The sequence below is a fragment of the Dryobates pubescens genome, chromosome W (genome assembly GCF_014839835.1).
Source record: "Dryobates pubescens isolate bDryPub1 chromosome W, bDryPub1.pri, whole genome shotgun sequence".
Lineage (NCBI taxonomy): Eukaryota > Metazoa > Chordata > Aves > Piciformes > Picidae > Dryobates > Dryobates pubescens.
In genome coordinates this window covers 871,979-944,067 of record NC_071656.1, presented here as the reverse complement: position 1 = coordinate 944,067, position 72,089 = coordinate 871,979, and the positions used below count along the sequence as shown (strand labels likewise).

Genomic DNA, 72,089 nt, shown 5'->3' with positions numbered 1-72,089 from the left:
TTGGCTTAAACATTTGTTTGTAATATTCATTGGAATAATTGTAATACTGATATGCATAATACTTTGTAATTGCTGTTTTAAAATAATAAGACCTTTGAGTAAAATTGCCCATGTTTATAAGACACAAATAGATGGTTATGATCTGAAGATGATCAAAACAGATGAACCTAACCATGATCCAATTAAGGAAGTCTTGAGAAATTTAGAAATTTTAACAAAAATCAATGGTGACAAAAAAGAAATGGGGGAATTGTGATGAATATACTGGTGATTTATGTTAAAATTATAAGACTTAGAGTGCACTGAGATTAAGGGTCAGGATCTTGTGAGGCCTGTTTTGAGGGTAAAGGGAAAGAAACATATCTTGCAGACTTGCAAGGATACTGTCTGGCTTAATTGGAGACAGAAGGGCTGAGCAGAAGCTGTCTTAAAGATAAACATTCAGAACTAGGAATTTGTTTTCTTCAGATAAGAAGCCTGGATAACTGAGCATGCGTGAAAGCGGATACTTTGACCCTTACCACACCGAAAGTAGGCAGAAGGGATTTGACCACCTATGCCTGCCTTCTATTTAGCATAAGTTTGCTTATGTAGATGATGTAACTATATAAGATGAAAAAGCTATTGTAAGGTGGTCCTGTGGAGGTGGACTGCTGTCCCCTCTCAGGCCCAGCGCGCTGCTTTGCTTGCTTTTATTGCTTTTATTGCCTTTTATTACCTTTTAGTGCCAATAAAACTGTTACCAAAAACTTTTACCAGGAGTCATCTATAACAGTATGTTTTTTTGGTATATTTTTAAATCTATTTTAAATAAACCTGTTTAATTTTGTTTTGATTTCATTATGTATAGTATTTTTGTTTTCTAAGTTTAATTTGAATGTCTTTTCCACTATTTTTACATAGTTTTAATTGTTTTGTTCAATTTTCAGCTTCTTTTTATTTCAATTTATTTTTTGCAAATTATTTTTATGTGTTGTCTGTTTGATTCTAATTTTGTTAATTTTATTTTCTATTGTATTTTTAATGTATTTCTCTTATTATGTATTATTTTTTCTTGTTTTTTGTCATTTTTAGTTACCATTTTCTATACTGAATTTATTTTTTTTTATATGTTTAATACTTTTATTTTTAATCTAATTCCTTTGTTTAATCTTTAATTAATTTTGGTTTCTGTTTTTTGTTTATCATTATTTTTATAGCTAATTTTGTAATTTTGTAAAACTTAATTTTGGGGTTTTTTTGTTTTTTTTTTTTTTTAATTTTGTATAGCTAATTTTGTAATTTTAAATGTGGGTTTTTTAAAATTTTGTTTATTATTTTTTATACCATTTTAATGTATTTTTATTTTTTCCATTGTATTTCATTTTTCATCTATACTGTTTAATTATTTGTTGTTAATTTGTGTTGTTAATTGTAACCTAATTTTGACATATATTTATTTTTTATTCTATTTTTTTTGTTTCTTACTAACTCTAATCTAACTTTATATACTTTTTCTAATTATTTTTTGTTATTTTTGTATTTTATTCTAAATTTTGTTGTTGTTGTTGTTCTCTAAATTTTTATTTTTATTTGTAACTTACTACTCGTCATTTATTATTATTTTTAACTCACTACTTGTCATTAGTTTTTAAAATTTATTTCTTGTTTACTTTCCTAATTATTATTGTTTGTATTTTGTTGTTGTAATTTTTAATCTGTATTTCAATTTGTTATTCTAATCAATTTTTTATTTTTAATTTTTTAATGTATTTTTTTATCTAGTATTTAATCTTTTGTTTGATGTTATATTCTTTAATTATATTTTTTTTATTTGCATGTTTAGTTCATTTAATCTATTTTCTATTTCAATTTGTATTGTTGCTTTTTTATTATATTTTGTAACCTTCTGCTTTTCTATTAATTCTTTTTTTTATTATTGTGCATTTTAACTTTCTTGATGTCTTCTTTTTATAGAGTTTTTATTTTAATCTAATGTCTTGATAATCCTTATTTTTTATTTATTGCTAACAATTCTTATGTTTTTGTCAACAGCTATTTTTGTCAGTAATCCTTATGATTTTTTAGTCTGTCATATTTTGGTTTTAATATTTTTTACTTTTATTGCTGCTCTTCTTGTTTATTATTCTGTTATTTAGTACTCTATTCTGGTATTTAGTACCCTACTTTTTGTATCCAGAGTTTTTGGACTTTTGTTATATTTCGGTATGTTTACATTTTTTCTTTGCACTTGTCACCTTTTTGTTTACCATTTTAAAATTTTTGTTCTTTGCACTTGTTACCTTTTTTGTTCACCTTTTTTTTGGGGGGGGTATTTTTTGTATTTTTTGTAGTCCATGTCTAAGAAGGAAATCTAAAGACGTTACATTAGCTAAATGAAAATGAAAATGAATACCTATTCACTACAGACCTTAACATTATTACAATATTACATGGAGCTCCTTTGAAATGCCTAGGCACACAACTAAGAAGGTTCGAACCAAAAGAAAATCTTACAAGGTGAACTCATTACTAAGTACTTACACCTTAGTACAATTACTATGTATTAACTACCTATAAGTACCAAATGCGTACCATTCATTATGCTGACCAGGAAAACTTAGCAAAACTCTAAATAACAAATCTCTTGAGGACATTGCAATCAGAAATGAAGAAATGAAGAAATTAGTACTGGAACTTTAAATCAAAGCAGAGCTGTTGTCGACAAGAGTCGTACCAGAAAATTCTCCTTTGTCCAGGGGTGGAGGTAGGGGTGGGGGTGGCTAGCAAGGTGTGCCCTAGTTGCTATTGTTTGTCTGTATTAGGGTCTTAACGACTTGCAGCCTATTTTGTCTGAGCAATCATTGTCCCACCCAAACTGAATTACCTGTTTTCCAGTTTTAATTTGCTGACCAGTAGCTGCTACAGAAAAGGAAGAAAAATAAATTTTTTACTCCTAGCTGACTTAAGGCATGTCAGCCCATTAGAGCAGCTGGAAGGGTTAACACAGACGGTGTTACAGTGACTGATTTGCAGTTGCTAAAGCTAATTGCTCTAGATCTTTGCTAACCCAGGTCGTGTGGATACCTTTTAATCCTATAACTTCAGCATTTGCCATGAGCAATGGCTAGTGACCATTCCATTTATGACGAGGCATAATGATGACATCGTCTCCAGTATCCACAATCATTGAAATTTGTATAATTTGTCCACAAGGGTATCTGACAGATACAATCTGTTCCGGTTTTCCCTTCTGGATTTTTAGGGCCAATGAGACATCAGGCATATCGGTGGAACCCGAGCCTTCTTTGCTCTAGGGATCCTTTTAGAAGTTTAGGCACTCGGGACTCAAATGATATTAGCTGAACAACTTCTGTCCCAACAAGAGTGCTACCAGGAGAGGTAATGGTATAGAACATAATTTTCATAGCCCAGTCATAATCAGAATGTATTGAACCAGGAATTGTAAGGATGCCCTGCCTAGAGGTAGACAACCTGCCAAATAAGAGAGCACAGGGTCTGTGACCCAAAGGACCGTATCAATTGAACTTGACAACGCTTTGTGGAATCAAAGGTGGTATGCTGCTGTTGGTAGTTCCGCTAGACGCTGTCAGAGGATGGCTGCGAGGGGGAGGCGCGGTCCAAGCATCCTGGTTTGGGGTCGACGCGGGGTATCTTCGTGCTGCGGGAGCAATCTCCCTACATATGACAATCTAGAGTAAAATGATTAGATCTGTGACAGTGGACACTTTCGAGACTGTCCAGCAGTCAGGCAATTTTGATTTAAAGTACCTAAGTTTCCCAGAAACACGATGAGTTCCACTCAGGTTGTTTCCCTTGTGCGGTGGTCGTGCTGGTGGTTTCAGGACTGCTTCTATGGCCGTGGTGAGATACATTGCTGTTTGTCGGTGCTTCCTTCGTTGCTGCATTCTTCGTTGTTGTGTCCAGCAATCATGAGACAGTGGCACCTGTTGATACAATGCTGAAAACCTGTTCAGTTTTCTCATTGGCATTGTCAAATGCCAAAATATCCAGCATTTTTCCCTTCGTATCATGAGTCAGATCTGAGTGACTTATGTAAGATATCAACAAAGGAGCCAAATGGCCCTGTTAGACCCTGCTGAGCAGTGAAAAGCACAAGGGTCAGAGTTATTGTCCTGGAGTCTGGACCACTCTTTGATGGCTAAGTCCTGACTTAATTACAAAGCCTTATAAGGAAGCTGCAGTTGCTGATATGGTCTAACAAAAAGGCTCACCCCATCGAGGTGGGTAGCAGGGACACCTTGTAAAAGATCTGCTAGCTGCTGGGGAGTGGCTTCCGAGGCATTTGCAAGTGAATTACCACTTAATTGAGAAGTTGCAAGGCATAGTGGTGTTTGTGACGCTCTTGCGTCGAGTCGATCGGTCTCAGAGCATGTAATAAACACCATTCGCTAACAGAAGTGACAAAAGGGATTAACAAATGTGTTGAAAACAACTGATTGATTACAGCAGTTGTGTATCCTGACTGTAACCCATAGGGAGCTATGGCTTGTCTAGCTTTCATTAGCATTTGTCAGTTCAGAGATTGTTAGATTCGTTGTTGACCACGGGAAACGCATACACAGACTGTGACTACATTTCCCATAATACCTTTTCACCAATGCAATGGGACAGTTCCTGTCCCTCCCGATCGATTTATCGGAACGCGATTGAAGCCACCGTCGTTGGAGTGCCATACTGTGTTGATAACTCCTGGAGTGTAGGGAGCGAGGGAGCGGGTATCGTCGCTGTAGCCACGGGGGTGGGAACCCGCACCGGAGCCGCCGGGGCCACCGGCATGGGGCGGAACGCCAGGAGAGTTGACGAAGCGGACGCGGCCACCGGGGCCACCGCCAAGGGGACGGCCGCGGGGATGGGGACTATCGCCGGAACCGCCGGGACGGGAACCCGCAGCGGAGCCGCCGGGGCTACAGGCATAGAGCGGAACGCCAGGAGAGTTGACCGGGTGGGAGATGCTGCCGGGGCGGGCGCCGCTGCTGCTGGAATAAGCGCCGTCGCTGTGGTGGGAGCCACAACCGGGGTGGCTGAGGCCCGTGGGTGGGGTATAGCCGCGAAAATGCCGTAGTCGGGTATCTGCAAACGCTCCATCTTTCCCAAGAGGAGTTGTAGAGCAGAATCAGTAGTATCGGGTCTCTCAGTATCGGGCTTCCCGCCTTCCAAATCCAGGCCATCGCTAGAGGTATCAGAAGATGATGTTGATGAAGAGGGTCGAAAACGCCGAGCCACAGGCTTCGCTGTCTTTTTGCGGCTTTTTCTCTGCTTGGGGCGGGTGGCAGCGGTGGCGTCTAATAAAGATGGTGTGGTCGCCAAGATGGCGGGCGTGGCGTCTCCTTTCTCTAATTCCTCCTGCGTAGTGACCTCCATTTTGATTTCGTGCGCCTTATCAGCTTGATCAGGATTCGCTTCTGCCGCTATTGACGTGGCAGGAGCAGATTTTTCCGCGCAAAAGAACGGTAATAGGAGAGCCGCAATTCGTGTATTGTGTAGAGTAGCGGGCGATTGAAATTGTGCGGATGCTGGCGGGCAGTATGCAGGGAGAGAGGAGGGGGGCGGAGGGCGGGGGATGCCTTCCGAATCTCCCGTGTTCGTCTCGGTTAGAAATAAATGCCGCAGCCGAGTCAAAGTAAACTGCTCTGCTGTTATCGATTGCAATGTACGTGACAGTCCGTCACACGGTGCTAGTGCGAAGAGCTTCTGTTTAAGTATTTAAGCACCTCATCCCACAGCTGGGCTGCAATCTCGTCCCGCGCTTCGGAAGTAAAAGCGCAATTGCCGCGGGGTTGATTCCGGGCGCAGGCTAATAGCCCGTTTAAGATCCCAGAATTGCCAGTAATGCCTCTTACAGAGAGAATAAGTTGGAGGGCGTTATTGCACAGCCTCTTCTGTTTCGCGGCGTGCTTCCCCTTGCCCTCCCCGGCCGCTCGCCGGATCCAAGGCGAGATTCACTTCCTTTGGGAGCGCGCGCTGCTATTTTTAGCACCGGGGCAGTGCTGTGTGCGGCCGGCTCTCCGTAATCACTCGGACGTACCTCTTTATGCTGAATCGTGCAGCATCGTCAGGGCCGAGGACTCCCAATCCACGTTGGGCGCCAGATTTAGCCAGATATGGCGACGACGGAGGTTCTTGGAATCAATACGGCTGACCAATATGATCGGGTATTGATCCTTTATTGTTCCAGTATTGCAGGCCTATGGCTCAGGCCTATGGTGAAAGCATGGAAGGAGAGGAGACAGGACAGGCAGGAAAAGAAAGAAGAAGTGCGTAGCAAGGAAACTGCTACAATTTATATAACCTTGGTATGCCTTGTTGGCATGGACTCACTGGTCTTCTATGAGTGACCACACATCAACATTATTGTAGATTATTGGTCCAACTATGGATGACACGTGAGGTTTGTTGATGCAGGTGCATGTCCTGTTGTCCCGAGATAACTCACTATGTTTCTAGCTACCAGCGTCTTGTTTTAGTAACAGTGCTGCAGGCACAGCACTGTTTTGGCATACTGGTAGCTGGCTCTGCACTTCTGCTGAGCATGGCCTACCACCATGTCAGGCTCTTAGGCCTGAACTGCCAGATTGCTCACACCACTCATAACTGGTGTTCCCACACCCATCCACAAGATGGGTTGGATGAGCCAGGGAATTACAGGCCTATCAGCCTGACCTCAGTGCCAGGAAAGATTATGGAACAGGTCATCTTGAGTGCAATCACACAGCACTTAGAGGATGGCCAAGGGATCAGGCCCAGCCAGCATGGGTTTAGGAAGGGCAGGTCCTGCCTGACCAATCTGATCTCCTTCTATGATCAGGTGACCCGCCTGGTGGATGTGGGGAGGCCTGTGGATGTAGTCTACCTGGACCTCAGCAAGGCCTTTGACACCGTTCCCCATAGCAAACTCCTGGCCAAGCTGTCAGCCCATGGCTTGGATGGGAACACACTGCGATGGGTTAGGAACTGGCTGGAGGGCCGAGCCCAGAGAGTGGTGGTGAATGGTGCCACATCCAGCTGGCAGCCAGTCACTAGTGGTGTGCCCCAGGGATCAGTGCTGGGCCCCATGCTCTTTAACATCTTTATTGATGATCTGGACGAGGGCATTGACTCCATCATCAGTAAATTTGCTGATGACACCAAGCTGGGGGCAGGAGTTGATCTGCTGGAGGGTAGAGAGGCTCTGCAGAGGGACCTCGACAGGCTGGACAGATGGGCAGAGTCCAAAGGCATGAGATTTAACACATCCAAGTGCCGGGTTCTGCACATTGGCCACAACAACCCCATGCAGAGCTACAGGCTGGGGTCAGAGTGGCTGGAGAGCAGTCAGGTGGAAAGGTACCTGGGGGTGCTGGTTGATGGTAGGGTGAACATGAGCCTGCAGTGTGCCCAGGCAGCCAGGAGGGCCAATGGCATCCTGGCCTGCATCAGGAACAGTGTGGCCAGGAGGAGCAGGGAGGTCATTCTGCCCCTGTACACTGCACTGGTTAGGTCGCACCTCGAGTACTGTGTCCAGTTCTGGGCCCCTCAGTTTAGGAAGGATGTTGACTTGCTGGAATGAGTCCAGAGAAGAGCAAGAAAGTTGGTGAGGGGCTTGGAACACAAGCCCTATGAGGAGAGGCTAAGGGAGCTGGGGTTGCTTAGCCTGGAGAAGAGGAGACTCAGGGGTGACCTCCTTACTCTCTACAACTACCTGAAGGGAGGTTGTAGACAGATGGATGTTGGTCTCTTCTCCCAGGCAGCCAGTACCAGAACAAGAGGACACAATCTCAGGCTGTGCCAAGGGAGGTTCAGGTTGGATGTTAGGAAAAAGTTCTATACAGATCGAGTGATTGCCCATTGGGATGGTGTGGTGGTTTGAAAGGAAAGGCTCTGCTTTCCCTCCCCCACTGAGAAAGAGACCACGGCTAAACCCAGTCGGAGAAATGAGATTATATTTTACAAGGTAACAGATTACATGTAACACAACAAATACAGGGATTTTAGAATATATACAGGAATATACAGCAAATTAACTCAACCAGAAACCAGACCCCCCACAGAGGGGGCTTCCCCCTGTGCCCCCTTCACCCCCCTACCTCCCTTCTCCCCCAAAAGAGGTAGAAGAAGAGACGAGGATGGTTAGCAGGACAGGGAAAGAAGCGGACAGGCCTGTTATAGGAAGTTAGTTAGTTCTTATCTCTTGGCAGGAAGCCCAGAAGCAGATCCAGCCGAAAGGAACAGCGAAGAAAGGAAGACTGAGAGAAAGTTTCCAGCTCCCCTGGGTCCAATCTCACCTTCCACAATTCTACCAATGAAATTCGTTTAGAATACCAAAATATTTTATAAACATTTAGCCAGTGTGCCCCTTTCTTAAAGGCACAGCGTCAAACGGTCACAGATGGGCTGCCTGGGGAGGTGGTGGAGTCACCATCATTGGAGGTGTTCAGGAGGAGACTTGATGGGGTGCTTGGTACCATGGGTTAGTTGTTTAGGTGGTGTTGGATTGGTTGATGGGTTGGACGCGATGATCTTGAAGGTCTCTTCCAACCTGGTTTATTCTATGTATGTATTCTATGTAAAACTGTGGCAATGCCAGCGACGAGCAGTGTGAGCTATCTGGTAGTGCAGGCCTAGAGCCTGACATGGTGGTAGGCCATGCTCAGCCTAAGTGCAGAGCCAGCTATCAGTGTACCAAACAGTGCTGTCTTGCAGCATGTAACTAAAACAAGGCACTGGTAGCTATAAACATAGCAAGTTATCTTGGGACAACAGGACATGCGCCTGCATCAATAAATCTCCTGTGTCATCAGTAGTTGGACCAATAATCTATAATAGTGTGATGTGTGGTCACTCATAGGGAACCAATGAGTCCATGCCAATAAGGCACTCTGAGTTTATGTAAGTTGTGGAAGTTCCCTTGCTAGGCACTTCTGTCTGTTCTATCCCTTCTCCTTCCATGCTTTACTGTGCTATACTCTCACCTTAGGTCTGCGCCATAGGCCTGCAATACTGGAACAATAAAGGATCAATACCCAATCATATTGGTCAGCTGTATTGACTCCAATCTCCGTCCCAAAGAAAAGGGGATCTGTATCAGCTGTGCAGTATTATTTGTTCCGAGGAAAATTCAAATTGGCATTTTTGTTTTCACACAAACCCCATGTGTTGGGTTGAAATCACCTCCAACAAATTGGAGATTTATCCCCAAAATAAATCATTAGACTAGCTCAGTTGGTTTGGAAGTGCAATGAAGTTATACTTACAAAGCAAGCAAAATTGAGAAATATAAAATGCAATGAATATGTACAAAATATATATACATATATTTACAATTAAGAAACAACACTAGGACTCTCTTGCATTGTTCCCAGACCCCTCTGGACTGTGGGAACACCAGTTACGAGCGGTGTGAGCAATCTGGCAGTTCAGGCCTAAGAGCCTGACATGGTGGTAGGCCATGCTCAGCAGAAGTGCAGAGCCAGCTACCAGTATGCCAAAACAGTGATGTGCCTGCAGCACTGTAACTAAAACAAGACGCTGGTAGCTAGAAACATAGTGAGTTATCTCAGGACAACAGGACATGCACCTGCATCAACAAAACTCGCGTGTCATCCATAGTTGGACCAATAATCTACAATAGTGTGATGTGTGGTCACTCATAGGGGACCAATGAGTCCATGCCAACAAGGCATACCAAGGTTATATAAATTGTAGCAGTTTCCTTGCTATGCACTTCTTCTTTTCCTGCCTGTCCTATCTCTCCTCCTTCCATGCTTTACTGTGCCATGCTTTCACCATAGGCCTGAGCCATAGGCCTGCAATACTGGATCAATACCCGATCATATTGGTCAGCCGTATTGATTCCAAGAACCTCCGTCGTCGCCATATCTGGCTAAATCTGGCGCCCAACGTGGATTGGGGTCCTCGGCCCTGACGATGCTGCACGACTCAGCATAAAGAGGTACGTCCGAGTGTAATGGGTTGGGGCAGATCCCCTCCCCACCACAGGCAGAAATAACGACTCAGACAAACGGATTGCAAAAGTGATGAAAGTTTAAATAGAAAGCAGTGAATGTTACAGAACACCCAAAGCGCAGTGACAAAGAAAGATCCCATCCCCACCTGAGGGTGCATCCAAAACCCCCAGGGCTCCTTCTTCCCCCTCCCTCTGCTGGGCTAGTCTCAGCTGGCCAGGCCTGAGACTGCCCATCCCCCTGTGGCCTTGGGCCTAATCAGGCCCATGGCCGGGAGATCTCTCCCCCAGTTACCAAGTCTTGGAGAGGGAAGGAAAGAGGAAGTGCCAGACTCCGCACTGGATCTTATAGTGGTGCAAAGAATTATGGTAGGAAATACACAATTTCCTGTGTCCATCCCTCTGGGCTGGACTTCTGGACACAGGAAGTGAATGCACCAGGGGGGCACCCAGCTCAAACTACAACACCGAGTGACACGGAAGGCCGGCCGAAGGCACTGCCCCGGTGCTAAAAAATAGCAGCGCGCGCTTCCAAAGGAAGTGAATCTCGCCTTGGATCCGGCAAGCGGCCGGGGAGGGCAAGGGGAAGCACGCCGTGAAACAGAAGAGGCTGTGCAAAAACGCCTTCCAACTTATTCTCTCTGTGAGAGGCATTACTGTCCCATTGCGTTGGTGGAAAGGTATTATGGGAAATGTAGTCACAGTCTGTGTATGCATTTCCTGTGGTCAATAACGGATCTAACAATCTCTGGACTGACAAATGCCTAATGGAAGTTAGACAAGCCATAGCTCCCTATGGGTTACAGTCAGGATACACAACTGCTGTAATCAATCAGTTGTTTTCAACACATTTGTTAATCCCTTTTGTCACTTCTGTTAGCGAATGGTATTTATTACATGGTCTGAGACCAATCAACTCGATCCTGGAGGAGATGGGTGCCTTGCAACCTGGCCCCCCAACTCCCAGTCCCCTCAAATTGGGACCTGATTATTATTCATCTGAAGGATTGTTTCTTTTACAATTCACTTACATCCGGAGGTCTCGACAGAGCCTACGCCTACTGAGTCATCGATTAAGGCAGACTCCACCCACCGGTATCAATGCATGGCCCCAGGCATGCCAGAATTCTCTGGTTTGGCCTTTGCTCTCATTCAGATAGCCTTATTGTGACTTTCTCACCTGTAAGTCTATGGATGATCTCCTGATTTCGAAAAAGCTACATCCTAAGACAGTGCCCTCTGACTTCCAACTCATGTCAGCACGCAAGTGGGTCACAAACACCACTATGCCTTGCAACTTCTCAATTAAGTGGCAATTCACTTGCAAATGCCTGGGAAGCCACGCCCCGGCAGCCAGCAGACCTTTTACAAGGTGTCACTGCTACCCACCTCGATGGGGCAAGCCCTTTTGTTAGACCATATCAGCAACTGCAGCTTCCTGATAAGGCTTTGTAATAAAGTCAGGACTTAGCGATCAAAAAGAGTGGTCAAGAATTCAGGACAATAACTCTGACCCTTGTGCTTTTCACTGCTCAGCAGGGTCTAACAGGGACATTTGGTTCCTTTGTTGATACCTTACATAAGTCACTCAGATCTGACTCATGATATGAAGGCAAAAATGCTGGATATTTTGGCATTTGACAATGCCAATGAAAAAACTGAACAGGTTTTCAGCATTATATCAACAGGTGCTACTGCCTCGTGATTGCTGGATAACAACGAAGGACGCAGCAACGAAGGAAACACCGACAAACAGCAATGTATCTCACCACGGCCATAGAAGCAGCCCTGAAACCACCAGCACGACCACTGCACAAGGGAAACAACCTGAGTGGAAATCAACGTGTTCCTGGAAACTTAGGTACTTTAAATCAAAATTGCCTGACTGCTGGACAGTCTCGAAAGTGTCCACTGTCACAGATCTAATCATTTTACTCTAGATTGTCATAGATAGGGAGATTGCTCCCGCAGCGCGAAGATACCCCGTGACGACCCCAAACCAGGATGCTTGGACCGCGCCTCCCCCTCGCAGCCATCCTCTGACAGCGTCTAGCGGAACTACCAACACCCGCATACCACCTTTGATTCCACAAAGCGTTGTCAAGTTCAATTGATACGGTCCTTTGGGTCACAGACCCTGTGCTCTCTTATTTGGCAGGTTGTCTACCTCTAGGCAGGGCATCCTTACAATTCCTGGTTCAATACATTCTGATTATGACTGGGCTATGAAAATTATGCTCTATACCATTACCTCTCCTGGTAGCACTCTTGTTGGGACAGAAATTGTTCAGCTAATATCATTTGAGTCCCGAGTGCCTAAAACTTCTAACAGGATTCCTAGAGCAAAGAAGGCTCGGGTTCCACCGATATGCCTGATGTCTCATTGGCCCTAAAAATCCAGAAGGGAAAACCGGAACAGATTGTATCTGTCAGATACCCTTGTGGACAAATTATACAAATTTCAATGATTGTGGATACTGGAGACGATGTCATCATTATGCCTCGTCATAAATGGAATGGTCACTAGCCATTGCTCATGGCAAATGCTGAAGTTATAGGATTAAAAGGTATCCACACGACCTGGGTTAGCAAAGATCTAGAGCAATTAGCTTTAACAACTGCAAATCAGTCACTGTAAGACCATCTGTGTTAACCCTTCCAGTTGCTCTAATGGGCTGACATGCCTTAAGTCAGCCTCTGACTTAAATCAGAGTACAAATTTATTTTTCTTCTTTTTCTGGAGCAGCTACTGGTCAGCAAATTAAAATGGAAAACAGATAATTCAGTTTGGGTGGGACAATGTTTGCTCAGACAAAATAGGCTGCAAGTCGTTAAGACCCTAATACAGAAAAACAATAGTAACTAGGGTACACCTTGCTAGCCACCCCCACACCCCTGTCCAGCCCTGGACAAAGGAGAATTTTCTGGTACGACTCTTGTCGACAACAGCTCTGCTCTGATTTAAAGTTCCAGTACTAATTTCTTCATTTCTGATTGCAATGTCCTCAAGAGATTTGTTATTTAGAGTTTTGCTAAGTTTTCCTGGTAAGCATAATGAATGGTACGCATTTGGTACTTATAGGTAGTTAATACATGGTAATTGTACTAAGGTGTAAGGACTTAGTGATGAGTTCACCTTGTAAGATTTTCTTTTGGTTCGAACCTTCTTAGTTGTGTGCCTAGGCATTTCAAAGGAGCTCCATGTAATATTGTAATAATGTTAAGGTTTGTAGTGAATAGGTATTCATTTTCTAAGGTATTCTTTAGCTAATGTAATGTCTTTAGATTTCCTTCTTAGGCATAGGCTATAAAAAATACAAAAAATACAAAAAAATGGTGAATAAAAAAGGTAACAAGTGCAAAGAACAAGAAATTTTTAAATGGTAAACAAAAAGGTGACAAGTGCAAAGGAAAAGTTTAAACAAACCAAAATATAACAAAAGTCCAAAAACTCTGGATATAAAAAATAGAGTACTGAAAACAGAATAGAGTACTAAATACCAAAAAAGAATAGAGTACTAAATAACAGAATAATAAACAAGAAGAGCAACAATAAAAGTAAAAAATATTAAAAACAAAATATGACAAATGAAAAAATCATAAGGATTACTGACAAAAATAGCTGTTAACAAAAACATAAGAATTGTTAGCAATAAATAAATAAAATAAGGATTATCAAGACTATTAGATTAAAACAAAAACTCTATAAAAAGAAGACATCAAGGCAGTTAAAATGCACAATAATAATAAAAAGTATTAATAGAAAAGCAGAAGGTTACTAAATATAATAAAAGGCAACAATACAAATTAAAATAGAAAATAGGTTAAATGAACTAAACATGCAAAATACAAAATAATTACAATAAAGAATATAAGATCAAGCAAAATAAAAGATTAAATTCTAGATAAAAAAATACATTAAAAAATTAAAAAATAAAAATTGATTAGAATAACAAATTAGAATACAGATTAAAAATTACAACAACAAAATACAAACAATAATAAAGTAAACAAGAAATAAAATTTAAAGAACAACAAAAATTTAGCCTAAAATACAAAACAACAAAAAATAATTAGAAATAATAAATATTTAAAGAATAACAACAACAACAACAAAAATTAGAGTAAAATATAAAATAACAAAAATTAGAAAAACTGTATAAAAGTTGGATTAGAGTTAGAAAAAAAAATAGAATAAAAAATGAATATGTCAAAATTAGGTTACAATTAACAACACAAATTAACAAAGAATAATTAAACAGTATAGATGAAAAATGAAATACAATGGAAAAACCAAAAATACATCAAAATGGTATAAAAATAATAAAACAAGCAAAATACAAAACTAAAAAACCCCAAACATTAAAAATTACAAAATTAGCTATACACATAATAAAAAATAAATACAAAATTAGCTATAAAAATAATGAAAAGCAAAAAACAAAATGGTAACTAAAAATGACAAATAACAAGAAAAAATGAAATACATGATACAATAAATACATTAAAAATACAATAGAAAATAAAATGAACCAGATTAGAATTAAACAGACAACAGATAAAAATAATTTACAAAAAATAAATTGGAATAAAAAGAAGCTGAAAATTGAACAAAATAATGAAAACTATGTAAAAATAGTGGAAAAGACATATTCAAATTAAGCTTAGTAAACAATAATACTATACATAATGAAATCAAAACAACATTAAACAGGTTTATTAAAAATAGATTTTAAAATATACAAAAAACCCCAACCAAAAAAAAAAAACCCACACAAAATTAATTAAAAAATTTGACAATAGCTCACATTAAAAACAAACAAATAATTAGCTACAAAATATGTAGAATCGTAGACTCGTAGAATGAGTCAGGGTTGGAAGAGACCACAAGGATCATTTAGTTCCAACCACACTGCCATGGGCAGGGACTCCTCACACTTGGTCAGGCAGGCTAGAGCCTCGTCCAGCCTGGTCTCGAATACTTCCAGGCATGGGGCCTCGGCCACCTCCCTGGACAACCCATTCCAGGGCTTCACCACGCTCACGGTGAAGAATTTCTTCCTCACATCCAGCCTGACTCTTCCCATCCCCAGCCTTGTTCCATTCTCCCTAGTCCTGTCATTTCCTGACATGCTAGGATGTCCCTCCCCAGCATTCTTGTAGGCTCTCTTCAGATACTGGATGGCCACAATTAGGTCACCTCGAGCCTTCTTTCCTACTACCTGCGATCATCGCAATGAACAATGGCAGAAGAATCAAGACCATGAGGAAACAGCATTGCCCATGAAGCTGAACATTGATCATCTGGGATCACAAACATCACTCAGAAGAATGTACCATGGCACCATGTGAATTAGGACTGAATATTATGGTTGTTTGATAACTTTGTCTTCTCTCTTGTTAACTAAGTGTGCCTCTGAATGCAGACATCCTAGGGGATAAAGTTTCATCTTTACATTTCGCCAAACAAAAACTGAACCAAATAAAAAACAAAACAAAACAAAACAAACAAAAAAAAAAAAGGGGGGGGGGGGAAGAGAGAATACCCCATAGCAGAAAAAATTAGCTCATGATAACCCTAGAGATGCTGTAACCCTAGAAACATCAACCCTAGAAGTGCTGTAACCCTCTCACCACAAGACACACAGCACAACTGTCATGAAAATGACAACCAGCAAACCTGCTTAGCACTGATCTCAACGACTGTCACGATGATCCAAGATGTCAACAGAAAGTATCTAACTTCTAACCGAGTGTCGTGACTGCTTCACTGTTGTGTGAACGTTAAGAGATTAGAATTACTAGGATGAGCAAAAACACGTTATTATGTGTAATTTTTGGGCAAAGCAATGAAGCTCTTTTTGCTCTTGCTATTTGTCTGCAAGTTTTCTGTCTGTGAAGCTAGAGCCTGGCCAGATCTACCTTTACAGATCAAAGAAATCTTGCTACCATTAAACAATTCATGATTTTTGACCATCCTAGATGTTGTAGTTTGAGATGGGTGCCCCCCTGGTGCATTCACTTCCTGTGTCCAGAAGTCCAGCCCAGAGGGATCTCTCTCAGGCCTGGCCAGCTGAGACTAGCCCAGCAGAGGGAGGGGGAAGAAGGAGCCCTGGGGGTTTTGCATGCACCCTCAGGTGGGGATGGGATCTTTCTTTGTCACTGCGCTTTGAGTTTTCTGTAACATTCACTGCTTTCTATTTAAACTTTCCATCACTTTTTGCAATCCGTTTGTCTGAGTCGTTATTTCTGCCTGTGGTGGGGAGGGGACCTGCCCCAACCCATTACATTTTGGCGCACCAACGCGGGGCCAACTGCGGCTCGGATTGCAAAAGATGGAGAGTTTAAATTTAGTTCTGGGCGTCGGTTTGGGTTTGGAAAGTTGGGGCTCAGGTTTTGTGTTACCGGGGCGACTGTGTGAACTCCTGTGGACTGCAGAAGGATAGCTGGTGCGTGGCTGATGGCATGGAAGTCCCTCCTGTTGCTCGGGAACAGCGAGGGGTGGTTCTTTCTGTGACATTCTGCCCAGGGTAGCTTAAGAATGCTCGAGTAGCCTAAGAAGGCGAGACCTGCCTTCTCCTCGTTCTCTGCGGAGCGGCGGGGAGCGGAGGAGGGGCAGCGGCAAGCAGAGCGTGGTCGGCCCGCGGCCGCTGCGGGGAGCGGACACCCGCGGCGAGCGGGCAAGCGACTGCTGGAGGTGACTCGGACTCTGCATCGCGGCGACAGAGACGGCGGGGGCCGGGCCGGGCCACGTTCAGGCGGCGGCGGCGGCACCGCCCGAGCCGGGCTGCGTTCAGGCGGCGGCGGCAGCTGTAAATCTTTCCCTGGTGTTTTCGGACGTGTTCCGAAAATGGCGCCGAGCACCTGGCTCCGCCTCCCTGCTTCTTCAGTGGGCTGTGGCGCAGCTCCTCCCTCTTCCGGGGGTGGAGGTTGTGCAGCCGGATGCTGTCCTGCCTCGGTACGCGAGCGCCCAGCCGGGGGGTGCGGAGTGCCTCTGACATGCATCCGTGTAGCTTTGGTCCGCGTGAAAGCGGTTGGCTGCGGCACCCTGGATGGATTGAAAAAGGCAGTCGTGGAGCCGGATTGTTCCGACTGGCCTGCCCCAGGGGTGGAGAATTTGCCGCTGAATATGAGAGTAAAGGCTTGGCTGAGAAGTTGTGAGGTATTTCCAGGTGACCAGGATGTCCCAAGGAGTCCACAAGGAATTCACGCTGCAGGAGAAGGATTGCGTCGCTGGGAGGTTCCATCACATGAGGAAGAACAACTGGAATGGACTGATGCTTGAGCCTGAATGAGAGACTGTTTGAGTGGACGCCCAGATGAAGATATGGACTCTGCCGGACATGTCATCAGAAGTTTTCTGATCTGATGATGTGTTTGGGTGCAAGGATTATGGTATGAAATACAGGGGTGGCATGTTGTAGTTTGAGCTGGGTGCACCCCTGGTGCATTCACTTCCTGTGTCCAGAAGTCCAGCCCAGAGGGATGGACACAGGAAATTGTGTATTTCCTACCATAATTCTTTGCACCACTATAAGATCCAGTGCGGAGTCTGGCACTTCCTCTTTCCTTCCCTCTCCGAGACTTGGTAACTGGGGGAGAGATCTCCCGGCCATGGGCCTGATTGGGCCCAAGGCCACAGGGGGATGGGCAGTCTCAGGCCTGGCCAGCTGAGACTAGCCCAGCAGAGGGAGGGGGAAGAAGGAGCCCTGGGGGTTTTGCATGCACCCTCAGGTGGGGATGGGATCTTTCTTTGTCACTGCGCTTTGAGTTTTCTGTAACATTCACTGCTTTCTATTTAAACTTTCCATCACTTTTTGCAATCCGTTTGTCTGAGTCGTTATTTCTGCCTGTGGTGGGGAGGGGACCTGCCCCAACCCATTACACTAGAGAAAATAAAGATGCAACATAACCCTAAGGCAGATTGTAAAAGACAGTGCTAAGGATTACATTTGTGCCTCAATCTCTGTATGCAATGTGTTCAGGCATAATCAAGTCTTCTCTGTCTACAAGAGGAGTGAAATGTAAAGATCGGAACTATCAAGATCTAAGTTCTTCTTTACAATGTCTGTTATCTTTGACCATGGATTATGCCAGCTCTGTTAGAATGATGTAACTAGCTCAACTTAAGCTTTGTGCCTTGTACAGGTTACATCAGTCTTTTAGACATGCTGCACTGCAGAACTCTTGCTTTTGCTCTACCGCTTAGCTTTACCTTGCTTGCTTCTGTGTATGCAAGTAATGTCCTGTATGGGATGAGAATAACTCCGTTGACCAGATTGCTCACAAAAACAAAAGGGGGATTTGTGGGAACACCAGTTACAAGCGGTGTGAGCAATCTGGCAGTTCAGGCCTAAGAGCCTGACATGGTGGTAGGCCATGCTCAGCAGAAGTGCAGAGCCAGCTACCAGTACGCCAAAACAGTGCCGTGCCTGCAGCACTGTAACTAAAACAAGACACTGGTAGCTAGAAACACAGTGAGTTATCTCGGGACAACAGGACATGCACCTGCATCAACAAACCTCACGTGTCATCCATAGTTACATACATAGAATACATAGAATAAACCAGGTTGGAAGAGACCTTCAAGATCACCGCGTCCAACCCATCAACCAATCCAACACCACCCAAACAACTAGCCCACGGCACCAAGCACCCCATCAAGTCTCCTCCTGAAAACCTCCAGTGATGGCGACTCCACCACCTCCCCAGGCAGCCCATTCCAATGTGCAATCACTCTTTCTGTATAGAACTTTTTCCTAACATCTAGCCTGAACCTCCCCTGGCGCAGCCTGAGACTGTGACCTCTTGTTCTGGTACTGGCTGCCTGGGAGAAGAGACTAACATCCATCTGTCTACAACCTCCCTTCAGGTAGTTGTAGAGAGTAATAAAATAAAAAATAAAATAAAATAGTTGGACCAATAATCTACAATAATGTTGATGTGTGGTCACTCATAGAAGACCAATGAGTCCATGCCAACAAGGCATACCAAGGTTATATAAATTGTAGCAGTTTCCTTGCTACGCACTTCTTCTTTCTTTTCCTGCCTGTCCTGTCTCCTCTCCTTCCATGCTTTCACCATAGGCCTGAGCCATAGGCCTGCAATACTGGAACAATAAAGGATCAATACCCGATCATATTGGTCAGCCGTATTGATTCCAAGAACCTCCGTCGTCGCCATATCTGGCTATAGATGGGTACCACGTTGGCCAGCTTCCAGTCCTCTGGGACCTCTCCAGTGAGCCAGGACTGATGAAAAATGATGGAGAGTAGCTTGGCTAGCTCATCTGCCAGCTCTCTCAGCACCCTAGGATGGATCCCATCTGGTCCCATGGACTTGTGGGGATCCAAGCTGCTGAGGAGAGCTCCAATCTCCTGCTCATGGAACACAGGGAAATTATGCAGCTCCCTGGCTCCTTCTACCAGCTCTGCAGGCCAGCTGTCTGGTAGACGTTCTGTCCTGCTAGTAAAAATTGAGCAAAGAAGGTGTTAAGTACCTGTGCCTTTTCCTCATCCTGTGATACAACATTTCCCTCCATGTCAACCAAGGAGTGGAGGTTGTCCCTGCCCTTCCTCTTGCTATTAATATATTTGTAGAAGGACTTTTTGTTGTCCTTCACAGCAGAGGCCAGTTTAAGCTCCAAATGTGCTTTTGCCTCCCTAATTTTCTTCCTGCATGACATGACTTGACTACATCCAGGAGTTGATCTGCTGGAGGGTAGAGAGGCTCTGCAGAGGGACCTCGACAGGCTGGACAGATGGGCAGAGTCCAACGGCATGAGATTGAACACATCCAAGTGCCGGGTTCTGCACATTGGCCACAGCAACCCCATGCAGAGCTACAGGCTGGGGTCAGAGTGGCTGGAGAGCAGTCAGGTGGAAAGGTACCTGGGGGTGCTGGTTGATGGTAGGGTGAACATGAGCCTGCAGTGTGCCCAGGCAGCCAGGAGGGCCAAAGGCATCCTGGCCTGCATCAGGAACAGTGTGGCCAGCAGGAGCAGGGAGGTCATTCTGCCCCTGTACACTGCACTGGTTAGGCCGCACCTTGAGTACTGTGTCCAGTTCTGGGCCCCTCAGTTTAGGAAGGATGTTGACTTGCTGGAATGAGTCCAGAAAAGGGCAACAAGGTTGGTGAGGGGCTTGGAGCACAAGCCCTATGAGGAGAGATTGAGGGAGCTGGGTGTGGTAGGTTGAGAGAGGGCTTAGAATACATAGAATACATAGAATAAACCAGGTTGGAAGAGACCTTCAAGATCACCGCGTCCAACCCATCAACCAATCCAACACCACCTAAACAACTAACCCATGGCACCAAGCACCCCATCAAATCTCTTCCTGAACACCTCCAATGATGGTGACTCCACCACCTCCCCGGGCAGCCCATCCCAATGGGCAATCACTCTCTCTGCACAGAAGTTTTTCCTAACATCCAAGCAGAACCTCCTCTGGTGCAGCCTGAGACTATGTCCTCTTGTTCTGGTACTGGCTGCCTGGAAGAAGAGACCAACATCCGTCTGTCTACAACCTCCCTTCAGGTAGTTGTAGAGAGCAATAAGGTCACCCCTGAGTCTCCTCTTCTCCAGGCTAAGCAACCCCAGCTCCCTCAGCCTCTCCTTGTAGGGATTGTGTTCCAAACCCCTCACCAACTTTGTTGCTCTTCTCTGGACTCATTCCAGCAAGTCAACATCCTTTCTAAACTGAGGGGCCCAGAACTGGACACAGTACTCGAGGTGCGGCCTAACCAGTGCAGTGTACAGGGGCAGAATGACCTCCCTGCTCCTGCTGGCCACACTGTTCCTGATGTAGGCCAGGATGCCATTGGCCCTCCTGGCTGCCTGGGCACACTGCAGGCTCATGTTCATTCTACCGTCAACCAGCACCCCCAGGTCCCTCTCCGCCTGGCTCTTCTCCAGCCACTGTGACCCCAGCCTGTAGCACTGCATGGGGTTGTTGTGGCCAATGTGCAGAACCCAGCACTTGGATGTGTTAAATCTCATGCTGTTGGATTCTGCCCATCTGTCCAGCCTGTCGAGGTCCCTCTGCAGAGCCTCTCTACCCTCCAGCAGATCAACTCCTGCCCCCAGCTTGGTCTTGTCTGCGACTTTACTAATGATGGACTCAATGCCCTCATCCAGATCATCAATAAAGATGTTAAAGAACATGGGGCCCAGCACTGATCCCTGGGGCACACCACTAGTGACTGGCCGCCAGCTGGATGTGGCACCATTCACCACCACTCTCTGGGCTCGGCCCTCCAGCCAGTTCCTAACCCATCAAAGTGTGCTCCCATCCAAGCCATGGGCTGACAGCTTGGCCAGGAGTTTGCTGTGGGGGACAGTGTCAAAGGCCTTGCTGAGGTCCAGGTAGACTACATCCACAGGCCTCCCCACATCCACCAGGCGGGTCACCTGATCATAGAAGGAGATCAGGTTGGTCAGGCAGGACCTGCCCTTCCTAAACCCATGCTGGCTGGGTCTGATCCCTTGGCCATCCTCTAAGTGCTGTGTGACTGCACTCAAGATGACCTGTTCCATAATCTTGCCTGGCACTGAGGTCAGGCTGACAGGTCTATAATTCCCTGGCTCATCCAACCGGCCCTTCTTGTGGATGGGCACCACGTTGGCCAGCTTCCAGTCCTCTGGGACGTCTCCAGTGAGTCAGGACTGATGAAAAATGATGGAGAGCGGCTTGGCTAGCTCATCTGCCGGCTCTCTCAGCACCCTAGGATGGATGCCATCTGGTCCCATGGACTTGTGGGGATCCAAGTGGCTAAGCAGATCACCAACTACCCCATTCTGGAACAGAGGAAAACTATGCTGCTCCCTGGCTCCTTCTGCCAGCTCTGCAGGCCAGCTGTCTGGAAGACATTCTGTCCTGCTAGTAAAAATTGAGGCAAAGAAGGTGTTAAGTAACTCTGCCTTCTCCTCATCCTTTGTTACAGCATTCCCCTCCGTGTCCACCAAGGAGTGGAGGTTGTCCTTGCCCTTCCTCTTGCTATTAATGTATTTATAGAAGGACTTTTTGTTGTCCTTCACGGCAGAGGCCAGTCTAAGCTCCAAATGTGATTTTGGCTCCCTAATTTTCTTCCTACAAGACCTAGCAACATCCTTAAACTTTTCATGGGTTGCCTCACCTTTTGTTCCAAAGATGATACAGCTTCTTTTTTTTTTCTTAGTTCTTTTAGAATTTCATTACCCATTCATGGTCATCTTTCTGTCCACCAGGACACCCAGGTCCCTTTCCCCTATGCTGTCCTCCATCAGGTCAGTCCCGAACCTATACTGATACATGGGGTTGTTCTTTCCCAGATGCAAGACTCTACACTTGCCCTTGTATTTAATTAAATTTATCCCTGCCCAACTCTCCAGCCTGTCTATATCTCGCTGAATGCCAGCACAGCCTGAGGGGGTGTCAGCAGCAAATTTGCTAACAGTGCACTCTGTTCCTTCATCCAGGTAGGAGATGAATATATTGAATAGTACTGGTCCCAGTAGCAACCCCTGAGAGACTCCACTATATACAGGCCTCCAACTACATTCTGTGCCATTGACCACAACTCTGACTTCTTCCTTTCAACCATTGCACAATTCACATCACTGCCCAATCATCCAGACCACACTTCCTCAGTTTAGTGAAACTAAACTGAAATCAAGATAAACCACATCCAGTGCACTACCATCATCTATCCACCTGTTTATGTCCTCATAAAAGGCTACCGGGTTGGTTAAATGTGACTTCCCCTTGGTAAAATCATGTTGAATGCCCCTAATGACCCTCTTATCCCTGATATGCCTAGAGACAGAGCCGAGGATAAGTTGCTCCATCACCTTTCCAGATATCTTCATGCATTCACCCGAGTTCCATTTTTGGAGCATATTCGCAATCCCAATCCCTTCCTCCTCCCCACACGCCGCCCGATGCGAACCACAATAATAAACGCGGAATGCACTCGTCCACGCAGTTCTCCGCCTGTCAGCAGCCGCGCAAGCGCGGCGCCGGCGCTGTTACCCGGATGTCGCGCATGTGCAGTGGTGGCTGGACGTGTCGGTAGCGGCCGCGGCGGCAACAACAACAAGGTGTTGACGACGGTGACGGTTGTGATAAGGTGGCTGAATTTCTCCTTTCCCTGTGCCGCGGGCCTGTGAGAGCCCCTCTGTTCAGCCACAGCTCGTGGAGGAAGGGAAAACGGGCGGTGGAGGCCTGGCCCTCTCCGCCGCACCGGGGCCGACTGAGGCGAGCGAAGGTTTCCCCACTGCCGCCCCTGCCGCCGCCCCTCACCACAGCCGCAGGCCGCCCAGGTAACATCCGCTCTCGGCTCCCGCCCTCCTCCCCTACCTCCTCGGGGGTGTGCCGTCTGTCGCTTCGCGGAGCCAGGATAGCAGCCCCTCTCCATCCGCCCCCCAGGGACTTCTCCTCGCTTCCTTCCCCACTTACCTCGCTTTCCCTCAGCGAGAAAAAAAATCGATCCTTTCCCTCACTATGCTCCAAACTTGTAGTATATTTTTTAAATCGTGTTCTCTTTAAAGGTTCTTTAGTTGGCCTGTCCCCAGTTAAACTTTTCTCTGTTGCCATTCGGGCAGCCCGTTCTCTTCGTGCTGCAAAATACCCTGGCTGGTTTTGTGTGAGGTGTTTCACCTTTAGTTCTTTGAAACCTGCCATCTTTGCAAATACCGTAAAACGGGGCTATTAGCTTTATTTCAGACAGTGGAGCTGCTCAGTATAAGGGGTGTTGATTAAAGATTAGTTCGTCTATAGTGTTTTTCTTTCCCATCCCTGCTTTTGGGGAGGTTGGTGACTTGCTGGGTTGTTGAGTCTCAAAGGTTTTATCAAAGAAGGCTGGTTAATTTATGAGGTGATCTATCTGTGGGTTAGATGTATTATGGCCTTGAGCCCTTAATTGTGCTCCTGAAAACCAATTACTGTCAAATGTCCATGGTTAGAGGTAGGTTCATGGTGTCTTCTGCTACTACTCAAATGATGTTTGTTTAAGAATAAGTGTGCCACTGTCAACAGGCAGGAGCAATTTCAGACCCTGTGATTAGCTCTTCTCTTTTAATCTGTGAGCCTTTTGTATCGTTACATCTTTCAGTAATAGAATTAATTCCATACCAGGTTATTGAAATAAATCTACTGCCTTATAAAACGAAACCTGCTTTTGTATTCCAGCCACATGATAAGTAGACAGCTTGTCCTTCTGGCCCTCCTCTTACCTTGGCCTTATTGCTATGAGGAGTTTCTTCTCTCTTTGCATTCATGAATGTATTTTGATTTGCTTGTTGCATAAACGTGCACTTCTGCCTGAGCAAGGTTTGATTCTTCTTTATATTGCTTGGCCTGGCTGCAGTTGTTTCCTCTGTTTGTGAGGTTTTGGCAAATTACTCTTTGTCCTCGTTGAAGCCTTCTGTGAGAAGATGGGTCTTGCAGGGTCTGAGGAAAAGCTCAGCTTTGCTCTGGTGCTCTATGGTGAGGATTTCTACCACCTTCTGCTTTCTTACTCAAATCTCTCCTGCTGTTCCCAGTTTTTCATCCCAGGTGCTGGGATGAGGTGGGGATGATTTCTTCTTCCAGAGACATCAAGAGTGACTTTTCAGAAGTGAGGTAGCACAAGGTGGCTAGATCTGTGTTATGGAACAAGGTCCAGTTGTAGAGGAATTTATTGCCCTTCACACTCCCATGGGTGTGATATCCTTCCTCCAGTGATGATCTTTTTGTGGCCATACAGAGGCCTGTGCTGAAAAGAGGAGATTTTTTCAACTGTCTGCTTTCTTGCAAATAAAAAGTAGAGAGAAGTGGAACCATAGTGCATCTTTTAAGGATTTAAAACCTGTGCCTGTCTAGTGATATCACAGTAGTGCCACCTCTTCCACTATTTCCTAGTCCCCATGCATTCAAAGCTAAGCATTTGGATGTGTTTATTACTGTGGTATTACTTTCTTGAAGGAGATTAACAAACCTGCAGCAGATTGCCACCCTGGATTTCTGCAGGGCAGAGTTTGGCCTGCTTAGAAGGCTGGTTGACAGAGTCCTTTGGGAGGCAGTCCTGAAACACAAAGAAATACTGGAGACATAAGAACAGGCCATCCTCATGTATCGGAAGATGAGCCAGCGGGGAAGAAAATCAGTCTGGCTGAACAGAGAATTTTGTTTAGATCTTGAGAAAGAGGAAAGTCTATGGGCTTTGGAAGAAGGGGCAGGCAACTTGGGAGGACCATAAGGAAGAAGAGAGGTCATGCAGGCAGAAAATTAGAAAGGCTAAACCCCAACTAGAACTTAATTTGGCTGATTCTGTGAGATATTTATAGAAACATTTTTTAATTATCTATCAACAGCAAAAGGAGGGCCAAGGAGAGCCTCTACTCTTTACTGAATTCAGGGGAAACCTTAGTGACAAAGGGTGAGGATAAGGCTGAGGTTCTTAACACCTTCTTTGCCTCAGTCTTTAATAGTAAGATCAGCTGTTCCCTGCATACCCAGCCCTCTGTGTCAGAAGATGGAGATGGGGAGCAGAATGAAGCTCCCATGAGCCAAAAGGAAATGTTTTGGGACCTGTTCTGCCACTTACACAAATTCATGGGGCTGGCTGGGATCCACCCAGAAGTGCTGAGTGAGCTGGCAGGGGTGATCTCCAAGCCCCCTTTCCATCATCTATCAGCAGTCCTGGATGACTGAGGAAGTTCCACTTGACTCGAAGTTGGTGAATGTGATGCCCATTGTTGTAGTTTGAGTTGGGTGCCCCCCTGGTGCATTCACTTCCTGTGTCCAGAAGTCCAGCCCAGAGGGATGAACACAGGAAATTGTGTATTTCCTTCCATAATTCTTTGCACCACTATAAGATCCAGTGCGGAGTCTAGCACTGTCTCTTTCCTTCCCTCTCCGAGACTTGGTAACTGGGGGAGAGATCTCCCGGCCATGGGCCTGATTGGGCCCAAGGCCACAGGGGGATGGGCAGTCTCAGGCCTGGCCAGCTGAGACTAGCCCAGCAGAGGGAGGGGGAAGAAGGAGCCCTGGGGGTTTTGCATGCACCCTCAGGTGGGGATGGGATCTTTCTTTGTCACTGCGCTTTGAGTTTTCTGTAACATTCACTGCTTTCTATTTAAACTTTCATCACTTTTGCAATCCGTTTGTCTGAGTCGTTATTTCTGCCTGTGGTGGGGAGGGGGTCTGCCCCAACCCATTACACCCATTTACAAGAAAGGCCATAGGGAGGATCTGGGAAACTGTAGACCTATCAGTCTGACATCTGTGCTGGGGAAGGCCATGGAGCAGACCATCTTGAGGGCCATCACACAGGACAACCAGGGGATCAGGCCCAGTCAGCATGGGTTTATGAAAGGCAGGTTATGCTTGATGAACCTGATCTCCTCCTATGACAAATGACCCACTTAGTGGATGAGTGAAAGGCTGTGGATGTCATGTACCTGGACTTCAGTAAAGCCTTTGACATGCTTCTCTACAGCTGCTTCTTAGAGAAACTGGCTGCCCATGTTTGGACAGGCACACTCTTTGCCAGCTTAAAAACTGGCTGGATGGTCAGGCCCAAAGAGTGTTGGTGAATGAAGTTAAATCTAGTTAGTGGCTGGTCACTAGTGGTATTCCAAAGGGCTTGGTATTGGGGCCAGTTCTATTTAACAGTAAGTTTGCAGATGACATCCACCTGGGCAGGAGCGTCCATCTGCTGGAGACAAAGAAGGCTCTGCAGAGGGATCTGAACAGGTTGGATCACTGGGCTCAGGCCAAGTGTATGACATTCAACAAGGCCAAGTGCTGGGTTCTGCACTTCAGTCACAAAACCACCATGCAACACTACATCCTTGGGGAAGAGTGGATTGAAAGTCGTTTGACAGAGAGGGATCTGGAGATACTGCTCAACAGCTGACTGAATATGAGCCATCAGTGTACTCAGGTGGCCAAGGCAGCAAACAGCATCCTGGCCTGTATCAGGAATAGTGTAGCCAGCAGGAGTAGGGAAGTGACCATGCCCTTGTATTCAGCACTGGTGAGACCACACCTCAAACACCATGTTCAGTTTTGGGCCCCTCACTACAAAAAAAATATTGAGTTTCTGGAACGTGTCCAGAGAAGGGCAATAAAGCTGGTGAAGGGTCTAGAAAATAAGTCTTACGAGGAACAGCTTAGTGAGCTGGGATTGTTTAGTTGGGAGAAGAGGAGGTTGAGGGGAGACCTCATTTCTCTCTACAACTCCCTGAAAGGAGGTTGTAGTGAGGTGGATATTGGTCTCTTCTCTCTAGTATCAGGTGATAGGTTGAGAAGAAATGGCCTGAAATTGTGCCAGGGGAGGTTTAGATTGGATATTAGGAAAAATGTCTTTATGAAAGAGTGGTCAGGCATTGGAATAGGTTGCCCAGGGAAGTGGGGGTCACCATACCTGGTGTTTGTATGAGGTGCTTAATGACATGATCTAACAGTTGTGTACAGGGAGATCTTAAGTTATGGTTGGACTTGATGATCTTGAGGTCTTTTCCAACCTGGCAATTCTGTGATGTCATAGAAAGTGTTTTTTTTTTTTCCATTTCCAGGATCATTTGTGAAGCACTTTTGAACATGGTTGAAGTACACAGGTGGAACCTTAGAGAAACAAAGTTGCTGAGAGGTGCTGTCAGGCATCTACAGCAGATCAGTTTCTTCCATCAAGAATTGGCTGCTTGTAATTTTAACCATGGACTTTTGTCAAGATGAAAGAGTTGCCACTTGGTGTTGTCTTAAAACTCTTCTCCAGTTCCTCTCGTGTCTTGTCATGCATCTTGTATTTTGATAGCTACTGACAGAGCAATGAGCAGAATTGATACTAATGATTCAAATCCACACGCAAGAATAATGTTCTGGGGAACATTACCTATTGCTGTACAGAACAGTGGTATGTGGTACCTTCTTGGTTCTCTTTCTCCTATTTAATGCTAATTGTTCTGTCTACAAGCATTTTGTTCCTCTTCAACTTTTGGTCAAGTAGACAATAGTCTATCATGCTAGAAAGTATCTGCAGTTGAATCACTTCTCCATCTTTACTTCAAATTATGAGCTGCCTTTTGTTTTATTTGGTTATGGATTTTTCTTTATAATATTTATCATAAAACTTTTGCCACTGCATTATTAAACAGCAGAACTCTATGGTAAGGTTTTGGTTGTTAAAAGCTCTCAAATGTAAGTGCTGCTTCTCTGCTGTCTCTGAGTTTGCCTAATATGGGAGGCAACAGCTTATGCAAGAGCCTTTCATGTCCTTCAGTGGTATGAAATGTTTTAGCAAGGTGTCAGTTTGTGCATTGTTCTAATTGACTACTTCATTAGTATTGCCTTACTGCCTGCTATCAACATGCTGAAAATCTGTGACTGAGGTGGTTGTTACTGGTAAATTGTTGTGGTAGGTTGAGAGAGGGCTTAGCTCTCCCTCCTCCACAAAGTAAGAAACCACAGCTAACTCAGTCGAAGAGCAAGCTATATATTTACAAGCATATATGGAAAGCAGGTTATATATAACACAATATATATAGGTATTTACAATATATACACAGAAATACACAGCAAAGACAAATAACACAACAAAAATCCCTCCCCGAGGGAGGGATCCCCTCCTTGGAACCCCCTCTCTCCCCCCCCTACCTCCCTTTTTCCCCAAAAAGGGGTTAGAGAGAGAGAAAGGCAAGTTACTAAGGAGAAGAGTTGTTAGCAAGCTTCAAAAGCCCATGCAGGATTAGTGTTTGCTTATCTGAAGGCCAACTCCAGCAGTTCGTGAAGAAGCAGGCAGGGAGAACAGGCTGAAACCTCCAACTCCCCCTAACTCCCCAACCGAACTCAACTGAGGAAAAAAAAATTTCCAACTGCTTCACAATCTAAAGCTGTATTTTTGTTTATCAACCAATGAAATTCGTTTAGAATATCAGAATGTTTTGGTTCTAGTACCGAAAACATTAGCCAGTGTGTTCCAGCAGTGTTTGTTCTTAAAGGCACAGCCTCAAACGACCACAATTGTGCTTCCAGATCATCAGGGACAGCTTTAAACAAACAATTTTTCTTAGATAAATTACCTTTATTTTAGCAACTTTGAAATAGGTTTTTGGCTATTAGGATATTAATTTCCCTCCTTGCCCCACTATATTCACTCCCCAGAACTGCAGGCTGTACATCTTTCCCTGTGACATCATATAGAATCATATGATTGTTTTGGTTGGAAAAGACCTGTAAGTTCATTGAGTCCAACCATCAACCTAATGCCAAGGCCATTAAACCACATCCCAAAGTGCCATCTCCACACATTTTTTGAACTCCTCCAGGGATGGTGACTCCACCACCTCCCTGGGCAGCCTGTTTCAATGCCTGATCACTCTTTCATAAAGAATTTTTTCTTGATATCTAACATAAACTTCTCCTGGCACAATTTCAGGTCATTTCTTCTCAACCTATCACCTGATACTAGAGAGAAGAGACCAACACCCACGTCATTACAACCTCCTTTCAGGGAGTTGTAGAGAGAAATGAGGTCTCCCCTCAGCCTCCTCTTCTCCCAGCTAAACAATCCCAGCTCACTTAGCTGCTCCTCATAAGACTCGTTCTCTAGATCCTTCACCAGCTTTATTGCCCTTCTCTGGACACATTCCAGTAACTCAATATCTTTTTTGTAGTGAGTGGCCCAAAATTGAACATGATGTTTGAGGTGTAGCCTCACCAATGCTGAGTATAGGGGCATGGTCACTTCCCTACTCCTGCTGGCTACACTATTCCTGATACAGGCCAGGATGCTGTTTGCCTTCTTGGCCACCTGAGCACACTGATGGCTCATATTCAGTCAGCTGTTGAGCAGTGTCCCTAGGTCCTTTTCAGCTAGGCAACTTTCCAGTCACTGCCCCAAGCCTGTAGTGTCACATGGTGTTGGTGTGACCCAGGTGCAGCACTTGGCCTTGTTGAATGTCATACACTTGGCCTGAGCCCATTGATCCAGCCTGTCCAGATCTCTTTGCAGAGCCTTCCTACTCTCAAGCAGATCAACACTACCACCCAATTTAGTGTCATTTGCAAACTTACTGAGGGTGCCCTCAATTCCCTGGTTCAGATCACTGATAAAGATGTTAAAGTGAACTGACCCCACACTAAATGCTTTTACTTGTGAAACTTGGGACAATATTGGTGTCCGGCTGTGGGATGAGGTGTCTAAAGGCTCAAAAGGAGCTTTTTGCTATAGCAGCTTGTAGCAACTTATCACAGATACACTGAAATCTGTGAAAGCAGAAAAGTCTGCTCTTGATTCAGCTGCTGCAGCATTTGTTGTAACCAAGACGAAAAAGGGAGATTTGGAAGGCTCTGCACCCTCCCCTCCGCATCATCTGCCGCTTTGTCAGCATCCTCGTCACAATTCCTATTTCAATTACCCACCATCCCCCTTCCTACACAAATTGCAGCTCTGTTATTACCATCCTTTTCCAAGAAAAAATCTGCCGCTACGTCAGTAGCGACAGAAGCAAATTCTGATCTGACTGAAGAGACGCGCACAAGCAAAATGGATGACGAAACAGATAAACATTCACCACACAAAGAAGTGACACCTGCCATTTTGGCGAACACACCACGTTCACCAGACACCACCGCTGCCATTCGTCCTAAGCAGAGAAAAAGCGATAAAAAGGCATCAAAACCTGCGGTTCAGTGTATTCGATCCATCTCATCGACATCTTCCTCTAATAACGACAGTGACGGCTTGGATTCGGAAGACGAGAAGATCGATGTTAAGAAATAGAGCAGCGACAACTCTGTTTTGAAGCTCATCTTAGAAAAAATGGAGCGCTTGGAGGCTCACGATTACAGCACTTTTACAACCAGACTCCTCCCGTGAGCCCCGGCAGCCCCAACACTGGTAGCCTCAACAACGGCAGCCCCAACAGCAGCTCCGGCTACACCACCCTCTTTGCCCTTTAGATCCCAGACATTATCAGCAGACAATACCATTGCAACGGAGAATAAAATCGAATTAAGAGGGGACGATAGTGTAAGGGATCGGGAGGGGGAAGGAGGGGGAAGTGATCCGGTGTGCCGGTGGAGAGGTATTGTGAGAGAGGCAGTAATAGATGGGGAATTTGTAGATTTTCCTGTGCATGCATTTCCTGTGGTATTACAAGGTTGACAAAGAATGTGGCAATCTCTGGATTGGAAAATGTTAAAAGAAGCTAAAAAAGCAATAATTACCTATGGGTTAAAGTCAGGATACACAACTGTTGCAGTTTGAGCTGGGTGCCCCCTGATGTGTTCACTTCCTGTGTCCAGAAGTCCAGCCCAGAGGGATGGACACAGGAAATTGTGTGTATTTCCTACCATAATTCTTTGCACCACTATAAGATCCAGTGCGGGGTCTAGCACTTTCTCTTTTCTTCCTCCTCCGCCAGCCGGTAACTGGGGGAGATGTCTCCTGGCTTTGGGCCTGGCTAGGCCCAAGGCCACAGGGGGATGGGCAGTCTCAGGCCTGGCCAGCTGAGACTAGCCCAGCAGAGGGAGGGGGAAGAAGGAGCCCTGAGGGTCTCGGGTGTACCCTCAGGTGGGAATGGGATGCCTCTGGGTTTGCTTTGGGATCTTTCTTTGTCACTGTGCTTTGGGTTTTCTGTAACATTTCACTGCTTTCTATTTAAACTTTCATCACTTTTGCAATCCGTTTGTCTGAGTGTTTTATTCCTGCCCGTGGTGGGGAGAGGGGGCTGCCTCAACCCAGCACATTCTTGGTAGCAGAGGATGGTTGTAGTGGGGAGGGGGTCTGCCTCTAAACCCACCACATTCTTGGCGAGCCAGGCAGGAGGCGAGTTTGTTATTGTGCATTCTGCAGATCGGATTGCAAAAGATAAGAGAGTTTAAATTTAGTTCTGGGCGTCGTTTTGGTTTTCTGGCAGTTGGGGCTCAAAGTGTTGTTGTTGGGGCGATTGTGTGAGTTCCTGTGGATTGCAGGGGGACACCTGGTGCGTGGCCGGTGGCACGGGGCCCCTCCTGCTATTTCAAGCGGGGGTGGCTCTTAACCATCGGAACTGGGGCATCGCTTGAGAATGCGGGACCTGCCCTCCTCCACCTTTACTCTCTGCGGAGCAGCAGAAGCGGCGGGGGGTGAAGTGGGGGAAGGGGCAGCGGCGAGCAGATCAAAGTCGGGTCCGTTCTCGCTGCGGGGTAGGGCCAGCCGCGGCGGAGCTGGCAAGCCCGGTTCCCGATACCCAAGAAGGGCGAACGGGAACTCAGTTCGAAAGCTGTTCTCAAGGGTCCTGGGGACGCGTTTATGGCTTTCTCTGGAGGAGCCGTTTGAATGCCCGAGGGGTGGAGGCGATTTTGATTCTGTACCGCGGCGGTAGAGGTGGCTCGAGCCTTGCTGTATGATCAGGCTGCGGCGCCGGAGGGCCGGGCCGTGCGCTCGGAGCGGCGATGGCGGCTCGGGCCGTCCTGCTCGGACTGTGGCGATGGCGGGTTTGGCCGTTGGCCCGGGGTGGCGACGGCGGCCCGGCCATGCACTCGGGCTGCGGCGGCTGAGGGCCGAGCCGTGCGCTCGGAGCTGCGGCTGCCGCCCGGGCCGTGCACTCGGGCTGCGGCAGGGACTGGCCCTACTCTCTTCCCTGACGTTTTCGGACGAGTTCTGAAAATGGCGCCTAGCACCTGGCTTCACCTTCCTTCTTCTCAGCAGTTTGTGGAGCATCCCCTCCCTCTCCCGGGGTGGGGCTGTGTAGTTGGATGCTGCCACTTCTGCGGTACGCGAACGCCCAGTGGAGGGGCGGTGTACCTGTGGCATGCATCTGTGTAGCCTCGGGCCGCGGCTGAAAGCGGTCAGCACTGGGCTTGGGATAGGTCCGTGCAGTGTTGAGAGAGGCTCAGCGTGCTATTTTCCTGGAGGGGTGGAGAAGCAGCAGAGCTTGATTGTTCTGACTGGCTTGCCCCAGGGGTGGAAATATGCCGCTGAGTAAATACAGATGGGAATGAAGGTTTGGTTGAGAGGTTGTGAGGTTCTTTCCAGGTTATCAGGATGTCCAACGGATTCATGAAGAGCTTGCACTGCAGAAGAGTGAACTCTGCATCGCGGGAGGTTCCATTAGATGAGAGGAGAAGGACTGGAATGGACTGACACTTGAGCCTGAATGAGAGACTGGTTGAGTGGACGCCCAGATGAAGATGTGGACTTCGCCGGACATGTCATCAGGAGATTTCTGATTTGATGATGTATTTAGGTGCAAAGATTATGGTATGAAATAAGGGGTGGCATGTTGCAGTTTGAGCTGGGTGCCCCCTGATGTGTTCACTTCCTGTGTCCAGAAGTCCAGCCCAGAGGGATGGACACAGGAAATTGTGTGTATTTCCTACCATAATTCTTTGCACCACTATAAGATCCAGTGCGGGGTCTAGCACTTTCTCTTTTCTTCCTCCTCCGCCAGCCGGTAACTGGGGGAGATGTCTCCTGGCTTTGGGCCTGGCTAGGCCCAAGGCCACAGGGGGATGGGCAGTCTCAGGCCTGGCCAGCTGAGACTAGCCCAGCAGAGGGAGGGGGAAGAAGGAGCCCTGAGGGTCTCGGGTGTACCCTCAGGTGGGAATGGGATGTCTCTGGGTTTGCTTTGGGATCTTTCTTTGTCATTTTACTTTGGGTTTTCTGTAACATTCACTGCTTTCTATTTAAACTTTCATCACTTTTGCAATCCGTTTGTCCTGAGTGTTTTATTCCTGCCCGTGGTGGGGAGAGGGGGCTGCCTCAACCCAGCACAACAACTGCTGTAATTGATCATTTGTTTTCAGCGCAACTGTTAACCCCATATGACATACATATGATGGTAAATACTCTGTTAACACCACATCAGCAACTGCAATTTTTCGATAGACCAACTCATTGGGTCTGGACCTTTTGCTAGCTCAGATCAGCAAACACAATTTCCTGATGAGGTTTTACAATTGAGTCAGACTTTAGTTATCAAAGCAGGGTTGGGAATTCAGGGCAATAAATCTGGTCCTGCATTTGTTACTACTCGGCAAGGCCCCACAGAGCCATTTCGTTCCTTTGTGGATAGGCTGCACATGGTGTTAAATACTAATCCAGATTTGAATCACAATATGAAGGTAAAAATGCTGGATGTTCTGGCATTTGACAGTGCTAACAAAAAACCTAAACAGGTTCTGAGTATTTTACGGAGAGAGGTATGTACTGCACAAATCTTAGAAGCAACAGAAAGAATGACCCCAAAACAAAAGGCAGCTTATGTAGCCACTGCTGTAGAAGCAGCTGTGAAACCACTAGTACTACAAACAAAATAAGAGAAAACAATACTGGTAGTCAGTACAGAGTTTGGGAGGCAATGAAAGTAAGCAAAATTGCTACATCTTCCTTTACAATGTGGAGATTAGTTAAAAATTCTTTAAAGCAACTAGAAAAAGATTGCAAGGCAGCTTCAGCAGTAATTAACAGCACTTTGCTAAGCCCGCCTTTCCTCCCCCGTTCTGTGGCTGCGTTGGCTTTCTTGAGCCATCCAACTGCCCCTCCCGCCTTCCCCCCCCTCCTAGGGAAATGCCTAGGCATTTCAAAGGAGCTTCATGTAATATAGTTAAGGACTGTAGTAAATAGGTTTTCATTTTCAAAAGTATTCTTTAGTTAATGTAACATCTTTTTTATTTCCTTTTTAGACATTGATTTTGATAATTTAATTTTAACATAGTTCTTTAAATTTTTAAGAATTTTTGGTACTAGCATAAGTTAAGAGTTTGATATAGGTATGTTATAGAATGGGTTTTTGATCTATTTTTCTATTCATAATATCTTTAAGATAAGGCTTATATATATATATAGGAAAAAACGCAGGATGTATATTTTATAACTAAGATTTTAGTGATACCAGCAAGAAATAGCTAACCCATGTCAACACCTGGAAACACCAGTTTTGCAACACAGTACTGCAATCATCTCAACAAACAACAGCACAAGAATCAACAAGATAAAAAAACAGCTTTTCCCATGAAGTTGAAACTCATCAGACCCACCTAGAATCGATCACAATAACTGTTATGATAATCTGAGATCAAAAGCATCAATCAGAAGAATGTACCAAAAAACATCTGAATTAGGACATAGGACAGAGAGGGACCTGGGGGTACTGGTCAATGGTAGGCTGAACATGAGCCTGCAGTGTGCCCAGGTGGCCAAGAAGGCCAATGGCATCCTGGCCTGGATCAGGAACAGTGTGGCCAGCAGGAGCAGGGAGGTCATTGTGCCTCTGTACACTGCACTGGTTAGGCCGCACCTTGAGTACTGTGTCTAGTTCTGGGCCCCTCAGTTTAGGAAGGATATTGACTTGCTGGAATGTGTCCAGAGAAGAGCAACAAAGTTGGTGAGGGGTTTGGAACACAAGCCCTATGAGGAGAGGCTGAGGGAGCTGGGGGTTGCTTAGTCTGGAGAAGAGGAGACTCAGGGGTGACCTTATTGCTCTCTACAACTACCTGAAGGGAGATTGTAGACAGACGGATGTTGGTCTCTTCTCCCAGGCAGCCAGCACCAGAACAAGAAGACACAGTCTCAGGCTGCGCCAAGGGAGGTTCAGACTGGATGTTAGGAGGAAATTCTACACAGAGAGAGTGATTGCCCATTGGAATGGGCTGCCTGGGGAGGTGGTGGGGTCACCATCATTGGGGGTGTTTAGGAGGAGACTGGATGGGGTGCTTAGTTGCCTGGTTTAGTTGATTAGGTGGTGTTGGATGATAGGTTGGACACGATGATCTTGAAGGTCGCTTCCTACACGGTTTATTCTATTCTGTTCTATTATGATTGTTTAATTCTTGTGTGATTAGAGAAAATGTTCATATGGATTTATATGTTAACTCACCAGTTTGTCATAATTTTAAATAGTTAAAGGAAAAGTCAAAATTAATTATAACAGAACATACATTTTCATTTTAGGTTATAAAAAAAAAATAAGGGGGAATTTAGGTATGTCATACAAAAAAGAATGGTTAAAGCATATTATGTTCTCAAATTGTCATTTTTTATGTGGTTTCAAATGCGATCTCACAAACGTATTTGCAAAGTTTAAAAAACGTATTTGCAAAGTTCCCTGGGTACCAACCCTCAAGAACCGAGGGGTCCTGAACACCTTCTTTGCCTCAATTTTTAACAGCAAGGCAGGAGGAGTTCAGGAAAAATGGCCTCCTGAGCTGGGCGATGGGGTCAGGGAGCTGTGTGATGCCCCGGAAATCCATGAGGAATTAGTTTGGGACCTGCTGAGCCACTTGGACACTCCCAAGTCCATGGGACCGGATGGGATCCATCCTAGGGTGCTGAGAGAGCTGGCAGATGAGCTGACCAAGCCGCTCTCCATCATTTTCCTCCAGTCCTGGCTCACCGGTGAGGTCCCAGATGACTGGAAATTGGCCCATGTGGTCCCCATCCACAAGAAGGGTCGGATGGAGGAACCTGGAAACTACAGGCCAGTCAGCCTGACCTCAGTGCCAGGGAAAATTATGGTGTCTGTGACCGTTTGAGGCTGTGCCTTTAAGGAACAGACAGTACTGGGACACTGGCTAAATGTTTTCGGTACTAGAACAAAAACATTCTGATATTCTAAACGAATTTCATTGGTGGATGGACAAAATGCAACTTTAAATTGTAGAGCAGTTGGAATTTTCCTGAGTTTGGTTTGGGAGTTTGGGAGTTTGGGTTTCAGCCTGTTCTCCCTGCCTGCTTCTCTGCAAACTAGCTGGAGTCGGCCTTCAGATAAGCAAAAACTAATCCTGCATGGGCTTTTGAAAGCTTTATACCAACTCTTTTCCTTAATAACTTGCCTGCCTTTCTCTCTAACCCCTTTTTGGGGAAAAAGGGAGGTAGGGGGGGAGAGAGGGGGTTACAGGGAGGGAATCCCTCCTCGGGGAGGGATTTTTGTTGTGTTATTTCTCTTTGCTGTATATTTCTGTGTATATATTGTAAATACCTGTATATATTGTGTTATATATAACCTGCTTTCCATATATGCTTGTAAATATAGTCTGCTTTTTCTCCGACTGAGTTAGCTGTGGTTTCTCACTCTGTGGGGGAGAGGGAGCTAGGCCCTCTCTCAACCTACCACATTATTGGTACCCAACGTGGGCGTCAGTCACGGACTGAATTTAGGGAGTAGAACCTCAAGCAATGCTCAGCTGATAGAAGGAAATGTTTTAGCTGTTGTGGGCCACAAACCTTGGGAAAAAACTGCAACTATGTAGTGAGAAAAAAGCATTTAGCTGATTACCAATGACCATTGTGACTCAGGGAAGCCATACAAGGACCTGAGAATAAGAGCTGGTAAACATTGCAAGAGAGTCCTTTGTCTTCTCTCTGAACTTAGATAAGAGATGTGTGATTGTTTGTCTTTTGTCTAACACCTGTCTGAGCCTTGCCAAGGGATGTGTGTTCCCTGGCATTTTCTCGGCAGCCAATCATGAGTATGTAACTGTCGCACGGACACATCTAATTACCAATCACAAGTTGCTTTTGATTATGTTAGCCTATATAAAGAAAAGACTTTGTACAATAAAGTAGACACTTTGCTTGCATCAAGCTTTATCTCCATCTCTCAATCACGGTATTATGGAAAATTATGGAACAGATCATCTTGGCGGCAATAACTGCGCACCTGAAGGATGACCAAGCGCTCAGGTACAGCCAGCATGGATTTAGGAAGGGCAGGTCCTGCCTCTCCAACCTTATCTCCTTCTATGATCAGGTGACCCGCCTAGTGGATGTGGGGAGGCCTGTGGATGTGGTCTACCTGGACCTCAGCAAGGCCTTTGACACCGTCCCCCACAGCAAGCTGTCAGCTCATGGCTTGGACAGCAACACTCTGTGCTGGGTTAGGAACTGGCTGGAGGGCCGAGCCCAGAGTGTGGTGGTGAATGGTGCCACATCCACCTGGCGGCCAGTCACCAGTGGCGTCCCCCAGGGATGAGTACTGGGCCCCATCCTCTTTAATATCTTCATTGATGATCTGGATGAGGGGATTGAGTCAGTCAGCAAATTTGCAGATGACACCAAGTTGGGAACAGATGTTGGTCAGTTAGAGGGCAGAAGGGCTCTGCAGAGAGACCTCGACCAACTGGACAGATGGGTGAAGTCCAATGGGATAGCATTCAACAAGTCCAAGTGCCGGGTGCTGCACTTTGGCCACGGCAACCCCATGCAGAGCTACAGGCTGAGGTCAGAGTGGTTGGAGAGCTGCCAAACAGAGAGGGACCTGGGGGTGCTGGTTGACAGCCGCCTGGAGAAGAGGAGACTCAGGGGTGACCTTATTACTCTCTACAACTACCTGAAGGGAGGTTGTAGACAGACGGATGTTGGTCTCTTCTCCCAGGCAGCCAATACCAGGACAAGAGGACACAGTCTCAGGCTGCGCCAGGGGAGGTTTAGGTTGGATATTAGGAAAAAGTTCTATACAGAAAGAGTGATTGCCCATTGGAATGGGCTGCCTGGGGAGGTGGTGGAGTCACCATCATTGGAGGTGTTCAGGAGGAGACTTGATGGGGTGCTTGGTGCCATGGGTTAGTTGTTTAGGTGGTGTTGGATTGGTTGATGGGTTGGACGCAATGATCTTGAAGGTCTCTTCCAACCTGCTTTATTCTATGTATTCTATGTATTCTAAGCAGTGTGCCCAGGCAGCCAAGAAGGCCAACGGCATCCTGGCCTGCATTAGGAATAGTGTGGCCAGCAGGAGCAGGGAAGTCATTGTGCCCCTGTACTCTGCACTGGTTAGGCCGCACCTTGAGTACTGTGTCCAGTTCTGGGCCCCTCAGTTGAAGAAGGACATCGAGACACTTGAACGTGTCCAGAGAAGGGCAACAAGGCTGGTGAGAGGCCTTGAGCACAAGCCCTATGAGGAGAGGCTGAGGGAGCTGGGATTGTTTAGCCTGGAGGAGACTCAGGGGTGACCTCATTGCCCTCTACAACTACCTGAAAGGTGGTTGTAGCCAGGAAGGGGTTGGTCTCTTCTCCCAGGCAACCAGCCCCAGAACAAGGGGACACAGTCTCAAGCTGCGCCAGGGGAAGTTTAGGCTAGAGGTGAGGAGAAAGTTCTTCACTGAGCGAGTCATTCGCTATTGGAATGGGCTGCCCAGGGAGGTGGTGGAGTCACCGTCCCTGGAGGTGTTCAAGGGGAGATTGGACATGGCACTTGGTGCCATGGTCTAGTTGTGAGGTCTGTTGGGACAGGTTGGACTCGATGATCCTTGGGGTCTCTTCCAACCTTGGTTATACTGTGATACTGTGATACTGTGATACAGAGAGTGTCATTCGTCATTGGAATGGGCTGCCCAGGGAGGTGGTGGAGTCACTATCCCTGGAGGTGTTCAAGAGGGGATTGGATGTGGCACTTGGTGCCATGGTTTAGTCATGGGGTCTGTGGAGACAGGTTGGACTCAATGATCTTTGAGGTCTCTTCCAACCTTGGTGATACTGTGATACTACATAATTGCAGAATCCCAGCATGGTGGGGGTTGGATGTGACCTGTGGAGATCATCTAGTTCAACACTCCCACTAACAGAGAAGGAGACTCCACAACCTCTCTGGGAAACCTATTCTAGTGCTCCGTCACCTTCACAGGAAAGTTTTTCCTTGTGGTCAGATGGAACCTCCGGGGTTCCAGTTTGTGCCCCTTGCCCCTTGTTCTATCACTTGGCACCACTGAAAAAAGTCAGGTCCAATAAGAATTGGTCCAAAGAACATTATCTTTCTCGTCATTGTCACAGAAACTTGGACAATACGGGACACCCAAAACTTAGGCTAACATCCTGACATGAGTTTGCAGCGGCCTGCCTGATAATAAGTTACTGATGAAGTTACTGATCCTCTTCAATGGAATGCAGTCTCCATGGATACACACATCACAGGAAGGGAACTGCATGGTATTAGGAGCATCAAGCCACTTCCCATTGCCTAGTGAGAGTCAGAATGACTGATTGCACCACTGTCCCAGCTCATTCTACTGGAGTGAAACCTGTAACAGCTTTCAAAAAAGGATTGATGTCTCGGCATTGATGGGATTACCTCTTTGGGTGGGAGACATGATAAGGAAGGGATTTGATGTTTCATGCTTGCATCAAGTAAATGTGAAATCACACAAGTGTACTGTTGTTTTGTAAAACATTCAGTACTCCATGTCTGGAACCTCATGTTCAAGGGCTATCTTCTAAAATTATCACACATAAAGATTGCAGTGAGGGTCCTGACATTCTGTCACCAGCTGTATGTAACAGTATTCAAAATCCTAAACAAGTGGCCTGGCTTTCAAAAGTGCTGACCAGTCAGAAGCTTCTCTTGAGTGCAGTGGTATCTGAGGGCTGACTCAACAAGCAAGCAAAGCTCTCATTTATGGGTTTAGGGGTGTAGTAGATCTGTGTATCTAATTTTAAGCATCTTTATTTAAAGCTCTTTTGACTAATAGCTTTATCAAATCCCTTATTTATGATTATGTATATCTCTCTGTCATGCTGGTTTATATTTAAGGAAAATTATGTTATCTTCTGTTTTAGCTGGCAAACTCTTAGAGATTTATGCGAGTCTCCATGGAGAATAACTGGCAGGTTAAGGTTGACTTTTAGAAGAGGCTTATTGAGTTGATTTGTCCAGAAGAAGCTAGATACAAACAAGTAAAGACAAATGTGCCAGTTGGGATGTTCCTATATCCCATGTCGTTGGCTACATGGACAGTAGCATTGAGTGCACCCTTAGCAAGTTCACCGATGGCACCAAGCTGTGTGGTGCGGCTGACACGCTGGAGGGAAGGGATGCTATCCAGAGGGACCTCGACAGGCTGGAGAGGTGGGCCCATGACAACCTCATGAGGTTTAAGACCAAGTGCAGGGTCCTGCATCTGGGTCGGGGCAATCCCAGGTACCGATATAGGCTGGGCAGTGAGTGACCAGAGAGCAGCCCTGAAGAAAAGGACTTGGGGGTGCTGGTGGATGAGAAGCTCAACATGAGCCACCAGTGTGCACTTGCAGCCCAGAAAGCCAATTGTATCCTGGGCTGCATCAAGAGAAGTGTGGCCAGCAGGTTGAGAGAGGTGATTCTCCCCCTCTACTCAGCTCTGGTGAGAACCCACCTGGAGTACTGCATCCAGTTCTGGAGCCCTGTGGTGGTGAGAGAAAGTTCAGTTCTCACACACACACAAAGAAACCACATCTAACTCAGTCAGAGAAGCAGAGATGAATTAAAGCTATATTTACAAGCAGGATGAAATGCAGTGAATATATACACAATATACAATATTTACAATATATACAGAAATATACAGCAAAGAATGTAATACAGAACAAAACTCCCTCCTCCAGCCAGAGGAGGGTCCCTCCCCTGTACCCCCTCTCTCCCCCTACCTCCCTTTTTTCCCAAAAGGGTTAGAGAGAGAAAAGGTAATTATTAAGGAGGAAAATAATGTTAGCTCAAAGCGCATGCAAGAATTATTTTTCTTCTCTGTTATTCAAGGTTAACTCCCACAGCTGTTGCTCAGAAGCAGACAGAAGCAGACAGGCAGAACTGAAAGAAAAGAACTAGCTGAGACTCAGACTGAACTAAAACTTAAAGTTGCATTCTACCAATCTACCAATGAAATTCGTTTAGACTTTATCTTTGTTTTCATTCTACACCAAAACATTCATCCAGAGTGTTCCAGCAACTGTCCCTTCCTTAAAGGCACAGCCTAAAACGGTCACAAGCCCCTATTACAAGAAAGATATGGATGTGCTGGAATGTGTCCAGAGAAGGGCCATGAGGATGATCAGAGGGCTGGAGCACCTCTCCTATGAGGAAAGGCTGAGAGAGTTGGAATTGTTCAGTTTGGAGAAGAGAAGGCTCTGAAGAGACCTTATTGTGGCCTTGCAATATCTGAAGGGGGCCTACAAGAAAGCTGGTGAAGGACCTTTTAGGGTGTTGGGTAGTGATAGGACTAGGGGGAATGGATCCAAGCTAGAGGAGGGTAGATCTGGATTAGACATCAGGAAGTTATTCACCATAAGGGTGGTGAGACACTGGAACAGGTTTCCCTGAGGAAGCCTCATCCCTGGATGTTTTTAAGGACAGGCTGGATGTAGCTCTGGGCAACTTGATCTAGTGCACGGTGTCCCCCTGTCCATGACACGGGGGTTTGAACTAGATGATCCTTGGGGTCTCTTCCAACCCTAACGATTCTGTGATAAAAAAATCCACACAAGAAGAATTTCCATGAATGTTGTCATGACCTGACCTGTGAAGGGAGGATTCGTGGGAGGTTCTTTAGTGATACCTGAGGGGTGAGGTGTGAGACAAACTGACACTGAAATGACTGGAATAACTGTAGATTTATTAATTACACATTTGTGCAGATCGCTCTGATTCTACAACTGCTCTTAAGGCCGGCGAGGCAATTATCTATTATGTGCCTTAGAGATAAAGGAGTGGAGAGGGAAGTGACATGAGGCCAGAGGCAAGAGGAGAAAAGCGTCACCACTCTGAGTTCCAGTGGTATCCTGTGTGGTTGATGCCTTCTTGGTGGTGTGTGCACATCAGACAGTTCATGGTGCTGCCTTTAATCCATAAGTTCCTCTTCATTCCCCTGCTTGGTGGAGGGGCAGTTGTTAGAGATGTTCCCATAGCGGGGTGGATCCCACACTGCTTGTGCAATGGTGCAGATGCATTAGGGCTCCCATTTTGCTGAGTCATTCTAGGGGCACCTGTGCATGGCATTGTGGTGGTTGCAAGACAGTGAGCGCTCTCAGTATTCCAGGTGACCGCTGCTTTGCCCTTGTTTGCACAGGCTCAGTTGTATTGTAAGGTGGGTGTGACTGCCTTGAGCTCACACAGTGTTTGAACTGCAACATCCTGTTCCAGGAACAAACCACTGGGCTGTAACGATTGCTTGAATACAAAGAAAAGAAAGCAGAGCAGCAGTCTAAGACAAATATCTATGGCAACGCAGCTTCCACAAATGTCTGTTAAGCTAATGGCCAGGTACAATTTTTGCCTAAGTAGCAAAGAGAAATAAGAGTTAGTCTGAGGTCAGGATATAGCTGAACTACTTGAGTGCAACTATTAAATAAAGATGACAGATGATTCTGGTGTGCAGTCATGCTTCTTGACTGTTCAAATTTTGTTTAAATTAATGCTCTTTTTATTCCCAGTCAGTATTTTCCCTTAGTTTCATCCTACCACTATAAAACCTGGGAAATCATTGTCACCTTTCTCCTATTCCTGGTTCAGAGACTGTCTATCTTAATGATCTCTACTTTCCTATACGTACATGCTCTGTGTGCATGTATATAAACTATATTCTTGATTGAAATACTGTTACTAGGGAAAAAAAGAAATTATCTTTTATCTCAACCTGTGCAAGCAGTGTCTTAAGCATGTTTAAGTAATGCATTTTTCATCTTTTTATACCCTGCACTTAGCTTGAAATTAAAAAGAAGCAAAAAAGCCACAGACTTCCTCAGAAACATGATCTGCAACTTGTTAAAAAACAATTCTAATGTAGATATTTTTTCCTCCTAGGTTTTACCAAGAGACAATACATCTAACACTTAACTTGGATCATCTCTTGTTCATCAGCTTGAAAATCATAACAACCCCCAAAAACTGGCACTTGATCTGAAAGGAAAAAAAACAAAAGCTGTGACAAATATGTCTATTACTAACACACCAACAAGTAATGATGCTTGTCTGAGCATTGTCCACAGCTTGATGTGCCATCGTCAAGGTGGAGAAAGTGAAACTTTTGCCAAACGTGCAATAGAAAGTTTAGTTAAAAAGCTAAAGGAGAAAAAAGATGAATTGGATTCTTTGATTACAGCTATAACCACAAATGGAGCTCATCCTAGCAAGTGTGTTACGATACAGAGAACACTGGATGGGAGGCTTCAGGTTAGTACCAGTGAAAATCAGATGTTTTCCTCCTAGTGAAGCTGGAGCAGAAGTGAGTGATGCAGGATCCTTAGGCTGTTGAGGAAGTGTAGCTCTTCTTTTGCATCTTCCCCCTTGCCTCTGTTTGTAGGCATGTTTTGTGGCTGGAGCTCTGGACTGTTGCAGGTAGTTAATGATTTTTATTTTTTTTTCAGAAGGGTTGGATCAGCCATTATAAACAAACATGTGTTTGACAGTAAAAAGTAGGTTCATGTACCAAATTCAACTGCTTGTCCTGGTATTTTCACTACAAGCTTCTGTTTAGCTCTGTCTTGGTCAGCAATATGAAGAAAGACCTATGATCCTTTGCTAAGGTACCCTGAGGAGTCTGCACTGAGGATTTATGTTAGCCTTACACCATCAATATTCAGTACTGCATAGATTGGGTCATGATTTCCTTGTTCCAGGACAGATGATCTGTTTGCTGGCTAATTTCCTGTCTACCCTAAAAACATGGAATTTTTTTTTTGAGGATCTTGGTGGGTTTTTTTTCATTATAATGGATTGGAATTCTTCTACTTGTAAATTCCTTATAGCATAGCTTAATGCCTCATTCCTCTTCTTTTGGGGCAAAGCTTCATCATCCATGATGGGGAAGGTGACCATACATACTACATTAAGCAAAAATTCTGCTGCTCCTATTTTGTATCCAGGATTTTTTCTGAAGAATCATGGTGTTGACTTAACCCTAGCAAAACCCTTCTAGAAATGTATTCCTGCTAAGTACAGAATTTGGGTAAACTTTGCACCACCTGTGGTAATGCAGTTTACCATCACTAGTGCAGTTCACTGTCCTAAAGGGTATGAGGCAGATGAGAAGCATAGACAGGGCTCTAAATTTTAGGAAAGCAAACTTCCAGCTTTACAAGGAGTTAGTAAGTAGGACCCCATGGGAAACAGCCCTCAGAGATAAGGGATCTGAACAGAGCTGGCAGATCTTTAAGGATGCTTTCCATAGAGTGCAAGAGATCTCAATCCCCAGGTGTAGGAAATCAGGGATGAGACCAGCATGGCTGAGCTGGTCAAACTAAAAGGCAAAAAGGAGCTGTAACAGGCAGTGGAAGCAGGGACAGGTATCCTGGGAAGAGTATAGGGATGCTGCCCAATTGTGTAGGGATGAGGTCAGGGAGGCCAGGGCATGGTTGGAGCTGAACCTGACAAAAGATGCAAAGAATAATAAGGCCTACAGGTACATCAATGAAAAAAGGAAGGTAAAAGAAAACATGTGTCCCCAGAAGAGCAAGAACGGTCAGTTAGTAACAACATATAGGAAGAAAGCTGAGGTCCTCAACAACTTTTTTCCTCAGTCTTCACTGGCAATCTCTCTCCCAACACCTCCCAAGTTAAAAAATCACAAGGTGGGGACCAGTGTGATGAAGTCCCTCCCACTGTATGTGAAAATCAGGTTCAAGACCTCCTGAGGAACCTGAACAAACATAAGTCTGTGGGACCTGATGAGATGCATCCCAGAGTCCTGAGAGAACTGGCTGATGTAGCCACCAAGCCACTCTCCATCATATTTGAAAATTTCTGGCAGTCAGGTGAAGACCCTGGTGACTGGAAGAAGGGACAAATTACACCCATTTTTAAAAAGGGCAGAAAGGAGGACCCTGGGAAATACCGACCTGTCAGCCTCACCTCTGTGCCTGGGAAGATCATGGAGCAGGTTCTCCTAGAAAGTCTGATAAGACACATGGAGGACAGGGAGGTGATTAAAGACAGCCAGCATGGCTTCACTAAGGGCAAATGCTGCCTGACCAACCTAGTGGCTTTCTGTGACAGAACAACTGCATCAGTGGACAAGGGATTGATGGGTGGACTGTGGATAAGGAATTGGCTGGATGGTCGCATCCATAGGGTAGTGGTCAATGGCTCAAAGTCCAGATGGAGAGGAGTGACAAGTCGTGTCCCTCAGGGGTCTGTACTGGGACCTGTACTGTTTAATATTTTTATCAATTGATATAGACAGCTGGGTAGAGGGCACTATCGGCAAGTTTGTAGATGATACCAAGCTGAGTGGTGCTGTCGATAAGCCGGAGGGAAGGGATGTCATCCAGAAGGACCTGGACAAGCTGGAGAGATGGGCCCAGGTGAACTTCATGAGGTTCAACAAGACCAAATGCAGGGTCCTGCACCTGGGTGGGATCAGCCCTCGCTATCAATACATGCTGGAGGAAAAGGTGATAGAAAGCATAGAATAGAATAGAATTAACCAGGTTGGAAAAGACCTTTGAGATCATCAAGTCCAACCTATCATCCAACACCATCTAATGAACTAAATCATGGCACCAAGCACCCCATCAAGTCTCCTCCTAAATAACCTCCAGTGATGGTGACTCCACCACCTCCCTGGGCAGCACATTCCAATGGCCAGTCACTCATTATATGAAGAACTTCTTCCTAACATCCAGCCTAAACCTCCCCTGGCACAGCTTGAGACTGTGTCCTCTTGTTCTGGTGCTGGTTGCCTGGGAGAAGAGACCAACCCCCACCTGGCTACAACCTGCCTTCAGGTAGTTGTAGCCAGCAAGAAGATCTCCCCTGAGCCTCCTCTTCTCCAGGCTAAGCAATCCCAGTATCGACTCTGCCCATCTGTCCAGTCAGTCGAGGTCCCTCTGCAAAAGCAACCCTGAGGAAAAGGACTTGCAGGTGCTGATGGACGAGAAGCTGGATGTGAGCAAACAGTGTGCGCTTGCAGCCCAGAAGGCCAGTCGCATCCTGGGCTGCATCAAAAGAAGCATGGCCAGCAGATCCAGAGAGGTGATTCTGCCAGTCTACTCTGCTCTGGTAAGGCTGCACCTGGACTACTGCATCCAGCTCAGGAGCCCTCAATCCAGGAAGGACATGGACCTGATGGAGCGGGTCCACAGGAGGGCCACAAAAATGATCAGGGGGCTGGAACACCTCTGCTACGAGGACAGGTTGAGGGAGCTGGGATTGTTCAGCCTGGAGGAGAGAAGGCTCTGGGGAGACCTAATTACCACCTTCCAGTACCTGAAGGGGGCCTGCAAGAAGGCTGGAGATAGATGGTTTACAAAGGCCTGCAGCGATAGCATGAGGGGCAATAGGTTTAAATCAGAGAAGAGCAGATTTAGATTGGATGTTAGGAAAAAGTTCTTTACAATGAGGGTGGTTGAGCACTGGAACATCTTGTTCAGCAAGATGGTTGATGTCCCATCCCTGTGGAGATATTCAAGGTGAGGCTCGATGGGGTTCTGGGCAACCTGATCTAGTTGAAGATGTCCCTGCTCACTGCAGGGGGGTTGGACTAGATGACCTTTAGAGGTCCCTTCCAACCCAGGTGATTCTATGATTTTATTTTTCTTGTTGTTCATATTTTGATAATGGAGAAAGGTTGTGGTGGTGGTTGTCCTCTTCCAGCTTTGCTCCTCACTAAGGAAAGCAAAACCTCTTGTTACCTTCCCAATCAACTTTTGTGTTTAACTTTTCAGGTGGCTGGCCGCAAGGGGTTCCCTCATGTAATTTACGCTCGTCTTTGGAGGTGGCCTGATCTTCATAAAAATGAACTCAAGCATGTTAAATATTGTCAGTATGCTTTTGACTTAAAATGCGACAGTGTCTGTGTAAATCCTTACCATTATGAGCGTGTAGTATCACCTGGCATTGGTAAGTTGACTCTTGATTTAAGACGGAACTGTAGGAATAGAATGTAAAATGTTTTCTTGTTGAGTGCAGAAAATACAGGTCTGAATTAGAAACATTAATGATCTTTATTATCAGTTACTCTCGTATGCTCTTGTCCATCTTTTTAATGGAATTACTCTTTTACCTTTATTCCAAATGTGAAAGAATAGTTTGTGGCTTTGGTTTAAGCCTTTCTGTGTAATACAGTTAATTTTTATACTATGAGTAATTTAACATGGAGACTTGTGTTGTGATGGAGAGGATGTAATACGTAGAGTCTGTAGAATGAATTCATAAAGACTTATAAACTTAATGTTCAAACCTTGTTGAAGATCTCTGTGTGTATCATCCTCCACACACCCTTTTCTTTTTCTTCTTTGTAAAGATCTCTCAGGACTGACACTACAGAGTTCTGGTAAGTAGTTCTGGTTGCTATTACATTTACTAAACCCTGACCCAAAAGAAAAACAAAACCCTCACCATTGAATGGTCTCCTGGTGTGCATTAAGAGTGTAGCCAACAGGTCAGCAGAGGTTCTCCTACTCCTCTACTGTGCCCTAGTAAACCCACATCTGGAGTACTGGATCCAGTTCTGGGCTCCTCAGTTCAAGAGAGACAAAGAACTACTGGAGGGAGTCCAGTGGAGGCTATGAAGATGCTGAGGGGCCTGGAGCATCTCTCCGATGAGGAAAGGCTGAGTGATTTGGAGAAGAGAAGACAGAGGGGATCTTCTCAATTCTGATCAATATCTAAAGGATGGAGGTCAGGAAGATGGGACCAAATTCTTTTTAGTGGTGCCCAATGACAGGACAAGGGTCAACAGGGAACCCAGGAAGTATCCATCTGTAGGGGAGGAAAAACTTTTTTCTGTGAGGGTGCTGGAGTTCTGGACCAGGCTGCCCAGAGAGGTTCTGGAGTCTCCTTTGGAGAGATTCCAAACCCACCTGGACATGATCCTGAGTAACCTGCTGTGGGTGACCCTGCTTTATCAGGGAGGTTGGACTAGATGATCTCCAGAGGTCCCTTCCAACCCCCACCACACTGGCATTCTGTGAATAGAATAGAATAGAATTAACCAGGTTGGAAAAGACCTTTGATATCATCAAGTCCAACCTATCATCCAACACTATCTAATCAACTAAACCATGGCTGCTAAAAAAAAATAACTTGACACCCAGGAACATGTGCCATATGATATACTACTTAATTGAATTGAGAATAATAGATGCTTATGATTTAATAAGTAGCTTAACGAGAAAAATAATAGGAATCCTGTAATTATTATACAATTGAATGAAACATGTTCTTGCTCTCCCTGAAACATGTCACTAAATGTCCAATTAACATCATTCAGAAATCTCAGATTGTGCAGCTGGTAATGACTTTATTTTAAACCTAATTTTTTTTTTCTTCCACAAGAAACTCATAGAGAAGGAAATTTGGATAATCCCCTGTTTTTGGCATATTATTAGAAGCATTCAAGCAAAAATTACTTTAAACACCCCCAACAAACTACCCAATGAACTGTTACAAGATATAACTTATGTGCTCATCTCTGCTGATTTGCATCATTACCCATATCTTCTGAAAAAAAAATATCTTTTTGTACCCACTCAAAGCTCAGTAGACAGCAGTTAAATACATACTAAGTGGTTCCTTGTCATGCTGCTATTTTTTTTCCCCAGCAGGAAACAGAATTACTGTCAGATTTTAATATATTTAATGCCAGTTTAAATGTGAGCATGTGATATAAGAGTTTTATTTGAACATACTCAGAAATAAATTCTTCTAGTGGTGATGGTGGTAATTTCCTTACATTGTAAGTGGAGTATAGAATCATAGAATTTTCTTGGTTGGAAAAGACCTTTAAGATAATCAGGTCCAACCATTATCTAACTCTATCAAGTCTGATGCTAAACCATGTCCATCAGCATCACATCTGTGTCTTTTAAACACCTCCAAGGATGGTGATTTATCTTCTTCCCTGGGGAGCCTTTTCAGTGAAGAAGTTTCTTCTAATGTCCAATCTAAACCTCCCCTGGTGCAACTCGAGGCCATTTCCTCTTATCCTATCACATGTTACTGGGAGAAGAGACTGACCCCCACCTCACTACAACCTCCTTTCAGGGAGTTTTAGAGAGTGAGGTTCCCCCTCAGCCTCCTTGTCTCCAGACTAAATGTGCCCAGGTCCCTCTGCTGCTCCTCACAAGACCTGTTCTCCAGACCCTTCATCAGCTTCCTTGCCCTTCTCTGGACCTGCTCCAGCACCTCAGTGTCCTTCTTGGATTAAGGAGCCTAAAACTGAACCTAGTACTCAAGATGTGACCTCACCAGTCCTGTGTACAGGGGGACAATCACTTCCCTGAATCTACTGAATTAGTGGCTGCATTTTTAAGTATAGAGTAGTGCCATATTGTCTTTGAATGTAAATTTGATGTTTCTGGGCTATTTGGATGGGAGTTGCTTCAAATTCCTTAAGGGATGCATTGTTTATGTGCTGTGTTCATGAATTAAATTTTTTCATTGGAGCTTTATGTTCTTACTTGAAGACTAGGAATTGGTTTGTTAGCTGCTGCTTTAACATATAGTTAGGTGCTTGACAAAAAGCATATTTTTCCCTTTTATTAACCAAATCAAATCACACAGTGATGGACTAGAGAAAAAAATGGTATTCGAGTCCGCTGTGGGACTAAACTACTTGTTTGAGAGCAGTAAGCCAAATAAAGGGTTTGCTTTTCCATCTAGTTACTCTTCAAAATTTCCTGCTTGCAGACTTCAGATGTTTATTTGTAATTTAGAGGAGTGCTCTAGCAATGTTTATAGAGATTAAATCCTCCTCCTGAAAGCTGCAGTGCAATTTGTAGTTAAATCCTGAGAAGAGATTTGCTTGTTTAACTGGTTTGCTTCTTCACAGCTCCATCAAGCATGTTGGTGAAAGACGAATACGTTCATGACTATGAGGGGCAGCCATCGTTGTCTTCTGCTGAAGGCCATTCAGTCCAAACCATCCAACACCCACCCAGTAACAGGGCATCTACAGAGCCTTATAGCACCCCAGCTTTGTTAGCTCCTACTGAGGCTAGCACTACCAGCACCACTAATTTTCCCAACATTCCTGTGGCTTCAACAAGTAAGATCATAGAGATTATACAAAATGCTAAACTGAAAGTGTAAATGCTCAAAGATGGCCACTGCATTTTGGCAAAGTAAATCATGCTGCTACCACGTGATGCTGATTAAAGCATGTGGGAGCACAATCTAGGCAGTCTTCTAAGTGTTAACATCTAGATCTAGGCATCTAATTAAGTGTTAACACTCCAGGAGTGTTACAAGACTGTTTTGGATATGCCAAAGTGAGTGGTGAAGTTTTTCTTTTCTGTGTGTATTTGGTATAAGTGGAAGACTAACATCACTACCAATGTCAAACCTCACACCACTCCAGCAGGACAGTAAGGCAGTGTCCTGCAGCCCTAATGTGGGGAAACCATGAGATATGGAGGGGTTTCATGTACTCTTTGTCACTTTAATATCCAAAATGTTTGAATATAATGGATTTAATTTATCAAATGTGAATTACAGTGGTGTGGTGTTTCAATAATGTTCTTTAATTTCAGCTGACAGCTTTTTTGCTAAAGCTAATGATGTTTTTGCCAAGCTGAGATACAATGCCTATATTTGTGTTCAGCAGAGAAAAAAGCATAGGCAGCACAACAGTTTATAGTCAATAACGTTTTCCTCATCAATGCTATAATTGTTGGAGCCAAGTGAACAGGAAAAAAGAAAGCTTGTTTTAGGTTATAGTTCAAGTGTTCAATGTGTTTTATTCTTCTAGCCAAACCAGTTTGAGAGTGCAAGTGTGAAACTGCTGATCAGTTTAGTGTTAATGGCTGAGCTGAAGCCTTGTAAAATCAAATTCTGTTAACCTGTTCTGAAATATCTGGTGTTTTTACTTCAAAGCTTAGATAATTATTGAAATATTATTGAAATATTGAAATATTATTGAAATATTTCTTTGTGAGAAAAAAACCCAGCAACTTTCTCAGGAAGGAGTCCAGTGATGTATGCAGCTCTATTTTATTTAAATCTAAAATAATGTTCAGTATGTTTTGGAGGAGCCTAAATTTGAGTGTCCTCCTTGGGAACAGAAGTTATGCCATAAATAAGCAACTTAATGGACCTGCTGTTGGCCTGTTTGGATTCATACCAAATCTACTCTAATTAAAACCTGTGACATCTCTTCTTGTTTTTCAAACTGAAAAATAATTTGTGAACCAAAGCAAGGTGTGGTTGATAAACAGAGTTCTCTGCATACTTCTAAAACATTAAGGGGTGTCAGAGCCACAACTATCCTATGGAGATTCAGGTGGGTGGTAAGGAAAAAAAAAAGCTGAAAGCAAACTTGTAGGAACTGTGTATTGCAGTGCCCTTAGTTGGGTGTCTTCCTACCAAGTAGTGCTAAGCTCTTCATTACAATTTTGGAACGTTCATGAATAGGTAGTATGTTCTTTTACCAGGTCAACCTACCAGTATATTGACAGGTAGCCATAGTGATGGACTCTTACAGATTGCTTCAGGGCCTCAGCCAGGAACTCAGCAGAATGGGTTTACAGCTCAGCCAGCTACTTACCATCACAGTGAGTATATACATATGTGTACTACTCTTAGTTTTTCTAAAACCAGTTTCCAAATGCTTAGGAGGAATAGAGGATTAGAAGCGAAAAGAGGGAAAACTCCCTTAAAAAACAATCACTCCCTTCTTGTTCTAGATAGTACTACAACTTGGACTGGAAGTCGGACAGCAGCCTACACACCTACCATACCTCACCACCAGAACGGCCATCTTCAGCATCACCCACCTATGCATCCTGGACATTACTGTGAGTAGTGCGGAGTTCCAAATCAATGTTATTGAATAATGAGGGCTCATTTTTTATTATTCTTTACAGAATCCCACAGAATAGTGAGGGGTTGGAAAGGTCTTTTGGAGATCATCTAGTCCACTTTTCCCTGCTAAAGCAGGGTCACCCAGAGCAGGTTGCCCAGGATCACATCCAGTCAGGTTTTCATCTTTCCAGAGGAGATACTTCACCAGCAAGTTCCTGGCTGTTTTTATTTTCTCAAAATTTTGAAGTAATTTCTTAATGATGTAACAATCTACACTAAGCTTTGGAAGACATCTGTCTGTGTACATTAGCCAGGTATAAGAACTTTGTGAAAGCTTCTGCATTAAAGTTCTTGTCAATAAAGTTGTGTCACAGCCTGTTTTGTAAGTACATTGGACACACAAAATTGAAAAATCCTACAAAAGAAGTCTACAACCTCTTGTTTTAAGGTACAGGAGATGAGAAGAACAAAAAATTGGCCAAACTTTGAGTGTGTCTTGCACAGTATATTCATTATAAGAGTATAATGTAAACCACCCCTACCCAAATTAATGTTTTCCTAAATTTTGTGGTAAATAGCTGGATCCAATTTTTTTTTTAAATTTAGTGCTTAACCAGATCACCTGTTTGCTGCAGCCATTGGTGGTGGAGGGGAAAATATACTGTGAGGTAATGTTAGAATGACTTTTCAGCTTGTCTCTATCAAGAAAATTGTGGTTTAGATAGTTATTAAGTTTCATTCTTTTATCCTGTTAGAATCCCACTTCATTTATCACCTTACTTTTCAGAAATACCAAGGTGTAAAACCTTCATTGGTGCAGTAGTTCCTCTATAAATGTTTCTCTGTGATACCACACAGAGCTGTTCTTGGACACTGCCATTTATCATTTCAGAAAGCCGCCTGTTTTGACATTTTATTGCAAAAACTGCTATTACTCATAATACTCTATACAGTGATTCTTTCCTTGCCCAACTTGGGGGCAGATGTGAAGCCTAAGTCCTGTTTCTGTTACATCTCTATGCTCCATCTGATTTCTGTTCTCTCCTGGAGCTGAGTCTATCTTGAGAAGCATGCAGCTTTTCCTCCTGGGATATAAACAAAGCTCTTTGCTCCACTCAATTTCTGAATTTTCAGGAGAGTATAATTCTTCTGTGGGCATTTTTCTCCCCTATCAGATTTGGCCAATTGATTCAGAAATTACTGGGATTTATAACATCTGGCATTCTCACAAGTCCGTTTTCATAGGAAAACAAGAATGTAAAGCTTGTTTTACCTCATGTAAAACAAATTGTGTGTTTTCTTTTAAAGGGTCAGTTCACAATGAACTTGCATTCCAGCCACCTATATCAAACCATCCTGGTGAGTAAAGTCTAACATGTAATTCTAAATATGGTGGAAGAGAATAACTTTCTGGTTTGAGTCAGATTTTTTTTGTTTCATTTTGGTTTTGTATTAAGCATTCTGAAATTTGTGTTACACATTTAAAAGGGGAGGAAAGAGAGGAATCATTTTGCAATAAGTTTAGTTTTGAATTCTGTTTTGAACTAATCATGTACTCTGGGAACTGAATTCGATTTACATACCCAAGTCCAAAATTGCAATCCTTAACCTCACACTAAGCTGATTCCAACCCTGGAGGTGTCTGAACTCTCAGTGTCCTCCATCCTAAACTTAACAGGGTGCCTGAAGTTATATTTTTTGCCTGCTTAAAAACATCATGGCATTTAGCCCATGCCAAAGCTCTCTTAAATCCACCATCTAGAAATCCAGCATCACAGCCAGATGAAATGTAAGTGTTGACCATAGCATTTTGGTGCTAACGTTTCTCTTTGGACCTTTACATTGAAGCTTGCTCTTTCCAAGAGTCTTCATTTATGATCACAAGGAACCAACAAGGTCTTGTCTTGTGGTACAGGCTAGCTCTAGTGCAAAGTGCTTTTCTGGTTTCAGCAACAGTGAAGGAAGAGCTGCGTAGCTGAAAAGCCTAAAAATTTAACGCATGTATTCATTGACCAGTGACTAAATCAGTACTAGAAATAAAATGGTTGATATTTGCTGGTTGAAATTAACTGTAGCTAAATTGTATTTCTTATTATTTAGTATGTCTTTTAAACCTTATCACAGAATGATAGGGGTTGGAAGGGACCTCTGGAGATCCATCTAGTTCAACCCCCCTACCAGAGCAGGTTTCACAGGATGGTGTCCAGGCAGGTTTTGAATGACTCCAGAGATGGAGATTCCACCAACTCTCTAGGCAGCCTGTTCCAGTGCTTTACCACTCTCAAAATAAAGAACTTCCTCCTCATGATTAGATGGAACTTCCTGCGTTCAAGTTTCTGCCTCTTGCCTCTTGTCCTGTCACTGGGCATCACTAAAAAAAGAATGGCCCCATCCTCCTGACAACCCCCCTTTAAGTATTTATAAGCATTGATAAGATAAGATTCCCCCTCAGTTGTCTTTAAGCTAAACCTCCCAAGTCTCTCAGCATTTCTTCATAAGAGAGATGTTCTAGCCCCCTCATCATCTTTATAGCCTATTGCTGTACCCTGTTGTCCAGGGTTCGGCTGGGAGGGAACACCAACCAAAACAGCCAGCTGACCCAGCTAATGGGTATTCGATACCATGCTGCTGTCATGCCTGCTGTATAAGGAAAGGGCTGACTGGGGCAAAGGATGATGGGGCTTGGAGTTTGGACTGTGACATGAGATGCTTCATGTTTCCCGGTTTTGCGCTCTCTTCTGCTTCTGAGTTTTGCACCCTCTCACTTTGCCTCGCTTTGCTCTCTGACAAAAAAAGCCAGGGATTTGGAACACAAGCCTTATGAGGAAAGACTGAGGGACCTGGGGTTGCTTAGCCTGGAGAGAAGGAGACTCAGGGGTGACCTCCTTACTCTCTACAACTACCTGAAAGGAGGTTGTAGACAGACGGATGTTGGTCTCTTCTCCCAGGCAGCCAGTACCAGAACAAGAGGACACAGTCTCAGGCTGTGCCAGGGGAGGTTTAGGTTGGATGTGAGGAAGAAGTTCTATACAGAGAGAGTGATTACCCATTGGAATGGGCTGCCTGGGGAGGTGGTGGAGTCGCCATCATTGGAGGTTTTCAGGAGGAGACTTCATGGGGTGCTTGGTGCCATGGGTTAGTTGTTTAAGTGGGTTGGATTGGTTGATGGGTTGGACGTGGGCCCAGAACTGGACACAGTACTCGAGGTGTGACCTAACCAGTGCAGTGTACAGGGGCAGAATGACCTCCCTGCTCCTGCTGGCCATACTGTTCCTGATGCTGGCCAGGATGCCATTGGCCCTCCTGGCTGCCTGGGCACACTGCAGGCTCATGTTCAGCCTACCATCAACCAGCACCCCCAGGTGCCTCTCTACCTGCCTGCTCTCCAGCCACTCTGACCCCAGCCTGTAGCTCTGCATGGGGTTGTTGTGGCCAATGTGCAGAACCCGGCACTTGGATGTGTTCAATCTCATGCCGTTGGACTCTGCCCATCTGTCCAGCCTGTCGAGGTCCCTCTGCGAAGCCTCTCTACCCTCCAGCAGATCAACTCCTGCCCCCAGCTTGGTGTCGTCAGCAAATTTACTGATGATGGACTCAATGCCCTCATCCAGATCATCAATAAAGATGTTAAAGAGCATGGGGCACACCACTAGTGCCTGGCCGCCAGCTGGATGTGGCACCATTCACCACCACTCTCTGGGCTCGGCCCTCCAGCCAGTTCCTAACCCATCAAAGTGTGCTCCCATCCAAGCCATGGGCTGACAGCTTGGCCAGGAGTTTGCTATGGGGAACGGTGTCAAAGGCCTTGCTGAGGTCCAGGTAGACTACATCCACAGGCCTCCCCACATCCACCAGGCGGGTCACCTGATCATAGAAGGAGATCAGGTTGGTCAGGCAGGACCTGCCCTTCCTAAACCCATGCTGGCTGGGCCTGATCCCTTGGCCATCCTTTAAGTGCTGTGTGATTGCACTCAATATGGACCTGTTCCATAATCTTGCCTGGCACTGAGGTCAGGCTGACAGGCCTATAATTCCCTGGCTCATCCACCTGGCCCTTCTTGTGCATGGGCACCACATCGGCCAGCTTCCAGTCCTCTGGGACCTCTCCAGTGAGCCAGGACTGTTGAAAAATGGTGGAGAGTGGCTTGGCCAGCTCATCTGCCAGCTCTCTCAGCACCCTAGGATGGATCCCATCTGGTCCCATGGACTTGTGAGGATCCAAGCGGCTGAGGAGATCTCTAACTACCCCCTCCTCCTGGAACATAGGCAGACTGTGCAGCTCCCTGGCTCCTTCTGCTAGCTCTGCAGGCCAGCTGTCTGGAAGACATTCTGTCTTGCTAGTAAAAATTGAGGCAAAGAACGTGTTAAGTACCTCTGCCTTCTCATCCTTTGATACAACATTACCCTCCATGTCAACCAAGGAGTGGAGCTTGTCCTTGCCCTTCCTCTTGCTATTCATGTATTTATATAAGGACTTTTTGTTGTCCTTCACAGCAGAGGCCAGTTAAAGCTCCAAATGTGCTTTTGCCTCCCTAATTTTCTTTTTACGTGACCTAGCAACATCCTCAAACATTCCATGGGTTGCCTCACCTTTCTTCCAAAGATGATACACCCTCTTTTTTTCCCTTAGTTCTTTTAGAATTTCATTACCCATCCAGGCTGGCCGTCTGCCCTGGCGGCTCATCTTCCGGCACACTGGGACAGCCTGTTCCTGAGCCTTCAAGAGTTCCTCCTTGAAGCAGGTCCAGCTCTCCTGGACCCCTTTGTTTTTAAGGGCTGTATCCCAAGGAACCTTCTGAGTTAGTTCCTTGAGTAGCCTGAAGTCTGCCCTCTGGCAGTCCAGAGTGGAGGTCTTCTTGCTGCCCCTCTTAGCTTGACCGAATACTGAAAACTCAATTCTCTCGTGGTCTCTGGCCCCTAAACACCCTCCGACCACCACATCACCCACCAGCCCTTCCCTATTGGTGAAGAGGAGGTCAAGCATAGCTTTACCCCTGGTAGGCTCATGCAGCACCTGGGATAAGAAGCTGTCCTCCATGCACTCTAAGAACCTCCTAGACTGTCTCCTCTCTGCTGTGTTGAGATCCCAGCAGATTTCAGGCAGGTTGAAGTCGCCCATGAGAACAAGGTCAGGAGATCTTGAGACAGCCTTAAGCTGCCTATAGAATGCTTCATCAACATCTTCCTCCTGGTTGGGTGGTCTATAACAGACTCCAACCAGGATGTCTGCCCTGTTGGCCTTCCCTCTAATTCTCACCCACAGGCACTCAACCCGATCATCCCTAATCTCTGTCTCAATGGCATCTAGTGCCTCCCTGATGTACAGGGCCACCCCTCCACCCCTTCTTCCTTGCCTGTCTCTCCTGAAGAGCCTGTAGCCATCAATTGCAGTGCTCCAGTCATGTGAGTCGTCCCACTACATCATAACTTTCCTGCTGCAGCAAGGCTTCCAGCTCCTCTTGTTTGTTACCCATGCTTCATGCATTAGTGTACATGCACCTCAGCTGGGCTGCTGGTTTCACCTCTGACTCTAGCTTATCACCCCCAGACTCCTGCCTGAGGGGACTGGTTTCAGCCCCTTCCCCCTTCGAAACTAGTTTAAAGCCTTGTCTGTGGGTTGTCTCAACCCACAGAGCTGTTGTTTATTCTTTTGCTCCTGATCTTCCTTGATGTCTGTCATGGGTTAAGTTGAATATCTGCTGCTGTTATTCATCCCATGCTGCCATCAGGCCAGCTTCAAAATGAAAATGCCAACTGGAGCAAAATATTATGGGGCTTGAAGTTCAGATTGCAACATGAGAGGCTTCCTGTTCTGGTTGCTGCTTTTGGGTTCTGGGTTTTTTGGGTGTTAGCTCCTTCCCACGGGAATGGTGGTGATATGGGAGGGAGTTGGTTAGCACACTGGTTTTCTGCTTTCTGCTGTTGGGGTTTTTTTCCTGCATTTCACTGTGCTTTTTCTGCAAATAGTCTAAGATAAGGTAATTGCACATTGTATTATTAGGCATTCATGTTATTTTATATTGAACTCTTATCTCAACTCTTTTTATCTCAACCCAGAGTTTTTCTGTGTTACTTTTCCCTCACTTCTCTGTTGCGGGGTGAAACAGGCAGGCTAACCTGTTCTCAGCATTTAACTTTTTACATCTTTTGGCACCCGGAACATGTGGTTCAAAAGCAGCTGTCTTAACTAAGGCAATTGGATTTTGGCAGGAGACTAAAGGGTTGACATAATGAGAAGCAAGATAATGAAAGGATTCAATTAAGGCTTGAGGCTTGTTAAGAGAGTTTTATGTACATTTTTTTTTTTTGTGGTGTGTTCACGATGTTGATGTATTAGATTTCTGGGGGCGGCTGGCACTGATGTATGGGGTCCTGTATGTGCCTGCAGTGGTGCTGGATATCACCTTAGGGGAATGGCTTAGAGCTGTGCTGTGGGTGTGCTCTTTACTGGTGGGCCAGTTTGCTCTGGGTTTGTTCAGAGCAAGAATAGCACTAAGAGATCTGCACCAATGCTAGATAATTATGTGTGTTTGAGTAAATTCTTAGGGCAGTAGTCTCCTCTGGTGGTTTGGAATTTTACCCTTGAGCAAGTGCAAAATCCTGACAAGCTGGTGAAATGTTTGGGAAAAGCTGGTAGTCAGCCTGGGAATTGCTAAGAGACAGAAATCACTGCTGTGTTGAGGCCTGGCTCATGCCTATTGAGCTGTTCTCATCAGTATTCAGAGTGTTCAGGAGCAAAAGAAGATCTCTGGGACTACAGACAGACCAGCAGACATGACACCTGCATCAGAGAACCAGCCTGTGCCAGTATCAGCTACCCCTATACAGAAAAAGAAGCATATGAGCAAAGCAGCTCATCCTGCAAAAGATAAGGACGATCCAGGGCCATCATGGGAACAAAGACAAAGAGTCAGGGCTGCTCGCTCGGCTTCTATCTCTGGTTTTAGAAGATGGCCAAGGACAAACAGCAGATGAAACAAGCAGAAGACCTCAGCAATGTGAGGAAAATCTCTCCTCCTCTGTCAAGGCCAGTGTTTCAGCTGTGAAGGAACTATCCCAGGAGGTCCATCAACTCAAGAAAAACATGTTCTACTCTCCACCTGTACAGTCCTGTGTTTCAGCCATGAGGAGCAGGTGCTCCGTAGTCCAAGGGCGTGAATCTGGAAGACACACACCATGACGTGCCTTGTGGTTATATTTATGTGACCATGGGGAGAACATGAGGAAGTGGGATGGAAATCCCACTTCAGTCCTGGCTGCATGAGTACATGAATTACAGGGGAATTCTCCTCCAAAGAATGCTGCCTCAGTTTCCAGTGGAAAGTCACCCAAAAAGAGCAGACAAGCTGATACCACTTCTGATCCTCCTGAAGGGACTCCCAAAGCATCTTCACAAGATGCAAGTGGTCCCAGTCAGAATTAGAGAGGCCCTGCCTCCAAACAGATGGAAGAGAGGGACAGCTGGGTTTATTTGACTGTATAGAACTGATGGTTTGGCAAGTTGAAGGGGTGTAACCCATCTGTATTTCTGGTGTGACAGGGAGATCTCCACTCCTAGATGTGTTGGAAGCTGAGCACTGTCATGCAAGCCACAATTTGATTTCACTTGGAGGAGTGGAAGGAGTCACTGGAATCGACTGCCCCAGAGGTAGAAACACAACCCCACCATTTGGACTGATCATGGACTGTTCAGACTGTACTGGAACAAGGTGGAGCTCCAGAGAATCTACAGTGAGAAGTATTCTGTGTACTGCAAAGTGATCTCATATTGAGAATGGACAGTGACTGATGTATGATGTATATTGTTTTATGTTAATTGCTACTGGGCATGATGCAGATGGTATAGAATAAGGGGCGGAGAATGTCATGGGTTAAGTTGAATATTTGCTGCTGTTATTCATCCCATGCTGCCATCAGGCCAGCTTCAAAATGAAAATGCCAACTGGAGCAAAGTATTATGGGGCTTGAAGTTCAGATTGCAACATGAGAGGCTTCCTGTTCTGGTTGCTGCTTTTGGGTTCTGGGTTTTTTGGGTGTTAGCTCCTTCCCACAGGAATGGTAGTGATATGGGAGGGATTTGGTTAGCACACTGGTTTTCTGCTTTCTGCTGTTGGGGTTTTTTCCTGCATTTCACTGTGCTTTTTCTGCAAACAGTCTAAGATAAGGTAATTGTGCATTTTATTATTAGGCATTCATGTGGTTTCATTTTATATTAAACTCTTATCTCAACTCTTTATCTCAACCCAGAGTTTTTGTGTGTTACTTTTCCCTCACTTCTCTGTTGCGGGGTGAAACAGGCAGGTTAACCCATTCTCAGAGTTTAACCTGTTACACTGTCCCACTGGGAGGGTGGTGTGTGGGAGTTTTGTCTGAGCAGCTGTGTGTGAACTCAGCTTTTGTCTGAGTCAGAACCATAACAGTCCTTTTTGGCACCCAACATGGGGCATGACAGGGTTGAGATAACGAGAAAATTCATCTAAAGTTTGTTGAAATAATTTTGTATACCTTTTTTTCTCCTCAGTATGGTCACCATATTAATGCATTTGCTTTCCTGGTTACTTTATATAAATCCTTATGTACTTTATGTGCTCCCTGTGGTGGTGTTTAGCAGCTCAGGGAAACAGATTAGAACTGCTATGTTACTATACTGGCTGTGGACAAATTATGATATGATTAGTCCTTGGTCACTCGATTAAGCTGGTATTTCTATGTGGTCATTTATTAGTAATCTCATTCAATCAAGGGGTGGAACAGTGGAGAACACTTTTTCATTTTTTGAGAATTTCTAATATCTGTGGGTCACCCAGACCAGCCTTCTTTTGTTGCTTTGTCTACTAAATGTGTCCCAGGTCTTGTGCAAGGCAACACAAATCTTTCCCAAGAATACTACCTGGACATCTGTCCCGAGGCTGGATAATTATGAGTGGCAGGGTGGTATAGGGGAGAATATGGGCAAGTGCCTAGGACAGTGATCACTTCTGATGTTTTGGAATTTCACCCCCCAACAAGTGCAAAATCTTGACAAACTAGTAAAATATTTGGGAGAAGTCTATTGTTAGCCTGGAAATTCCCAAGAAACACAAATCGCCACAATGCATTGGGGCACAGCCCATGCCTATGGAGCCCTTCTCATTACTATTCAGTGCCCTCAGGGGTAAGAGAAGGCACTGCAGCTACTCAAACCCCAACAACAGGCAATGCAGCTGCATCAGAGAACCACCCTGTGCAGGTATCAATTGTCCCTATACAGAAAAAGAAATCTATTAAAAAATCAGTTCATCTTTCAAAGGGTGAGGATGAATCAGTGCCATCACGGGAACAAGAGAAAGAGACAGAAGTGATCACAGTATCACCAAGGTTGGAAGAGACCTCAAAGATCATTGGAAGAGACCTCAAAGATCACTTGGTCTTTATCCTTGGGTGAGCTGTGGGAAATGCAAAAGGATTTCGGCTGCCATCCAGGCAAGCACATTATTATCTGGCTGCCCTGAAACTGGGATAATGGGGCCATTGGTTTGGAATTACAGGGTAGGGAAACAAAGCAGTTGGCTTCATTGTCTAGGGAAGGGGGCATTGACAAGGTGATTAGAAAACAGACAGTTTGCATCTGGAGACAACTTCTATCAGACATGAAGGATAGGTACCCTTTCAAGGAAGATATTATATGTTAACCAGGGAAGTGGATCACCAGGGAGAAAGGTATCCAGTACTTGAAGGAACTAGCTGTGCTGGAAATGCTCTATAATAACACAGAGGGAAGCCTGGCAAATTGATTACATCACACTGCCACAAACCCCCCAAGACAAACAACATATACTTAGAATGGTTGAAGCAACCACTGGAGGGCTGGAAACATTCAGTGCCCCATGACACCACCCTGAACACTATCCTGGGCCTTGAAAAACAAATCTTTTATTGTCATGGCACCCCAAAAAGAATTGAGTCAGATAATGGGATTTACGACATTGTAGACACTTGGGCCAAGGAACATGACATTGTGTGGGTGTATCACATTCCTTGTCACACACTAGCTGCTGGGAAGATCAACCATAACAGACTGCTGAAAATCACCCTGAGAGCAATGGGAAGAGGAACCCTTATATGGTGGTTCAAGCATGTCCCAAAAGGGTCCAGCCCAGTGGGTGGGCACAGGAAGCCAGGTATTTCATCCCATAATGCCCTGCTCCCCTATAAAACATCAGCAGGGGGTCCTCTCTGCTCTCTTTCTTCCCTCACCGCTACCTGGTAAATGAGGTAAGCTGCCTCATGGCCCCTCTTGGGCCTGACTAGGCCCAAGGCTGGGGAGGGGGAGGGAGAAAGGTTTTGGGTGTACCCCCAGGTGGGGGTGGGATGCTTTTGGGTATGTTCTGGCATTTCTCTATTTTGTCATGGTGTTTGTGGTTCTCTGTAAAAACTTTCATTCTTTTTTCCATTTAAACTTTCCACCATTTTTTACAATCCATTTGTCTATTCTTTTGCCCGTGGTGGGAGAATTGGTCTCTCAACCTACTACACCTTAAAAATTGGGATGCACATCTAAGCACAAGTCACCTGGTTAACACCAGAGGATCTAGCAATCGCACTGGCCCTGCCCAATCCAAACTCCCATGTGCTGTAGAACGAGATAAAATCCTTGTAGTGCATATGACCAATGTATTAGGGAAGATGGTCTGGGTTAGTCCTGCTTCAGGCAAAGGCAAACCCATCCATGGGATTGCTTTTGTCCAGGGACCTGAGTGCACCTGGTGGGAGGCTGGAGATGTCCACTGTGTACCACAAGGTGATCTCATTTTCTGTGAGAATAGGCAGTGAATCTTACACATGGTATGGGTTGTGTTGAATGTTGTATAAGTTGTGTTGCATTATGTTAATTGCTGCTGGGCATGACGTAGATGGTATAGAATAAGGGGTGTATAACGTCCAGGTTTCAGCTGGAAGGGAACACCAATCAAGGCAGCCAGCTGAACCAGCTAATAGGTATTCAATACCATGCTGACATCATGCCTGCTGTATAAGGAAAAGGCTGGCTGGGGCAAAGGATGATGGGGCTTGGAGTTTGGACTATAACATGAGATGATTTTCCTGTTTCCAGGTTTCACTTTCTTTTCTTCCACTTCTGGGTTTTGCACCCTCTCTTGTCTGTCTTTGCTTTGCTTCACTTTGCCTTGCTTTGCTCTCTTCCAAGAAAGAAATCTGGTATTTTTTGTATTATTCCATCAAACTCTCTGTCAACCCACAGGGCTTTTGTTTATTCTTTTGCTCCCAATCTTCCTTCCCATTCCACTGGGAGGGTGGTGTGGGGGAGTTTTGTGTGAGCAGCTATATGTGAACTCAGCTACTGACTGGAAAAGTCCCGTGCCTTACAAAAATCAAGTTGCAGGAATGAAGATGGCTTACAAAATCCAACTGGAATTATAAGTTGTATAAAAGGCTTGGAAGATCTTAACTACAAAACCATCTAGCATTGATGTGTGCTCAATTAAAATTGACAAGCCTATGCTCATTGCAGTATGTAGTATTTTTTTGTGCTACTAAACACACCTTTGTCTCTCTGAACTTGCTTATGCGGGTGTGTATGTTGCTCTGAATAATGAATGTGATTTCAGAAGGCTTACTTGATTGTCTGGAGTGGGTTTATAGGGGGGTTTTGTGCTTTTCAGTCAGTTAATTGTATATATATTATTCAGCTCCAGAATACTGGTGTTCAATCGCATACTTTGAAATGGATGTGCAAGTTGGGGAAACGTTTAAGGTCCCTTCAAGCTGTCCCATTGTCACTGTTGATGGATACGTGGATCCTTCTGGAGGAGACCGGTTTTGCTTGGGTCAGCTTTCCAATGTGCATAGAACAGAAGCCATCGAGAGAGCAAGGTACTCTGCAGATCCAGAAATCTTCATCTATCTGTGGCATTTGATAATATTTGAGTGTACCTCCAGTCTGTACTTTACAGACTTTGTGTAACTATTAACAAATTTATATCCAAGATAATATCTACAATTTTAAGTCCTTTTATGAGTGGAGTATAAGTTATGGTATAACAGTTTACTGTAGAATCATGGAATGCTTTGAGTTGGAAGGGCTGGAGTAGAGCTGGAGAACTGTTTGTGGCTTATTTAGTAAAAATCTGATTTATATTACAGATACACTGGTGCATTGGAACTGTTTTTCAGGTTGCACATAGGTAAAGGGGTGCAGTTGGAATGCAAAGGAGAAGGTGACGTGTGGGTTAGGTGCCTCAGTGACCATGCAGTCTTTGTTCAGAGTTACTACCTGGACAGAGAAGCAGGACGTGCACCAGGGGATGCCGTTCACAAGATTTACCCAAGTGCATACATAAAGGTTGGTTTGGTGGTCCTTGATGAAAATTGGGGTGAGAAATAGCAATTGTTTGGTTCTTATAAATGTTAGGGAAGCTCTGAGACACTGAAATAAATGGAACTTAGATTCTTCTTCAGAAAAGCCTAGCCTGTTCCATTCAACAAGTCACTTAAGATAATGTTTCTTTACTCCCCAAACCAAGAGAACTCTGCCAGGCTTAAAAATTTATTTAAGACACTTGTGAAAACTCTATCTTGAATTAGAGATAAACTGCTTGAAGTTTGCAGTGATTTTTTTTGTTGTCATTTTTAATCCTCAGTTGTGCAGGCAGGTTATGTAACAAATGTGAAAGAAACCTCACCCGCCTCTTTGTACAAGCTTTCTAGTGTGAGAACAGAGTTCCTGTGTATATTAATGCCAAAGCCTGATCACAAAGATCAAAAATGGCACCCACCTGAAACCTCACTGCTAAAACTTCAGGCCTAGAAATTATTGGTGTTTCTTTTAAATAGACTGATGCATTTCAATAAAGCAGTGAAGATGAATGAAGTTTGACAAAGTTAAACAGAACTCATTGGCTTCCATTTTTAATTCTATGCCTGTTTTCTGGAAATGGTGGTATTTAACACAAAAGTCAGAATATTTTCAGCTCGTAGTATCCTTCAGATTGTGATCCTGCAGTTGGTTCTGCACAGGGTACTGCTCAGCTCAGATAGGTTCTGATATTGCCAGCAGTGGTAATGTCATATGAGAAGAGTCTCTAAGAATTAGATTTAGTGGATTATTTCTGTTAGAAATTGAACTAGTCAGGGAAGATTTCCTTTTACCCACCTGTGTGGTGGGACTGTAGAAGTTTGGTCCAGATTATCAGGCATGGGAGCTGAGGAATTATTTCCTTCATTGATTTCAATAAGTCTTCGTATTTGAGTATTTATTTTGTTTTTTAAAGGTGTTTGATTTGCGCCAATGTCATCGTCAGATGCAACAACAGGCTGCCACTGCCCAAGCTGCTGCTGCTGCTCAAGCTGCAGCAGTAGCTGGAAACATCCCTGGACCAGGATCAGTAGGTGGAATAGCCCCAGCCATTAGTAAGTACATGAACACCTTGATCTCCTTCTTTCCTTACCTGAAAAAAACCCACAGCTCTCCCTCACAACAGCACACACCCACCATCCACCTACTGCCTCTGTGACTACAAATGGACTTAGAATGAGGTAGCAGGATTGGGATGAGGTGGAGCTGGGGTGTCATCATGGTAAGTCTGTGTTCATTCACTCTCTACTTGCTCCACACACCAATTTTCATTCTGTGGTCTTCAGGGAATGTTGGGTATGGAAGCAGCTACTTATTGTACTGCAAGAAGTGGTGCAGTAGAGCAGAAAACATGTCAAATGGTATAACAAGAAAACAAGGTCAAATGGCATAAACCTGTAACTTTAAACAGATACTTTTGGCTGCTGAGACATGATCTTGAAAAATGAACTTTTGGATCTAAGATCATAAAATTGTTACAACGGTGAGAATTACTGGATGACAAAGTCCTGGCCTAAGTTTAGGGAAACTAGGGATTCTTAAGAAGAGGAAGGAGAAAACATGAGGATGTTTTTCTCTTTCTTTTATTTGTGAAGTTATTCTGGGCTAGATTTTTCTTAGTTACTGAATTCTAGATCCTTTAAATTGTACCTAAGTACTTTTAAAACTAAGTACTTGCATGACTCAAGCTGATTTCTGTGCCATAGTGTTTCCTGAATTTCTTGTATTGCCATGTGGCTCTTTCCAGCCATCCTACAAATTGCTGAAGGCATTTTTGGGAATGTATTTAGCTTTTGTCTTAGTCATACTTGTGATTGAAATTTTTCCAGTTGTACTCATCATCTTATTTTATGAGTTATAAGTAGTATAATTTGTTCATCCACCTTCTTGAAAGTGGTTAGTCTGAGTTCTTAGGCTGAGAATGCAGCATTTGACAAACTTCAAGAATAAATATTTTTTGACTGTATTTCCTAAGTAAGGTTTTACAAGTATTGTATTATAGAACTATAGAATGCTTTAGGTTGGAAGGGACCTTTAAATGTCATCTAGTCCAACCCCCTGCAGTGAGAAGAGACGTTGTCAACTAAAGCAGCTTGTTCAGAGCCCTGTCTAACCTGACCTGGAATGTTGCCAGGCACGAGGCATCTACCACCTCTCTGGGCAACCTGGCTCAGTGTTTTATCACCCTCAGTGTAAAAAAATTCTTCCTTCTCTCTAGTTTAAATCTCCCCTCTTTTAGTTTAAAAGCATCAGCTGTTGTCCTGTTGCAACAGGCCCTGCTAAAAGGTCCGTCCCCATCTTTCTCATAGGACCACTTTAAGTACTAAAAGGCCACAAGAAAGTCTCACTGAAGCCTTCTCTTCTCCAGGCTAAACAACTCCAACTCTGTCAGCCTGTCCTCACAGCAGAGGGGTTCTAGCCCTCGTATCATTTTTGTGGCCTCCTCTGGACCCACTACAACAGGTCCATGTCTCTGCTGTACTGAGGACTCCAGGGTTGGATACAGCACTGCAGATGGGGTCTCACCATAGCAGAGCAGAGGGGCAGAATTTGCTCCCTCGACCTGCTGGCCACACTGCTTTGGATGCAGCCCAAGGATACGGTTGGCTTTCTGGACTGCGAATGCATATTGCCAGCTCATTTCCAGTTTTTCATCTACCAGTACCCCCAAGTCCTTCTCTGTAGGGCTGCTCTCCATCCCTTCATCCTCCAGCTTGTATTGGTACTGGGGGTTGCCCCAACCCAGGTGCAGGACTTTGCACGTGTCCTTGTTGAATGAACTTAATGAGGTTCACACAGGCCCACTCCTCAAGCTTGCACAGGTCACATATGGCATTTGGTTTCATCATGTCTGCTTCAGTATAAGGAACATCCTTTCAAGATTGCAGAATTATTTTTAAAAAATGAATGGGAAGAAAGGCAAAATAGTTGCTGTGTTCATTATAGCATCAATTTAATAATGTCACTTGGCCTTGGCTGTGGTGAGAGGGAACTGAATGTGAGGAAAGAGCTGAGCAAACGAGACTGGCTCAACAAACACCTGATCAAAGAATGTGTCTGTGAATGCTTACTGGAAACCTCTCCTGTTTAGGTTTGTCAGCTGCTGCTGGAATTGGTGTAGATGACCTTCGCCGTTTGTGCATACTCAGGATGAGCTTTGTAAAAGGTTGGGGACCTGATTACCCAAGACAGAGCATCAAAGAGACACCATGCTGGATTGAGATCCACTTACACCGTGCCCTCCAGCTCCTAGATGAAGTACTTCATACCATGCCGATTGCAGACCCACAACCTTTAGACTGAGACCCTTCTCCTACACTGCTGTGGGCTGTAATGTTGTGAGGATGGTGGATTGTAAAATAAGATTCTGTTTATAACCTGAAGTTATATTATTCTTTTGTTCTGCTTAATCTTCTAAACCCAGGTTTTAAAAATGTGTTTGCCACCTTGCTCTTAGCAGAAAGAAACTGAACATGCAGAATTTTAATTTTTGGTTATTTTCAGATCTTAATTGTCTCATAACACGTGGCTCAGGGCTTGAAGTGAACAGTAAATGCCTTATAGAGACTTCACAGCACTGGGTTTGTTCCTTTTGAAACTTCCCTTCTCTATGATGGCATCTTGGTTATAAGCCTCACAGAAGCCTTTTATATGCAGAATATATATATATTTATATCTGACAATTCCTTTGAATAGTGATAAACATTTACCTTACTCCAACTGATTTGTGATGTTCTTTTTAGGGAGCAATTGTTACCAGAAGGCTTTTTTATTTTCTTGACCTAAACTTATGATTTTTCCAGATCAAAATGTAGAAGATGCCAAAAAGTGACAGGTGAGACAGGATTCTGTTGGCATTGATGAGAAATAGCAAGAAAAAAGAACTTTTCCCTCACTAGATTTGAAAGCAGATCTTAGATTTTTTTTTTTTAATTTATATAGATAGGTGAGTTTTAAAACACTAAAGGAAATGGATACTTTCAGTGCTGGAATTCAAATTTAAACACACCATGAAATTCCCAGTCTGCAAAGTTGCCACTGAAATTGTGGCTCAAGAACTGAAGCAGAAGCATATTTTCCTAACTCTGATTTTACTCAAGTAAAACTTGGTAGGTCTTTAAAAAAAAGCCACACTACTCTTTATTCATGTCTACCATGAAATCATGTAGAATCCAACCTTGATATTTAGCATAGGCTTTTTGTATCTGTTCACTATTTCCACTCAGGGCAAGATGGCAAACTTATTTTTATATCTTTTGGTTATTTTAAAGCCCTTATGCCATCAAGGACCTTATCAACTGGTAATGACTTCGTATAAAGAATTTCTAGTAGGAAACAAGGCAAAATGTATTGACTTTGTGACAGATACAATATGTATGCTTTTCTCTCTAGTTACTAGTATAAATAAAGTTATTAAATCCCTGAATTTTATAAATTTAGTTTGCTTCTATTATGTAATTCCACACCTCAAAGTCATTGATTCCAAGTAATGGGAAGACCAGCAGCAGCCAATAGTGGCAGAAATTCTTTTGTTGGTTCAAAATTGCCAGGAAGCAAGTCCAGTTTCTCCTCCTCTCAGAATGTCCTGAGGATCTCTCTTGGCTATTTGATGGTGTATCAGGAAGAAGGAATTATTTATTTTCTAGCATGTGTGTAGGGAGTCAGAGCTTAAATAGGCTTAGAAGTATGTAGGCTCCAACTTGAGTCCTTCGAGAGCTGCCAGGTTGGTCTCCAGGTTGAGACAACCTGGTGAACATGTGTAGAAGTCTAGGAAGAACTCATTCAGGAGCTTTTTGCCAAGTTTCTGGCTTAATTTCAGGAATCTAGAGGGCTGTGACACACAGAGTTTAGGTATTGCTTCCTACGTACACTGAAATCCTCACATAACTCAGTAGCTGTTTCTGTCTGAGGTGTGGAAGCACTGAAGACTTCAGAGTGATAACCAGAAATTGATGAATTTTCTCCCTATTTTCATTAACAGTGTTGCCTTCTTCAGACTGATTCCTCATGACATAACTTTTTATTCCTCTAATGTGATAACTTCTTGATGCTTGGAGAAAACAGTGTTTGCTCTTCTCAAGGTCTTTAGTTTAAAACCTTTGTCACTTTCTTTTCTCTCCTAATGATCCAGTTTGTTCCTCAGATTCTCGAGGAACACTTTCAGCACAGGATTCCAACTCCATCCTTAGAGAAGCTCCATCCAAAACAGAAAATTGATTTGGAGGAAGAAATGCAAAACCTGACTGCATGTTCTTCTTGCCAACCTCCTTTTTGAGTTGCCTGCCCTGCTCTCACTTCTGGATTTGAGGTGCTTCAGCTTTGGGGAAGAATTCAGCCTTCTGATGGATGAATTGTTTATAACAACAGAGTGTTTGTTTGATGAGGAGCCCATGAGATTACTCTTTATTTAACACTGTGTTTTTGTACGTTGCTTGTCTTGCTGGATGACTGATCTGGTCATGGCTGCTTCACAGAAAACCCTCTGTACCAGTCACTTATGTTTTGATTGTGCCAAACTTGGATAAAAGAATTAAATATTCCTTCTGCCTGTTGGTTTTCTTGCCTGTACAACAGTCTTAAAGAATTCAACTTCTAATATGAAGGGATTTTGCAGATGTTTGGCAGATGTCTCCTTAAGTGTCTACCTACAGCATAGTACTTAGATGGCCAAAAATGTTCAGAATACAAGAACAAAATCATGTCAGATGAGTTTTATCAGAACCAAGAAATCACAGGCTCTATATCAGGAGAAATTAGAACATATCATGAGGCAGTAGAAGTACTGAAATAACATTAATCTTGTCCACCAGACTGTGACTATTAAGATGCAGTTGTTAAAGGGAAAAATGAATCACATTTTTAATATGCCTTTAACTTAATTTTTGTGCTTCTGTTTCATATGGTAAAGCATAAAATGCAGCATCCTTCAGCAGCAGCACATTGAATCTTTGGCAGTCTTTGCTGTTACATCGTCATCTGAGATTCAAAAAAAAAAAAAAGACCTACAGCTACTTGGCAGCTGTGACAATCCCCAGGATGTCCAGAGTGCCAAAATCATGGCTCCTTTTCACCTCCAACTGCCTCAAATTCAGTGAATCCAAGAAGTTGGTTTTTTTTCACCAGGCAATCTCTTGCTAAAGATCCTGTTCCTATAGCTGATCTGCTTCATTCTGTTGATAAAGTCATTACCCCTGCATTTCTCAACCTCAAAAAAAAAGTCTTGTGCTGGAGTACTGTGTGATTTCACTGCCTGTACTGGGAAGCCAGGATTAGCACTGGAAAGTTTAGCCAGATTTAGCCACATTATTGTTTGTTCTGAAAGCGAGGACATTTAAAGTTAACGTGGGGAGATGTAGGAGAGTAAACATTTTCTCTGGAATGGGTTAAAAATACTTCAAATGATTCTAACAGGGATCTTTTTGGAAGGAGCTGTAATCACTAAACAGTGCTGGTTAGAAACGGTTCTTCCCACATAAAGAAAAACTCCTTTCATGTGAGGGTGCCAGAGTACTGAACCAGGCTGCCCAGAGAGGTTGTGGAGTCTCCTTCTCTGGAGAGATTCCAAACCCACCTGGACATTGCAATGCTGGGCAACCTGCTCTGGGTAACCCTGCTTTAGCAAGGGAGTTGTACTAGGTGATCTCCAGAGGGCACTTCCAACCCCCACCATTCTGTGATTTTGTGATCACATTACTGGGCTGCATGAGAGTGATGTTCTGTGATATAAATCACTTCTTTAATGGCTCCAGCTCAGTGAAGACCTGGGAAAATCTGGCTACTTTATAGAGATGGACCCTGTTGTGGTTTTGATTCAGCCAGCAGCTGAGTTCCAACAGTACTCTCACGAGTACCAAGGAGACGAAGATCACTCCTAGTCATGAAACAAATCTGTAGCAGCAGTAGTCATTGAAGCTGTGTCTGAATCCTGTGCCTTACCTTTGAGACCATCTTCCTTCTTGTGACACTTCTGATGACAGTGTCCTCTGTGCATAGCTCAGGAACAACTGCCTCAATTCTTTGTCTAGGAACCATGATAAAATTCTTATGCCAATGTATATGGGGATAGGGGGCTTTCTGCCTCAGCACCCTTCACATGTTTACATCTTGATGTTAGTTTTTATTAAGACATCTTTAATCTCTTCTTGGAAAAATAAGCGCTTTAGAAAGGACTGTCTCCTTGATTGGCATTTTTACACTGCTGCTGATGCTGCTGAAGTCCCCAATAACTGACTTGCCTTCTCAGTGTTGCAGAAGTTCCACTTGGAGAGCAGAACTCATTAACAAAATCTCAAAAGGTTTTGGGCTCTGTTGACTGCTGTTGTGCCTTGTGAATGATGCATCACTCCTAA

The 72,089-nt window shown here is 44.6% G+C and overlaps 1 protein-coding gene across 1 annotated transcript; it reads left to right on the top strand.

Moving 5' to 3' along the window:
- The first annotated feature begins 43,520 nt into the window (after positions 1-43,520).
- On the top strand, positions 43,521-68,665 carry SMAD4 (SMAD family member 4). Its single transcript, XM_009901354.2, has 11 exons — positions 43,521-43,820; positions 47,312-47,486; positions 47,890-47,919; positions 50,419-50,634; positions 52,019-52,138; positions 52,271-52,381; positions 53,697-53,747; positions 64,076-64,259; positions 64,560-64,728; positions 65,657-65,795; positions 67,832-68,665. Exons 1-11 carry the CDS (start codon positions 43,581-43,583, stop codon positions 68,041-68,043), a joined length of 1,647 nt encoding a protein of 548 aa, XP_009899656.1. The 5' UTR covers positions 43,521-43,580; the 3' UTR covers positions 68,044-68,665.
- Positions 68,666-72,089: the final 3,424 nt, after the last annotated feature.

Bases quoted from the DNA above. Each gene is read 5' to 3' on its own strand.
- SMAD4 (XM_009901354.2), top strand. From the start codon at position 43,581: ATGTCTATTACTAACACACCAACAAGTAATGATGCTTGTCTGAGCATT. The intron at 47,487-47,889 runs GTAAGTTGACTC...TTCTTTGTAAAG, and splicing joins TGTAGTATCACCTGGCATTG to ATCTCTCAGGACTGACACTA. The intron at 47,920-50,418 runs GTAAGTAGTTCT...GCTTCTTCACAG, and splicing joins ACTGACACTACAGAGTTCTG to CTCCATCAAGCATGTTGGTG.